We start from the raw sequence: 72,089 nt of genomic DNA, 5'->3' as shown, positions 1-72,089 counted from the left end.
TAATTAAAAATATTAAGATACGATGTATAATTATGTTTATAGATATGCACATATCAGGAACTCGACGAGTTGGACGCTGTTTGAGAAAACCCTAATTTTAGGGTTTTACACACTATTTAAAGACCTTAACTCCCTTAGTTGGTCTCCTACCGGCCTCCTTGTCCAAAAAAACCCTAATTTTGTGCATTATCCTTCAAGGTTGAGTGTGTGAGCTTGTGGTGAGCTTGGAGAGTTGGTTTTTTGTGTTCTTTGGAAGGGGTTTGAAGAATGAAGGTGCTTAGTTCAGAAGGAAGGCTTTAGATCCAGAAACTTTCCATTTGTTTCGGTCCTTTTGAGGTATAAAGTCGAAACCTTGTGTTGCTATCTTCTAGATCTCTTTGTGGGATGTTTTAGCTGGATTTTTGGGTGTATGGTTGGGTTGTCCAAAGGTTAAGGGTTTCAGAGGTTATTATGCTAGATCTGACCCTGTCATAACCTCTCTTGACATAAAGTTGCAAGCTTTGCTAAGTCATAAGTGCCATCCATGCATTAAGTCCTTTATTAAGCCATTTTGGGCTCTTTGGTTCCTTTCTTGCATACATGGACGTAAAATTGGAAACTTTACATGATCATCCAGCCTTAGGATGCCAGATCTGTGTTTTAGGACTATGTTTTGATAGTTTAAGGGCTTAATGGGTCAAGCCTCACTCTATTAAGTCAAGGATTCGGGTTTGGGTTCATTGTAGTGGTTTGTAAGGTTAAAGTTGGAAACTTTACCCTTATAGTCATCATTTGGGAAGAGATCTAAGAATATAAGCTTCTAGATTCGATGGAAACAATTTAATGCATTAAGTTGTTTGATTCAAGTCCAACTCGGCAAGTTCATTAGGAGAACTCGGCGAGTTGATGCGAGTTTTCCCGATCTATGCATTTAATGGAGAAACTTGGCGAATTGAAGGACAACTCGGTGAGTTGGGTCAACTCGGACCGTTGACTTTGACTTTTGGCTTATAATTAAGGGAATTATGGGCTTAGTATGAGGCCCGTATGGGGTTGGGCCGAATTTGGATAATTGGGCCATTAGTAGGCTTTGATGGATCTAGTAGCTTCTGGTATTTTGGGCTTGAGTTGTTAATGGGCCTTCAAGATACAAAGTGTTTGGCTAGAAAGTATGGTTGGGCCTTAAGGCAGCTCCATGTCAAGAGTTTGGGCCCAATTTGGAAAATTTGGCCATTGATTGATTAGTAGGCCTTTAGGCCTTTCATATCGTAGTTTGGGTCATGGACTTGGACAAGGCTAGATTGGGGGTAAATGGTCCTTTTACCCCAGGTATGGACTTGTGATTATGGATTGGAGCCCACTTGTTAATTAGGTGTATTATTGATAATGCTAGTTCGGGAAGCTGTCAGCGTCATAGTTAGGGATTCTTTCATTGAGCTTCTATAGTGCGAGGTGAGTCTCCTCACTATATCCATGGGTTGAAGGCACCAATGTCGGCCCATTATGTGTTATGTGGTATGATAGTTGTTTTTTGATATGTGGTATGCCAGCTGTATCTATGATACTTGAATGGAAGACCTCGGGGGGTGCCCGAGGCAGTTGGATATCAGACCATGGGGGTGCCCATGGCATTCCAGGAAAAGACCATGGGGGTGCCCATGGAACCCATTGCAGTTCGTTAAGATGTTGGAAAATATTGTGTTGGGTCCTAGCCTTAATATTTCATTTGGGTGTTATATTAAGGACATTTATTTAATCTAAACTTTGTCTTTCTTTTTCAGATGTCTTACAACACTACTTCTGGCTCAAACCCTACTGGCTCTTTCTCCCTAATGAACTTGTGTGGGAGAGTTATCTTTGATGGTTCCGACTTTAATTATTGGATCAGGAACATCAAGATGGTTACTCCTGACGAGGACAAGGAATATGTCTTTGACAAAGAGCTTAAGGAGAATGATGAGTCTTCTGCTACTCTTGAGGAGATTGCAAAGTTTAGGACTCATGAGAAGGATGCCACCAAGGTGTCTTGTATCATGTTGGCTACTATGACAGCTGAACTCCAAAAGTCCTATGAGGACTTCTACTCTTTTGAGATGCACTAAGACCTGATGGAAAGATACCATCAGAGTGCTCGTCAAGAGAGGTATGAAATCATCGCCTCCGTGATAACAACAAAGATGAAGGATGGAGAACCCATCACGAACCACTTGCAAAAAATGCAAAGGTTTGTGGATCACTTGCTGAACTTGAATGTGAGCTTCGATGAAGAGTTGGCCATAGATATCATTCTACACTCTTTACCTCCATGTTATGATCAGTTTCGTATGACCTATCATATGAACAAGGAAAAGGTCAATCTTAGCAAGCTTCAAGGCCTTTTGAGGACTACTAAAAGTAGTCTCAAAGGTAAATATGTTGTTTCTACTCCTACTATTACTACCCCTGTCTTGGCAATCAGACATGGGAAAGGGAAGAAGAGGAAGGCTCCCTATAAGAGCCGCAAGGGAAAGTCTCTTGATGGATCCTCTTCTAGTGGGACCAAAGTTGGTTCTGTTGCTCCCTCTACCATTCCTAAGGAAGTAGAGTGTTTCTATTGTCATGAAAAGGAGCATTGGATACGAAGATGTCCCAAATACTTGCAAGATGTCAAAGATGGGAAGGTTAAGGCCACCCATGCAGGTATTTATACTATTCTATCTAATAACTCATCACATTCTTGTTCTTGGGTCCTTGATACAGGTTGTGGATTTCACATTTGTTCTCATTTACAGGGACTAAAAAGAAGTTAGGATGTGGAGCACAGGAAGATGAACTTGATCATGGGGAATAGGAAGGTTTCACCTGTCACCAAGATTGGAGTTTATTCTTTATTTCTTAGTAGTGGTTAGAATTAGATTTGAATAATTGTTGCTACTCGTCTGATATGGCGATATATGTTATTTCCTTTCATGGTTTGTACAAACAAGGTTTTAGTTTTTCATTTGATAATGAAATTGGTGCTATTAATGCTTTTTATAATGGTGCTTTTTTATTTTAAAGCATTGCCTTGTAATAGTGTATATGAAACTATGATGGTTGCAGACAACTTAGGAAATAATGTTTTGCACATTGATTCTTCCAATGATTTAGATAAGGCATGCTTGCGGCATTATCGTCTTAGACATGTCAACAAGAAGCGCATTGGCCACCTCCAAAACGCTGTAGTTTTGGAGTCATTCGACTTAAGGTCAGATGACACTTGCGATTCTTATTTGCTTGGAAAGATGGTCAGGTCACCCTTCATTGGTTCTTGTGAAAAGAGTGAAGGTTTGTTGGCTCTCGTACACACCGATGTGTGTGGACCTTTCAGCACTGCCACAAGGGATGCTAACCGCTTCTATGTGAATTTTATTGATGATTACAGCATATATGGCTATATCTACTTAATCAAACATAAGTCAGAAACCTTTGAAAGATTCAATGAGTTCAAACAAGAAGTGGAGAATCACCTGGACAGGAAGATAAAGATGCTCTGATCCGATCGGGGTGGTGAGTATCTTAGTATCGAGTTCCAATACTATCTCAAGGAATGTGGGATTATTTCACAATTGATGCCACCTAGGACACCACAGCTTAATGGTGTGGCTGGGAGGCGCAATCGAACCTTGTTGGACATGGTTCGTTCCATGATGATTCGAGCTTCGTTACCTATCTCATTCTGGGGGTATGTCTTTGAGATTACCGCCCATATCCTTAATCTAGTCCTAACTAAGAAGGTTGCCAAAACACCTCATGAGATGTGGACAGGGAAGGTTCCCTCATTAGCACACATTAAGGTTTGGGGTTGCGAGGCTTTTGTGAGACACGAGACTCACGACAAGCACGAAACCCGTAGTGAGCGGTGTATTCTCATCAGCTACCCACAGAAATTCTTTGGATATCTCTTTTATAGACCGAGTGACAATGTTGTCTTCGTTGCAAGGAGGGGAGTCTTTTATGAGAGAGAACTCATACGCTAAGGAGACAGTGGGAGGCAAATTGACCTTGAAGATCTTCAAGAGTCAAGCGGTGAAAGAACCTCAAACACTTGCAATCAACATGAGGAGGAAACTCTTGTTGAACCAGTTGACGAATCCGTACCTCTGAGGCGCTCCAGTAGAGTTAGTGTTCCACCTGTGTTGTATGGTTTTCATATAACATCTGAGGGTGATACATTCATCAGTGATAGCACACTAGTAAATTTGGATGAACCTAACAATTACAAGGAAGCCATGGCAGGCCCCGAGTCTGCAAAATGGAAAGAGGCTATGGACAGCATGAAACAGTCCATGTATGACAATCAAGTTTGGAACTTGGTTGACAATGTATCGGGTCGTAAGAGAGTCAGGTGCAAATGGATCTTCAAGAAGAACACCGAAATGGATGGGAAAGTACACAAATATAAGGCGCGACTGGTTACAAAGGGCTTTACTCAAACTCACAGAATTGACTATGATGAGACCTTCTCACCAGTAGCAAAGATTAAATCTATAAGGGTTATGTTATCCATAGCTACATTTCATGACTATGAAATATGGCAAATGGATGTCAAAACCGCTTTCCTAACTGGGAAGTTGGCTGAAGATGTTTACATGAATCGGCCAAAGGGTTTTATCAATGCAAATTACCCTAATATAATGTGTAAGCTTGAGAAATCCATTTATGGATTGAAACAAGCATCTCACAGATGGAATCTTTGTTTCGATGAGAAATTCAAAGAGTTTGGATTTTCAAGAAGCAAGGATTAGTCCTGTGTGTATGTCAAGGCTAGTGGGAGTATGGTTAGCTTTCTGTTGTTGTATGTGGATGACATACTACTCATAGGAAATGACATTCCAACCTTGCAATGGGTTAAGTCCTAGCTTGGGAAGTGTTTCGCTATAAAGGACCTTGGAGAAGCTGTCTATATTCTAGGGATAAGGATATTGAGAAACAGGAGTAAAAGACTAATTGGACTACGTCAAAGTACCTACTTGGACAAGGTGTTGAAACGATTCAGCATGGAGAATTCCTAGAAAGGTGACTTACCCATCCAAGGCAATACCAAACTGAGTACGACTCATAGTCCGAGTACAGAGACTGAAATAGCTGAGATGAGTCGAGTACCATATGTTTCTGTAGTTGGATCGATCATGTATCCTATAACTTGTACTCGCCCTGATGTGGCCTTTGCTTTGAGCATGGTCAGCAGATATCAAGGGAATCTTGGTAAAGCTCACTGGACTATGCTAAAGAATATTCTTAAGTACCAACGCAGGACTATGGACTGGGTCCTTACTCTTGGTGGGAGTGATGACTTAAGAGTCACAGGGTATAGTGACGCCGACTTTCAGACCGACAGAGATAATTTCCGCTCTCATTCGGGCTGGGTTTTTACCCTGAATGGAGGAGCAATAACTTGGAAAAGTCCCAAACAAGAGATTGTAGTTGATTCAATATGCGAATCAGAGTACATAGCAGCAAGTGAAGTGTCAAAGGAGGCAATATGACTGAAGAACTTCATCGGAGACCTTGGACTTGTACCAGCTATAAAGGAGCCTATGGAGATTTTCTTTGACAATGAGCATGCGGTTTCCTTAACTAAGGAACCAAGGGATCATGGCAGATCCAAGCACATCGACAGAAAATATCACTTCATAAGACATCGGGTGGAAGGAATCCTCTTGGTAAAGAGGGTATCATCATATGAGAACCCAGCAGATCCCCTCACAAAGGGACTGAGTAAGGTTAAGCATTTGCAGCATGCGAGGAGCATTGGGCTGAAGGATGATATTAGTTTTAATGATTAGATAGCCATATTGAAACTTATAATAGATAAAATGTAGTGGATATTTGATGATTAAATAAAAGGTGTTTTATTTATAAGTAAGGTTACTGTCTTATCTCAATTGTTCACTATTGTTTTATTTTGTATTTTTTTACTTCCAGAATAATAAAATTATTCAAACTATACATAGTCGATCATACTTTGGAAGTTGGTATAGAGGCAAGACTGTCACGAATTTGACTTGTAGATTGTCTGAAAGTGTATTAGACATAGCAAAAGTTTGCTACAACATTCATGAGTGCTCATAAGGTCTGAGTATTGTATTAAACCCATGCTCACTTGAATCACTTCATGGAATTTATCACGAGTGATCATGAGATGATAATATCATATAAGTCTTCAAACCAAGATATATGAGTTGGTTGTACATTGATAGTGTGAAAACACATCAGTAACTTGATGTTATAAAACGCACTGTTCTCTATGATTTGATGAATAGCTAGTACAAGCGTATAATGTCGAAGTTTATATTTTCCTTTTAGTTCTTAAAGGATTAAAAGCGATATCTTCGGCCCCTCGATGATTTTGTTTTGACTTATGTATCGGGCCCAGTCGAGACTAAATTGACGTATTCACTTAAGTTCTCTTACAAATCGGAAATCAAGAAACAAACAACTAAAAAATAAGTATGACATGGTTCCATGTATTTGTCCGGCTGATATCTTGAAGAACAGAGGATTATATGATTCCTTATCTAAAGGACGCGCCACTGTGTAACACCCGAAATCAGAAAGGTCAAGAAAGGAAAGGAAAAACCCTAAGTTAAAGAGGGTTGACTCGGCGAGTCTATGGAGGAACTCGGCGAGTCGAAGCGGGATCCGGGTGTAAAGTAAGTGACCAACTCGGCGAGTCGGCAAGTGGACTCGGCGAGTCTGGTCTGGGTTGGGAAACCCTAATTTTGACACTTAGCACCCTATTTAAGCATCTTATTCTCTTCCCTAGGGCTCATTTGCGGCCCCTATAGTCCAGAACCCGAAACCCTAAGCCTCCATTGTTGCTCATTCAAGCTTCTAAGCCATTTTTGGGTGATTTGAAGGAAGAAGAAAGAGGGAAATCAAGGAAGCTTCAAGGATTGGTCTTAGATCTGGAGTTTGTGGAACCTTTCTGAGTTATTGAAGGTACTAAGTCGTTTCCTTCATTTAGATCTATTCTAGTTGTGAGATTTGGGGCTTTTTGGGCAAGTTTATGAACCATTTCGAGTTAGAAGCCCAAATCTGAAGTTGCTACTTCATATCTAAGTGTATCTTGGCCTAGAGAATCATAAAGCATCAGTCTATGGGTTGATTGTTAAGCCCCTTTGTCTTAAACCCTAGTTCATGGTGTATTTAGCCTAGATCTCCTTAGCTACACGTAAAGTTTGCCACTTTACGTAAGGAATAGGCTTTAGAAGAGTGGATCTACAATTTGGAGTCCATGCATGACTCAAAAGCCTCTGAATATATGAAGGACTGAATAGACTCGGCGAGTCCTTCGAGTGGACTCGGCGAGTAGTATGAAGATGGAGATGAACTCGACGAGTTGGATGAACAACTCGGCGAGTCTGTTGAAGATTGCCTCAGACTCGGCGATTTTGTTCTTGGACTCGGCGAGTCAAGTCGCGAAACCCCAAACCCTTCGAGTTAAGACTCAGATCAGTGAGTTGAGTGGGGACTCAATGAGTTGGTCAGGTCAAGACTCGGAAATCGGTAGACTCGGCGAGTCAGGGGCTGAGTCGGCGAGTCGAGTCGTGAATGATTGGATTCTGAGCGTATGAACTCGGCGAGTCAGTAGGCAGACTCGACGAGTAGGGTTGACCAGGACTTTGACTTTGACCAGAGTTGACTTAGTTGACTTTTAGAGGACTGTCAGACTAAGTGTCATATTGATATTGGTAGCTCGGAAAGCTAGAGGAGCAGCGGCTCAGAGGATTGTCGGTTAGCAGCCATAGGATTATCGGCAGAGCTCAGCAGTTCAGGTGAGTTTCCTTCTAGTAGGAACGGGTCTACAGCCACAATGCCGGCCCGATTAGTTAGCAGTAGTTTCCGAATTTCGGTCTTATGCAGTAGTTAGTATATTTGATGCCTTCGTGGCTTAGACAAGATTTATGTGTTATGTGTTCCGGGCTACGGCCCGATGCAGTATGCAGTATATGTGTGTTCATGCTAGTTGATATGTTTATGTTATGCTTTGTTCAGTTAGTTTCCGAACTTCGGTCCGATGCAGGGGGCAAGGCCCCAGTTAGTCCGGACTTCGGTCCGATGCAGGGGACAAAGTCTCAGTCAGTTAGTTCGGAATTCGGTCCGATGCAGGGGACAAGGTCCCAACTAGTTTCCGGACTTCGGTCCGATGCAGGGGGCAAGGCCCCAGTTAGTCCGGACTTCGGTTCGATGCAGGGGACAAGGCCCCAGTTAGTTTCCGGACTTCAGTCAGATGCAGGGGGCAAGGCACCAGTTAGTCCAGACCTCAGTCCGATGCAGTGGGCAAGGCCCAGTATGTGCTTTATATGTTATTGTATGGTATGTGGTAGTTTGGGGGAGCTCACTAAGCTTCGTGCTTACGGTTTATAGTTTTGGTTTCAAGTACTCAGTTTTCAAAAGAGGAGCTCGGGAAGATTCCAGTGCACACACCATAGTCAGTTAGCCTGGGAATGTTTTACTCTGATAATAAGATCATGTTTTGAATTGATACTCGGAAACTATGTTATGACTTATGATACAATTTTTATAAATACGGTTTTAGTAATGTTTTAAAAGAAATTTTTAGCCGTGATTTTTGGGTCGTTACACACTGACTGGGTCAGAATTCGACAACGACTTTTAAGAGCTACAATTGCTAGTCGGTGTTTTGAGTCGTATTTGCAGTTACAGTTATTAGCCTGCACCAATGCAACTTAATATGATGGACTTTTGAGAATAAGTTTATTTGTGATTTGTTAATATATTACAAGTATAATATATTAATATGAAATCATATTATTTATTTAGTATTGATCAAGAATTAATTTGGAATTAATTTAGTGATCAAAAGAGACTATTTAAATACATAGGGATTGATTTGGTAAATCATTGATTCTTATAGTGTGGGCCAATGATCCATGGTTATTTAGGATGGGCTAAACCAACATGGATAGTCCATGGAGGTTTAACCCATGGAGCCTAAGTAATATGAAGAGTCATGGTGCATTAGGGTTTGCATGAATGTAACCCTAGCACTTGTCACACTATAAACGGAACCCCCTAGAGCCAAAATCGGTTGCCACATATATTCTAAGAGAGTGTGAACCGATTTTGTGCTAAATAACTTATTCTCTCAAGCATCATTTTGCACTTGGTGTTTGTGACACATTAGATGCATCACATTTGAGGTGCTAAAGCTTTTGAAGGCCAAGAACTACAAGTTCTACAAAGAGGTAAGTTATCTAACTAGTTATGTTGTTCAATTGTATGCTAGTAAGGATGTATGCTTTGGAAAATCAAATTGCATGTATAAATAGAGAACACATAGATCCAAAACATCTAGGGTTGCGTGTGCACCATAAGGTTGTTAGATTGCTCAAAACCCATCATAAGACCATGTAGGGGTTCCCATGGCACTGAAGTAAGACCATGGAGGGTTTCCATGGCATCCTTATATGTTTATATGCTTGACTTATGTAGTTTCATGTGTGATATGGTATTTTAGAGAACTCACTAAGCTTTCAGCTTACAGTTTTCAGTTTATGTTTCAAGTATTCTGGTTTTCAATTGGAAGAGCTCGGGATGATTGAAGAGCACACACCACATGTTTTCGCATATTGTGAGTTACTCTGGTTTTCTATAGACAATCTGTATTAGAAATTTATTTATTTTAAAAAAAATTATGTCGTGATTTTGGGTCGTTACATTATTGGTCATTTCCAAGTGGTAGCTAGGGTGGGCAAGGTAGCCTACTGTTTGGATATATTGGATGAGCTCGGTCAGATTCATAACATCTTCCATGTATCCTAGTTGCAAAAGTGTATGGCAGACGAGACCGATGTAGTACCCTTGGATGATATACAGGTGGATGATCGCCTGAATTATGTTGAGTGGCTGATAGCGATTACCGATGGAAAGTTGAAGACCTTGCGGAACAAGGTAGTGAGTCTATTCAAGGTTCTGTGGCAGCATCGGAAGGACTCCGAGTGGACTTGGGAGCTCAAGGACGAAGTCTGATTTTAGTGGGGGGGGGGGGGAATTGTATCATTCGTGTTCCAGGTATTTATTTTCAACTCTTAGATTGTTTATTTATTTAATTTCTCTGGCCATGGCATGGCATTGGGGTGCCATGGTGTAGTCCTCAGTTAACGAAGGATGCACATTTATGCTTGGCCGCAGCGTGGCATTTGGTGGCCACAGCGTAGCAGTTGTTTTGGGCCTAAAACCCTAGTCTCGGGGTTGGTGCCCTATTTAAGTATACTAACTCCTAGGGGTGCCTCATTTGGCAACTTTCACCCCCTTAAGATCAAATTCTATCAAAAACCTCAGCCCCCTTTTGTGTTTTGAGTGCTTGAAACCCATCTTTGTGAAGGTTGAAGGAAGAAGAAGCTTTTAGGTGTTGCTTGAAAGAGTGGTTCCAGCTTAGATCCATCATCTACACCTCTTTTCTGCATCATTGAAGGTGTAAAGTCTTTACCAAGACAATTGATTCTCTAGATCTAGTTCTAGGTAAATTTCATCAGTTTTGTCCCCAAATCTTCTTATTTATGGATTTGGAGTGAACTCAATAACCTTTTAGTGCAATGGTTAATTTCTGGACCTTAGGGTTGGTTGGAAAGTTGGTTTGCATGGCTATTTTAGTATACGCTTGGCTTAGTGTTGTCATTAGGATCTTAGAGGTTGAGATCTTGTCATAATAGGATGTCTTAATAGATAAAGTTGGAAACTTTATCCATCAAGTGTAACACCCCGAGATTCAGGTGCATTTCTTTCACCTTTATTCTTTGTCAATTGGTCATGATTGGTCCTTGAGTGGAGGAAACCTTGCAAGTGAGTACGCTGGGCGTACCAGAGGGGTACGCTGCGCGTACTCATGTGCTTATTTTGGACGCGGAGTCGCTAGGTACGCTGGGCATACCCATAGTTACGCCGGGCGTACCCGGCCCAGATGCAAAAGCCTAATAAGACTTGTGCACTATTTAAAGGATGCTAAGGCTCATTCCTCAGCCTCCATATCAGTGAGTAAAACCCTAAGAGAGGGCCTTCCATCATCCTTAGTGAGTGTGTGTGTGTTCTTGGAGCTAATAGTGCCTTGGTGTGTTATTGAAGAAGGAAGAAAGGAGCTTGTGGAGACTAAAAGCTTGAAGTGTAAGCTTGGATCTGAGATCTACAGAGAAAGGAGTTGCATCTAGAGGTATAAAGTTCAAAACTTTCCTCTTCTTTTTGGTTGTGGTTGCATGTGCCATTTCTAGGGTTAAAAACCCCAAAGGTGGAGACTTTATGAGTGTACGGTGCTCCATGGTCCAAGATCTATCTCTTTTCTGTAGTATTTGTGGTCTAGATCCATAAAGTCCCCATTTTGGTCGATGATATGAGGTCATGCTTGAGTTCTATGCCTTCTAGGGTTAGAGAATGAGATGTTTTGGGTGCTAGTGACTTATTCAGCCATGCAAGGGCTTAAAGTCATCGACTTTATGGTTTTGGAGGGTTAGAAATGGTCAGATCTAAAAGTTGGACGTGGGTCTTAACTATTTAATACCCCAAGAGCTGAAGGACTGAAACTGGGTATTACGTCGGGCGTAATTCCAGTACGCGCAGCGTAGGGGGTGGCACACCCCGATCCTCTGATGTTATTGGTTACGCCCAGCGTACATGTTCGGTACACGCAGCATAACCCGATGGGTTGATTTTTGTTGACTTTTAGTGTTTGGTCAACTTTAGGGTATTTGAGCCATGTGAAGGGTAAAATGGTCTTTTACCCTCATAAGAGTATTAAGAGAAGGGATGGTCTAGCCTTGGGAAATGTGTTGATATCGAGTACTTATTTCATATGATTAGGCGGAGGCTAGGCCTTATCCCACGGAGTCCGAGATTTCCGAGATTTGCGAATTACCAAGCTACACGAGGTGAGTCTTTTCACTATACGTTACCTAGAGTGGTATTTATGTGGACCGGAGGGTCTTAAGTGTTATGTATAAGATTATGTGAATCAATGTGCTATGTGATATTTGTATGCTATATGATTGTGTAGACCGGACCGAAAGGTCCAAAGATACAGACCGGACCAGAGGGTCCAACGATTTAGACCGGGCCGAAGGGCCCAACGAATCAACGGGACTGGAGGGTCCCGCCAAGACACATCGACCGGAAGGTCGTATTATAGCCTCGAGTGACGTATATGTTGTATGTGGTATTTTGGGGAACTCACTAAGCATTTATGCTTACAGTTGTGTGTTATGTGTTTCAGGTACTAGTGATGAGCGCGGGAAGGCGCCGGCATGATTCGTACACACTTATGGAGTTTATGTTTGAGATTCTGGGGAGATGTTTTGTGATGATAACAATTGATACAATATGTTTTGACAATATTTTATGAGTATGTTTATGTTTTAAAAATGAAAAATTGTTTTGAAAATTTTACGTTGTTACATCAAGACCATGAGGAGGTCCAGATCTGGAAGTTTGAGCTGTCAGGATTGTCGCAAAGCAGCTTAATCCATTAAGTCTTTGTTGACCAGTGCCTACAGCGTGGCAACAAGTGTTTTCACAACCATATCGCTGGACAATTGCCATTGTGTGGCCCACGGTGGTCACAGCATGGGATTTAATCAGTTTCCAGCTATTTTGTCTTGGAGTGACCACGGTGTGGCCATAAGGGGCCACGACGCAGGGGTCTATCAAGTTGACCTTGACCGTTAACTTTTGACTAGGGTTGAATTTTGAGTCAACTAGAGTTCTAGGATGTATGCTGATAGGATATGACTTTACTGCTATTAGGTATCTCGTTGATCCTGTCTAACCTGTATGTGAGAGTCGTCATATTTCTAGCTGCTATTTGCAAGGTGAGTCTTCTCATTACTTTTATATGTGTGGTATTTATTTTTATGACTAGAGGGGTCCTTATTGTTGATTGCTATCTTATCTGAATTTAACTGCTGATAACTTTGGGATTGCTGAGAATCCCTAGTGTTGTTGATAACCCCTGAAACGTGTTGTTAACCCACAGGGCTTGTTGTTTGCCCACTAGGATTGCTGATAATCCCCAGGGTTGCAGATAACCCATAGTTGTTTTTTATTGTTGTGTTTTATGGATATTTTGAGAGGGTCTCATTAAGGTTTATGCTTACAGTTATGGATTAAATGTGTTTTAGGTACCTCGGATGATCGCAGAAAGGCAAAGCTATGATTGTACACTTGGGCTCGTGGATCTTTTATAATTTCCACATTTTGATGCTTTGATTTGGGATGAATGTATTAATACACCTAGGGTTTCTTGTTTGGATTTTTATGATACTTGGAGGTTTTTGCTAAAAATAAAAATGAAAATGTTGTTATGCATTTTGGGTTGTTACACTTTGATCAAGATTTTATGCCATATTTTGCCTTGTTAGTGAAGTTAGAATGAGTAGATGAGATAAAGTTTGTAACTTTATGATTTCTCTAAGTCCCATGAACATTATATCTCTTAGATCTATGATGTGGTTGTGGTTTGGAGACTTTGCATGAAATTTTAGATCTTATTTCACTTTTTGACCTAGATTTAGGAAAGGAAATACATGAGGCATGCATGTCCATAAAGTTTACATTTTTAGCGATCATTAGGACCCCTAGAAGCTTTCTGGAGAAGATGAGTTGAGAGCTTAATGGATTAAGATCGAAAACCATTAAGCTGTCTATGCCTAGAAACCGCGATGTGCCGGATTGGAGGCCACGACTTGGCAAGTAAGGATTCCCAACTATTTTGTCGGTTAGCTGCCACAACGTGGCTAAGGATTGGCCACAACTTGATAAACTACTAAAGTTGATTTGACCATTGATTTTGAGTGTTAACCTTTGACTTGGGATGACTTTTGGTCAATTGACTTGTATTAAAAGGGTGAGCTAAGAGTTCATCTTGTGTGATTATTACGAGGTGTGTAGCACATGTGTTTGATTGTGAGAGGTTGTTAGCTGTGTACTGCACTTTTCAGGTGAGTCTTCTCACTATACTAAGTAGGATGCTAGTTGTCTTTGTGACTCTTGCATTTGTATGTTAAGTTGGGCCTATTTGTATGACGGGCGGGGCTCGATATGAAGGTAAGGCCCAATATGTATGGTATATGGTATTTTGTGGAAACTCAATAAGTTTTGTGCTTACGTTTTGTGGTTTAACATTTTCAGGTACTTCCAGTTCGAAAGGGAAAGACCTGACTTGATTGCACAACATCTCCATATGATTTTCCGCATTGATGACTATTGTTTTACTCTGATGATTGTGTTATATTTTACTATGGGTGATTTTGGAACATATATTATGTGGATTTGTTGGTTAGAAAAATGAAAATTTTTATTAGTATTTTTGGAATGTTTCAATAATATGGTTGCATTTTCTTAAAACTGAATATGGGTGAGTAAAATGGAGCTACTAATTATGGTGTGGAATTATTAAAACCAAAAATGTTTCTAGTTAGTGTATTTGACATTAGTAAAACCACATTGGTTTCAACTGAATGGGGATGACGTAGTTAGGGAATTCTTTAAAACCATTTTAATGAAAGAAAAAACTATAGAGTAAAATGAAAGGTTGAGTAAAATTGAAAGGTTAATTGTTAGTATTTATAGATGGTAAAAAAAAACTCAAAATATAGTTGTTGAGAGAAAAAAGAGGAGAGAGAAGAGTTGTTAATGTGTGCGGTGACAATCCATCACATTGGACCTTCAACAGTGGACTTTTCCAACCGATGCGGTGTTACCGCACCCACTGCACATGCCATGTCAACCCACAACATTGTGCGGTGGAAGTATTCATCTGTATTTAGATGTTTCTATGTATTTACAATGCGTAATCATAACACAATCCAACTTTACCAGAAATTTACTGAATATGCATGAATGTGTTTTAACTTTAACATGTCATCAAACCTATGGTTTTTTGTAACGGTAAATCTAATCTAATTTTTAACTACTCTTAAATTCATATATGTTTCAAACGTGACATGAATCTTTGGGTCTCGACGTCAAAAAAAATGACAACATCTGATATGTCATTTGGTATCAACCCCATGTATTTAATTAGCACTATGTACGCTTTGTAAATTATAAATAAAAAAATTAGTGGATTGGTTAAGACTATGATTAAGAGTGTAGATGATATGACTATAGCATGAAAAAATGTCACAAAAAAACCGCACCAAATGTTTTTATGACTGACGTTTTTGATGCCCTTGGCATAGCAAAAGCTCTACATGCGTCTTCAAAGTCCAAACTCCTGATCGCCGATCTCCCCTTTTACCTCTTCACTGTGCCCCACACATGCCACATCATCGTTACGTGTGCCCACTTCTCATTCGCCTCACTTTCAGTTTCTCATGTCATAACCCTTTTAATTTACAAAACTGCCCTTTTTTCTTTCCTTCTTTTTGTGTTAACTAACTACACCAACAAAACATAATAATTTCAGTATGTTACTAATTTTCTTAATATTTTAACAACTTTTATATGATACAGCTTATATATTATTATTAAGAAGGATTTAAATAAATTTACCGCTTCATATAATATCAGCTTTTTGGGTATAATTTACATAAAATGAAAAAATTAACAAATTTGGTACACTGAATGATTAGAATATGTTGATGAATAAAACGGTCAAAAAATAGCTTTTTACTTTATTTTAGTTTTCACATTGAATCTTTTTTTTTTCAACAGTGGATCTAATTTATGTTACAAATGGTGGGAAAAAAAAAAGATTCTGTTTATGTTACTCCGGTATATATATTCAAAATAAAAATAAAATAAAATAAAACACTAAATATTTGTGATATCTTATCTTTTCGCTTAAAATCGGTATTTTGGAGTTTAAAATATTAGTTAAGTCGGAAAAAAAATCTCAACTACTTAGAATAATTAAACCTAGACACTGAATCATAATCACAAAATTAGTTTGAATTCACATGACATGTACATTAATTTGGAAAGCAACCATTCATTCAAATGTTATCTCTTAATCAGATTAATAATAATAATAAATTATTTAATAAATTTTTGTTAATATCTTAATATCATGTTTGATAGACCTTCTGATACAAAACTAAGTCTTCATTCTTTACATATACTTACATACTTACATGACAACATTGAACTTGAAAATAAAAAATATTATTACGATTTCATGCAAAAATAAAGTTCAAAATTTTATTTTGACCATTATATTTCAATGGTATACTTCATTTTCAGCCAAAAAATTGTTACCTCATTGTATTCACGAAAATAATATTTACCTGAAAACCATGTTTGCTTAAATATATGATTTATCATTTTTTTTGTTCGAATATTATTTTAGATGTTTGATAAATAATAATTTTAATGAAAAATAATGAATATATTTCTTTTATATTAAAATATGATTAATTATATTCAGTAAATAACTAATTTTGATATCCTGAATTTAAATCTCATTTTTTAGAAGTTGAAACAAAAAATACCAGAGATGTTAATGCAAAAGGCATAAATTAGGATGGAAATTTTTAACTTTTTTTTATTAAAATTGTATTGATCTAGGTTAAAATTTTAAAAATTTATCTAAAATAAACATGTTAAAATTTGTTTAAAGCTGCATTATAAATGCTTGCAATTTCCTTTTACACATGCGCACTACACTATCTATGGGCATGTTTGGGCACAAAATTTTTAATAATTTTAGAAAGCTTTTTAGTTTTTTTAAATTGTTTTTCCGAAGAAAAAATATTTAGGAGTAGGAATTTTTAGTTTTTATTTTATTATATTCATCTCAATAACAATTTGAATGGTGTTTGGGATTCCTTTTAAAATAATTTTTGTTTTTTAACTTTTCAAAAAAAAAACCCGAAAGGTATTTGGATAATTTTTTGAAAATGATTTTTTACATAAAAGAAAAGAAGGGGTTTCTAAAAATCACAAAACAGTGATTTTTTGTGATTTTTTAACGTCTTACATGTAAAAATTAAATCAAAAATCATTTTGCTAATACAAACATAGTTTAAAAAATTTCTTTTGCAGGAAATCATTTTACAAAAGTTCTTCTACACATAGGACTTTTAATATTAAAAAATAATATCAAACACTTCCTAGTATTTAGTTTTTATTTAAATTAAAATGCTTATACTTTAAAAATTATTTCAAGTAGTTTTTTTGAATATTTTAGTTCAAAACTTTAGTTTTAAGTTTTTTTTTATGTAATTTTATACATTTAGAAGTTAGTAATTATTTTTCTGAACATTTTTACATAAATAAAGCTATAATTTATATCTGGTTTGCATAATACACTTTATATGTTAAAAAGAAAAAAGATATGTTCAAAAGTGTTAGTAGATCATAATCTCCGGGATTAAACCTTTATTTATACGTCATAACAACATTTTATTACCATTTAATTAACGACCGAGATTTTTACCAACTATGCAACCTATTTTAACTTTTCGACAAATTTATAGTGCCAATTATGCATTATATATTTCCAAATTTATAACAAACTTAAAAATAAAATAAGTAATCCACTTGTTGTATTAGTTGAATTAAAAATGACTTCATTATATAAATAAATGATAAACTAGCTACAATTATATTAGCTGAACTAAAAATGAATTCTCTATATAAATAAATGATAAACCAGCTACAAGAGTATAACAATTTATTGTTTAATAGAAAAGTTGAATAGGATGTATATTGATGTTCAATGAAAAAAATAAACTTTTTAAATATGTTCCTTTTCATTCGTAGTATAAAAAGATGGTAAACATATATAAAAATAGAATAATAATTTCTCATTTCATTAAATTTTAAAGAGTTTAATGTAGTATGAACCTATTTGTACGTGTCTAACCGATCCATTTAAAACACGTAAGTTACATTTATTTATCTATTTAGTGTTTTGGATTAACTTTACTCGATTATAGTTTTAATTTGGAGTATTAAAAAAATCATAGTAATTATATACGGTTAATACTCATGTAGATACCATGGTCCGTATACCCCATATAAAGATAAGCGTATGTAATTTCTTAACTTATTATATTCACCAAAAAAATTTCTCTCTCTTTCTTTTTTTTCTCTCTCTCTCTCTCTCCCTCTGTCTCCAAGATGCTGATGCTTTTTCTCTGATTAATTCCAAAAAATTAATCGATTAATCAAATCTAAAGGTGGCGGAATCGTGTTGATTAATATAAACAACATGGAGAGTACGGATTCATCATCGGGTTCAAAACAACCGCAGTTACCGCCGGGCTTCCGCTTCCACCCTACCGACGAAGAGTTGGTGGTTCATTACCTCAAGAAAAAAGCAGCCTCCGCCCCTCTTCCCGTCGCCATCATCGCCGAAGTAGACCTCTACAAGTTTGATCCATGGGAGCTTCCAGGTGTGTGCGTGTGTAACGTGTGTACAGATTTTTTCTTTTCTTTTTGCATTTTATACTGTTCGTAGATATGTATCAGCTGATGATTAATTTTGTGGGTTTTGATTATGTGAGATGTAGCTAAGGCGACGTTTGGGGAGCAAGAATGGTATTTCTTTAGTCCGAGAGATCGGAAATATCCAAACGGAGCTCGGCCGAACAGGGCTGCAACATCAGGATACTGGAAAGCTACCGGAACTGATAAACCGGTGTTGACGTCCGGTGGGACTCAAAAAGTTGGTGTAAAGAAAGCACTTGTTTTCTATGGAGGGAAGCCACCAAAAGGGACGAAAACGAATTGGATCATGCATGAGTATCGTCTTGCTGACAATAAAACGATCTCCAAACCACCTGGATGTGATCCCACCAATAAAAAAGCTTCCTTGAGGGTAATTAACTAATTATTTTATGTTCGATTAATTATAATATCATGATCAAGATTTCTTGATCAATTACTATAGGTTGATGATTTTAATTTGTTTCAGTTGGATGATTGGGTTTTATGTCGAATCTACAAGAAGAACAATATGCAGAGACCAGTTGATAGCGATGGTGGCGATCACACCATGGCCGGGATGCTGGCATCTATACCGCCGTCAGTATCACTTGGTGCCAGTAGACAGACATCAGCGTATAATGCAATGCTGGAGAATCATGAACACAACATTGTTTTCGATACTATGCTAACCTCAAACGACAACAACCTTAACGTTAACGTCAATCTCCTTCCGATCAAAAGATCTCTCCCTGGTTTGTTCTGGAATGAAGAAGGTCCTACGACTACGAGTAACTCTCCCTACACCAAGAGGTTTCTTGCAGAGAGCAACAGCGACGTCGGCGGCGTTATGGCGACAAGAACCACCGATGAGAACGGTGGTTCAATCGCTAGTCTCCTCAGCCACTTACCCCAAACCACACAAATGCACCACCAGCAACCCATGTTAGGCTCCATCGGAGATGGCGTTTATCGACAATCTTATCAGTTACCTGGCGTCAACTGGTACTCGTAAATCAGTTTTGGGATGTGGGTATGAATGAAAACACTAAATTATACTACATGTTAATATATATATATATATATATATATATATATATATATATATATATATATATATATATATATATATATATATATATATATATATATATATATATATATATATATATATATATATATATATTTCTGTATGTATATATATGATATATAATACACATATATTGTTTCGAGTTTCGATTAAAACGCTAAAACTAGATGCAACTTATATATCAACGGTGAGGGGGTGAACATGGCGATATGAGTTTTTGCGAGGAGAATAGTTGTAATTTGTTGCCAATTTCTGTTTAAGCAGGTTCTCTGTAGAGATATGAAGATAAATAATTAAATGAAAGAAAAAAAAAATCATACTTTTCTTTTAATATGTTTGATTATTAGGTAAACTTAAATATTTCTCATGTTTTTGTTAATCTTAAACCGTTTTGAATCCATATAATCATGTCGATCTTATGAAATATTTTCTTGCATATTTTCCAATGGAATCTCGACGAAAAAAGAATGGTTTTTTGGAACTTTTGTTAAAATAAAAGTCTACATCCTCTTCTGTGTTTTTTTCTTTCATCACTAGAAACCCTAATTGGTAAATATGATCATATCTTTTTAATTAGTGGCTGTTTAATCTTGTACATTATGTTCACATTGATGTAACGTCTCTATATGAGTAATTGTTTATCTCTATATATGTGTCGATGGTATCATAGAACTTTTAGTTTCAAAAAAATCATCATTGCCATACGTGAGTCATGTAATATATTCTTTTCTTCACTCTTTTCACATTAGATTATTCTTGTTTACTGGGGGTTTCAAATTTAAGATCATATATTTTGCTGAATTTAATTATTTCAATTTTAAAATATAAATAATCATTTTTCATTTTTCTTTAAAACAGATGAAAATAGGAATTTCATTTTTCTTTAAAACAAGTATACATCGCTATATACTAAAGTTGTCTTTATAATGCTTTTCCGTGTAGATTCCTCCTAATGCCAATAATAAAAAGCTTCTAATTACACTCTAATTTAGTTATCTTTACCTAATTAGGTTGTGACAGTCTATCAATTGTATCAAAATTAACAATTTATCGATGCAAAAATATTTGATCAAAGAATATTAAAGTTTTTCTGCATTTTGGGTTACCCTTTATTATCAAGTAATTTAATTTAAAGTCGAAGGTGAAATATTTCTATAAAAAGAAATGGAAAGTCGAAAGGCTATGAAGAATGCATATATAAATATGTGTATTGTGAATATGTGATTATGTTCTACTCGATCGCTTTCAGTTCTCAAGAGAGAAAAGCAAAAGAGGGTAAAGAATTAATAATTTTATTAGAAAGACGAAAAGAAATTACTCAAAGTTTGTCATGTCATATTTTACACCAACCTTTCACATATTTGACAATTAAATAATTCATATAATATCTATAAGTTAGTCTCTTATAAACAAATCCTTCATAATCACATTAATTAGTAAAATTAATGTTATCTTCCAGCAAAAGAAAACAAATTTGTGAAATGACCAAAAAAATGAGACGTGTTTGAAAAAAATGACAAAGAAATTAAAAGTTTCAAAAAATATCATGATTTCCATAGAAAGTCTGCGGAATTCATTCCACTCTGAGGAATTGGAAAAAGTATGAGAAAATGACGTGGCAAGAGTAATTCGTAAAAACACAAATAAAACTTAACAAAATGGAAAGGGTGTTGCGAAAAAATTGTGTTTGAAATCGAAAAAACTTACCCAAAATCGTTTTTTGGCCATGGTTATTCGAATAACATTTTTTCAGATGCATGTGTTTGAAGAACAATTCCTCAGAAGAACCCTCTGAGGAATTGTTCTTCAAACATATGTTTCTGAGAAATTGTTCTTCGCATAACTTTGGTCAAAAAATGATTTTGGTAAGTGTTTTCTTGTTAATTTAATGAGGTTTCATCATTTCTCACATACCATTAATTAAATATAACAAGTTAAACTATAAAACTACGACTGTAAGATAGTTTTTTCACAGCACCCTTTCAATTTTGTTAAGTTTTTGTGTTTTTACGAATTTACCCCTACCACGTCACTTCTCGGAACTTTTCCAATTCCTCAGAGCTAAAAGAGTTCCGCAGACACCTTCTCTACAAAACTGATGGGCATTTTCTGAAACTTCCATTTTTACGATCCTTGATTTCAAATACCCCCACTTTTTGGTCATTTCATAAATTTTCTCTTATTAATTACTTATTATACTTTTTTTGTTGCAAACTAAATATAAAAATAGTTTTTTTTTTGCGACATAATCAGTATTTCATATATCGTTTTTTTTAAACAGCTTATCTTCTAGTTTATAATCTTCTTTTAATCTCTAAATATTATTAAAAGATAAACCTTATGACATCATCTTAAACAATCTAGTTCTTTAATTGTATTTAAATCCTATATTTTCTACCCTTAGATCAAATTGTTGACATCATCTTCCCCAAATGTAATGTATTTAATTCCAATAAATTTTTTCCATATTATACATCTTGAATTTCCGGTTATAAAGGTTTTAATATGGTTAGCTTTAAAAACATATTAGTAACAAACCATTTCAATTAAGGCATTAATATCAACCATTAATATAAATTTGTTTATATTAGTAAACTATTATTACAAAATCCATTTTTATTACGAAACCATTAATACCAAAAAATCATATTCAAATTATCACATACATATATGATTCATCATTGAATCCGCGGCTCACATTAATTTTTAATCGTTGTTTTTCTTCAAACATTCTCCTACAACGTCATTCTTATTTTTTATAACTTTCATCATCATTCTCTGCTTCAAACCTTCATTGTTGTGCAGTAAAAGGTCAGTACCTACTTTTGTTTTTTATATTTTTTTCGATTATTTTTTGTTCATATATATATATATATATATATATATATATATATATATTCATATATTTTGATTTTTTTTGTCACGAATTACATAAAATCGATTAATTACTTTTTCTAAAACTTTTCAAATAAACAAGAAAATATATTATGTACCTTTTACAAAACAGAAATTAACTATCTTTTGAATTGACACTAATTAGGAAAATGTTATTTTTATATATTAGAGATGATTATGATTTTTTTAATTATTATGTCATAAAAATCCGGTTAATTTTGGTATGATTTTAAAATATTTCGGTATGATCCTATTACACTTTAAGTTGATTTAATAGAAAATAATATATAATCTATTTATACATCCTTTGAAATTAAGTATGGAAACAATTTTGTTGACAGTTATAATAGCTTTGATATCTCTTTATGAATCATACATCTTTATAGATAAATATATTGTATATGTCCATTTTATTTCATATAAAAGTTCTTTCTAATTCTAATTGTTTTCTGTTTCATTTTACACCTATGACACAAATTAATCGCAATGAGATCGTCTTTGATAAGGTTGCTAACATCGATGCATCCAAGGAAACTGGAACATTCGTGTTCAGGTACTCTTGCTTTGGAAGCAAACTTAAAAAACAGCCCAAATATGTTCAGCAGCTTGGACATGATTTTAATTAACGAGTCGGTACAATTTTTTCTTTTTTTATTATTATGTTTCTTTTAATTTATAAAATTTTAAACTTAACCAATTTTTTTTCACCTACATGGCACTAAAATACAAACAACAATAAAAAATCTCATTAGTTCATTTGAAGCCCTCTTTGTTGAAAGATCTATAAGAGAAATTAGTAGTTTTGGTATGGCCAGAAATGAAGGAGATTACATGATGGTTGATCAAAAGCATAAGAATAATTTCTACAAAACAACCAAATTTCGTGTATCAAATGATTTTGTTGTTATGGTGGATCCTTATAATTTTGTGACTTTCCACGATTTGATAGCTAGGAATCTCTACACTCATGTTGCATTTGGTAAGATTTTATTTAAATCTTCTACCTTATCTACACGTAAATATTTATTGTATTACACACCTATAATAAAACAAAGGTTTATTTTTTTTATTCTAGATTTTCTTGGTCAGGTTGTGTCGATTAATCTCATGAAAGTGATTATTGAAAATTCAAAAGAGAAACAGTTGATGATCCTGGTTGTCAGGGTCTAACTTAAGTATATGTGTTTAAAATATTTTATTTTCTAAAGTATTTTTCTACATGATACCATAAAAACATGTCGTTCGTATGAAAATGACATGTTCATCTACACTTCAAACGCGTAAATATATATATATATATATATATATATATATATATATATATATATATATATATATATATACACACACACACACGACTACATGGTGCACACTCATACTTCTACTTGGACAAAGTGTTAAGAGGTTCAACATGCATAATTCCAAGAATAATAATAGAGAGAGATAGCTTATAATACAATAAAGAGAAATAAAATAATCCAACTTATCACTCATAATTTGTAGAGCATTTCCATACTCCAACAATCTCTCCCTAAATGCTCGCAAATGATGAAGGATACAAATTGTAACATCCCAAAAACATGATCTAAAAATTTCATTTTTAAATTTAGTCAAATAGTATTCCAACATTATCCATACATCCCAAATAAAACAAGTGTATCAAATATCATAAAACCAGAGTGAAATATCAAGTGTGAAATCCATGTGGTGCGTGCAATGCAGTCATCCCGAGCTCTTCCCTTTAGACTGGAAGTACCTAAAATATAAACTGAAAACTGTAAGCACAAAGCTTAGTGAGTTCCCCAAACTACCTCATACGATACATAATAAATCACATATTGGGCCCCCGCCTAACATCGAGCCCCGCTCGGTTTACAGATCTGTTATTCTCAGGTCACGCCTGTCACTGAGCCTCACCCGCTGCACATATATACAATATATATCACATGGTCATGCTAACACATATAATGATCATAAACACAAGCACATGTTCCAGTCATCGGGTCTCGCCCGACATCAAGCCCCCCCCCCCTGTATACATAGCTGCACACAACACATGTAAGGGTCACGCAGACTCCTAACATCCTAGCATTATCAATTAGGACCGACATTGGCGCCTTAGACCCAATAAACTTAGTGAGGAAACTCACCTCGAATGTTGAATCTCACTTAAAAGAAATCCCTAGCTGATACCATAACGACTCCCCGAGCTATCAGTACAAAATAACACCCAATTAACACTTGGGTTCCAATCTATAGCCAATAATCCATACTTGAAGTAAAATGACCATTTTACCCCTGACCTAGCTTGATCCAAAACTAAGGCCAAAATCCACCATCTAAAAGGGCTAAAACCAAAAAGTCATCCAAGGCCCACTTATGGCCCAATTTTCCAAATTGGGCCCATAACCCTTGTATGGGCCTTACCCTAAAGCCCAATAACTTTCCTCAGTCTATAAGCTTGATTTCAGATAGCCAAATAAATCCCAAAGCAACCAGGTCTAAAGGAGTGGGCCAACCGAGGTCTAAAAGGTGCGAAGCCCAAACAGACCTAGTACGCAGGGCGTACTCAGCTATACGCTAAGCGTACACACTACATCGCTTATACGTTGTACGTACTGGCTTGAACGCCCAACGTACTCCTTCATTAAGCCATTTCTTCCATTACGCTCCTAATGCTTAAGTCCAACGGTCCAAAACACATATCTGAGTCCCAAAGAGTATCTAGAACCATAAAGTCACTGACTTGGTGACTTTGCATGCCCTAAAAGATCTCAACTTTGATTTATAGCATTCTACTTTCATACAAAACGGCCATAACTCATGTATGGGTGGATATAAGTTTCAAAAATGACAACTTTATGAATCTAGGACCAAAAGAGCAACAACATTGGCAACTCTAAGCTTCAGAAATGATATAAAACCACAAGATCTTATATGTGGGACCAAAAGGCTCCAAAACTCAACCCAAAAGAGATCTAAGCTTCTAAAGAGCAAGGTTAGATCTTTATACCTCAAACAAACCAAAAATGGAGCAGATAATCTGGATATACAATCTCCCACTCTTCCAATGAAGCTTCAAGATGATCCCCTTCCTTCAAAACACCAAAAATACACCCAAAATACCTTCTAAGCTCAAGAACACACAACTAAGGAGTTAGGGTTTCGAGTATAGTGCTAGGAGGACAAGGAGATTGAGTAAATGAGGGTTTCATGTCCATGAGGATGATTATATAGTGGCCAAGCCCAAAAATTAGGTTGTTCAAAATTCATTACATATGCCCTGCATACTCTTCTATACGCCCAGTGTACGCCTCCAGATCTACGATCAACCTTCGCATGAATACGCTAAGCGTACTACTTGGTACACCCTATGTACTCGCTTTACAGCTTGCCCCATGTACAACTCACGGACTAAATTGGACAATTTAAATAATGCAAGGGAAAAAGAGAAACTTACCAAGATTCAAGTTTTACAATTCTCCCCCACTTGAATCAAACTTCGTCCTCGAAGTCCACTGCCCCGAAAAACTCTAGATAATGCTCTCTCATCTCATACTTGGGCTCCCAAGTCCACTCTGACCCCTTACGGTGCAACTACTGCACCTTCACTAGCTCTACAACCTTGTTCCTCAAGGTCTTCGTCTTCCGATCCAAAATTGCCACCAGTCTCTAAATATAGATCAGGCAGTCATCCACCTGAATATCCTCCAATGGTACAACTATGGAATCATCCACCAAACACTTCCACAACTGAGAGACATGAAGCGTGCTATGAATCTGACTGAGCTCGGCTGGAAGATCTAGACGATACGTAACCCAGCTCACCCGAGCCAAAACCCTGAAGGGACCAATATACGTGGGGGGGCAGCTTTCTCCGCTTCCTGAATCAGATGCCAACTATCTAAGGTGACACCTTTAGAAGAACCATATCACCCACCTGAAACTCCAATTCCGATCGGCGTCTGTCCAAATCATTATCCCTTCCAGAAGTAGCTGTTGGCATTTCAGTCTTGCTTGGTTTTGCACTTCCTTCTACATTGTCCTCTACAAACTCAGAAAATGCAATCTTATAAACTTTTTTAAATTTCTTGTTTCGGTGCATAATTTTTCTGTTAAATCTGAGATAATTCCTTATTGATCATCCAGTTGAATTATTTGAGTTAAAATTATTTGAGTTTTAATAAATTTTATTGTCTTCAATGGCACTAGCCTCATACTTTTATTTATTTACTTTACAAGGTACGAGAAAGATTATATATTTACACGTGAATTATATGTGATTCACATGTGAATCATATTTGATTCACATGTGAATCACATTTGATTCATATGTAAATCACATTTGATTCACATGTAATTCACATGTAAATCACATGTGATTCACATGTGAATCGCATGTGATTTACATATGATGTCATATGTAAATGTGATTCATATGTGAATCGCATGTGATTCATATGTTAATAACAAGAAAATCACATATGTATTTTTGTGAGTGTTTTCGCATTAATCATTTTTTTTTCTTGTAGATTTGGAAGAAAATGTGGTGAATATTGAAGAGGTGAAAAATGATAAATTGAAGAAAATAAGGAAATATTGACACGAAGACATGAAAATGCTTGGAAATTTGTAGCATTTTTTATTGTTTATATTTTATTTTGTATTGAATAAAATACTTGTATTATTATGTTTATAGATTAATTAATAAAAATAAGATTTGTTGTAATTTACTTAGGAATATTATAGTATAAGAAATATACATATATGCACCTAAAAATTTACTTTAAAAAAATGCAATTTTTTTGAAAAAAAAAATTGTAGTTTTTTTTTTGAAAGAAATGTAACTTTCTTTAAAAAACTTACAGTTTTTTTGAAAAAATTACAGTTTTTTTTATTTAAAAATCCCTTATTTTTTAAAAAAATGTAGTTTTCTTTAAAAAAATTGCAGTTTTTATTGAAAAAAAAAATGTTGTTTTCTTTAAAAAAAATTATAGTTTATTTGAAAAAAATGGAGTTTTTTTTTAATTGCAGTTTTTAAAAGAAATATTTTTTTCAATTTTTTTTTCAAAAATTCATCTTTTCTATAAAAAATTAAAAAATCTGTATTTTTTTCTTTTAAAAAAACAAAAAAAAAATACTATTTTTAAAAAAATATGAAAAATTCCTTTATGATTTAAATTTTTAGACATTTATATTAATATATTAAAAAACAAAAAAAATTAAAATTAAATGAGATTGGTAAGACAGCGATCATGTCCTTAATGAATTACTTTTGATTCAACGTTCCGCTTTTAGTTCTCGGGTTCTCGGGAAAGTATGAGTTCTCAATCAATCTCCCATATATATATATATATATATATATATATATATATATATATATATATATATATATATATATATATATATATATATATATATATATATATATATATATATATATATATATAGAGAGAGAGAGAGAGAGAGAGATCTAATGAGATCTTAAAAATACTAAGAAATTCATGTAAAATATAATAAAAATCCACACAACATTTTAAACAAAAATACCAAATGTACACTTCCAAATTGTCTAAGAAATCATCCCAAAAATCTTAAAAAATAAAAACATTTTTTTAGGCATATGCACATGCACATATTCATAATAATAATAATAATAAAAATTCTTTTGATTCTTTTAATTGAATATATTAAACACGACTTATATATGTATTTAATGTTGTTTTTGGTTCCTATGATATATGTGTATATGTATATACACACGTCGGTCCAAGCCGATCTAAGGTCACAAACAAATTAAAAAATAAACCCCTTATGGTAAAAAAAAAAGTAATAAATAAAAGGGTATGTTTTTTTTAGAATGGGTCATTTTTATAAATTTATCCTTAGATTGTTTTTGTAATAGTATTAGTTGTTTGGTTTTTGTTTCATTTTTTTTCTTTTTTTCACTACCGGATAAATGTTTATTAAGGAACATAATACTATTTTAAACTTACAAAACAATGAGAAAAAAGTAAGTATAGGAAACGGGAAACTACATAGTTGTGAATTTGTGATGTTGAATCGTTTTCCAACAACAAAGATAATGATTTTTGAATCGTTTTCTAAGTTCCAACAAGGATTTCAAAACTTGTGATATTAAAATTTCAAGTTATCAACACGAACATAACAAAGAAAACCCATATATTAATTTTTTAACCAAAAACTAACATGAAAGAAATAAAAACATTAACAAAATCTTACAATTTACAAGAATCATAGATCAGATTAACGCGAATCATAAATCATAAATCAGAATCAACGAGTCTATTTCAAATTAGATTAACACGAATACAATATCAACTTTTTTGAATGATGCGTGAAATCATATTATCAAATTCCCCTAGTCTACGTTGCTAATTTTGTTTCGGCTCCATGTTCTTCCTTTCTCCGTTCAACCAATATAAACGGTATATCATAAAAAAAATCATATACTAATATAATAAAGTATATAAAAATAGGGCCCTAAAATTTAGAGGTTATGGGTCATTGCCCATACTGTCCCGCCACTGGCATGTATATATATATATATATATATATATATATATATATATATATATATATATATATATATATATATATATATATATATATATATATATATATATATATATATATATGTGTGTGTGTGTGTGTGTATGTGTGTGTGTGTGAAATGACAAATCTAACATACTCCTAAACTAGATCTTAAATCCACTTATGTCCACGACCGGACTTGAACCTTCAACTTTAAGGAAAAAGAGTAACACCAGATACCGTTGTGCTAGAACCCTCGATCTTTTGCAACCCACTCATTTATATTTTTGTTTGATACTTGAGTGGGACCGTCATCATCTTAAAACCACATAAATTGATTGACACTAATTGCATTTCTTTCCTTTGTGAGTAAAGATAACAAATCAGCTTTAATACATTTTGTAGAATTAATGACTTATTTTGTTATAATCATGATATGACTTTGATTTTTATCTTTAATAGAGGATTTGAAACTACAATGCCACAAGAAATCATCTACTACCCAATAAAACTATCTATAAAGAATTATATTTGCTTGTACAATACGTACACGTATGTAATTAACATACGTATACGTCTAGAAGCATGTTAAAAATTATACACATACATAAAAATATGAACTAATAGCAAATCTTGATTTGTAACAATAAATAAACCTCACATCATTTCATTTACAAAAAAAATTTATATCTTAGTATTTCATATCGAAGTTCTAATAAAGAAATAAAGAAAAACACTAACAAAGGCTAGTCGAAACTCCCCGTTAAGCTAAAAGGAGTGCATGGGAGGTTGTTATGCATAAAAATGTGTCATATCAGCCAAAAAATGAAGCCTCTAGCTTCTTACAAGATAAAGGAAATGCTGTTTGGATTCAAGTTAGGAAAAACGAAAGAGGGACGGAGAAGAAGAGTGAGAAAGAGGGAGGGAGGGAGGAGAGAGATTGTGAACGTTTCGTGGTAGGAGTCACAAGAGCTCACAATGGAGAAGGTTGGGGGTGGTATTTGGTTACATTCCATGTGTGCAAAGTCACCTTACTCGTCGTTTGAAGTTTGTGTTTAGTATTGTAATTTGTCTTCAAATATTTATTTTATAACAAATATTTATAAATAAATAAATAAAGTCACTAAAAGACAATTTTATCATTTATCGTTTCTTACTTCTATCCCTTTAACAAATATACAAAAAAATAAATAAATAAATAAAATACATATACTTTTTCGAAAATTGTGAAGTTGCAAAGGTGAATAGGTGATGATTATGCAATTTTGCATTTTCATCAAAACTCATCAATTTTCGTGAAGAGAATATCGTATTAGAAACATGAACGTGTCCAAAGATTAAGTCAAAGTCAACAACCAACGCGCGAAATTCAAAGTCAAATTTTCTAAACCAAGAAAAACACCCAAGAACAAGTCTAGGCCAACCGGAAGATGCCACTCACCCACCTAATCGCATCACCTTAAAAACTCCATCTTTTGATTCAACCCACAGTTTTCGTCAATTGAAGCCAAACACATATACCTTTCTTCCTCGATTAATCACCGATATGATCATCAAGAAGGATACCCCCAACGCCACCAGGCTACAACACCCTTCATCTCTTTCCTTCAAAAAGCATCAAGAATTTGTCATCGATTCCACCCCTTCACCATCTCCCAGAATGATTAAGCGTGTTGATTCCATCATCTTGCAGAAATCGTTGGTTCGGAAAAAAAATACACATGAAAAGGCGATGATCCGGCGGCGGCGTGCCAGTAAGGAGATAGTCAGGAGGGCGTTGACTCCGCCTGCACGTAGACTTGACTGGCGGTGGTTTAATTTCCGGCCAACACCTAGTCGGCTCTCTGTTATGTCCACGGCTATTTAGCTAGATATATGTGTGTTTGTAATCATCAAGAAAATCAATCTGATTCATCATCCCGTATTATTAGGTCAGCTTAACTCTCGTGATCTCCAAATTATGATATGTAAATTGCTAAATATGTAAGGTTTACACTGATTTCAAAATCTTGAATACCTTCTGCTATTTATATCGAGCTAAATTCTCTGTTAAAAACTACGAAAGAGAATAGGATGTACACATATATGCAGAGAAAATTAAAATCTGCTAAAAATGGAGTATACAAGCATATAAACACACTCGGGATCCACACAATGCCTTCAACTAGCGGCTGTTAACTTGTTTACAGCTTTTTGCAACAATTCCCATGTCAAACGTGTTTTGTTCTTTTGCTTGTTTCTTCGATTTTATGGGTATTTACTCCTGATGATAAAAAGAAAGTTATTAAATGAGATTTTTCTGATATATATATATATATATATATATATATATATATATATATATATATATATATATATATATATATATATATATATATATATATATAAAACAAATCCCATTATTTTTAAAAATAAATCGAATAAAATAATAATATTTTTTTAAAGACGTCCAAATCATTAAGCTAATTGTACAACTAATCACTAATAAAATAATATTAAAATTTAAACAAACTCCTATAAATCTTCTCTTCCAAGGTTTTGACCAGATTTTTTTCATCCAAATAAATACTTAATACCCTATAATTTGGTCATTTCATGAATTTTCTTTATTTTTAATATGACATGTTTCCTAAAACAAACTAATGATTGAATTGAAAATAATCATTCTCTATCGAAAAGAAATTAATTGTCGAAACAAACTATTTGTCGCCCGCCGATTTGCGCGGGTAAACGGCTAATATATATATATATATATATATATATATATATATATATATATATATATATATATATATATATATATATATATATAGGATTAGGTTATTTTGTTTTCACTATCTATGGTGTGTATGTATGACTGATTCTGGACCAATCATTTTAGTTATTTTAAGAAAGTAGTTAATGCTTATTAAATGCTGAAGATGTAATTAATATCTATTATATCTTCAACATGTAATATGCATTAATTACTTTCTTAAAATAACTAAAATGATTGGTCCAGAATCAGTCATACATACACACAATAGATAGTGAAAACAAAATAACCTAACAAAATATATATATATATATATATATATATATATATATATATATATATATATATATATATATATATATATATATATATATATATATATATATATATATAGTTTGGGTTCGTTTTTTCCTGTTTCCATTCCTTGTCAACATACCTCAGAAGGCTCAAACGATGAACTTGAACTCTGGTCTATTGGTGCATCTAAAACCCTTGCTTCTGATTTCTCATTTGATAAACTGTGAAAAAAAAAAATCAAAAGAATTGTCTCAATGAAGCAAAATTTACTTGAGTGAAATCGATAATTAAATTTCGACTCGAGAGTCAAGATACTTACGTTGAAAGTATTGTGACCCAAATGAGCTCAACACAATCCACCCACAATAATCTTTGTTCAACAGGTACAACACCATATGTAATAATGTGAGCAAATGGCCAAAGCTTCCAACCAGCCTAACAAAAAGTTTAATTAATAAAATCCTAATTATATTTCAATCTATATTCATAGTATAATAATGAAAGAAATAATAACGTTTACTCACTGTCAACATAGGCCAAAAAGTCGACTTTAATTCACTAAAAATAGTAACCGGTGATTCAAATCGTAAAAGACCGATGACCATGTAGTAAATACTGTTCCATACTGCTGACCATGCGGTTTGGTCAAACGCTACCTTCACAGGCACCACCCACCAATCTTGAAACGGGAAAAGTGCCTGAAATGAATATAGCAACAACATAACATTATTAGTTCATATTATTAATTAAAAAGCTAAGTTCACAAGAAAAATACTTAATTAAAAGTAAAATTGGTGCATTGTTTACCTCACAGAAATAGTAGTAGTAGTGAGAAAGTGATCCATGTAGAGTGAAGCCAACAAGGCCAGATCTAAACATGCGTGTGCGATCAAACTCCAAGAGTGGTTTACCTTCACAGCACTGGATAGAATAGTGGATAATTATTCATTCAAAAGTGTTAGTTTTTTTGAGGTCATCATCAATTCATCATTCATCGATCGTTAATGGAAACAAAGTGTGGGTTTTTACAGAAAAGAAACCAACGAACCTGTGCAATCCAATCGCCTACTGAATATACAACTCCACTTATCATCATCTTAGCCAAAAGTGGGTTTTCTTTAAGAGCTTCTTCGTATGCACTCCAGTTGTGTTGTGGTGCGTATCTCAATATTTCAAATATGGTCCATCCCTGTGTGTGTCACACCAAGATTAAACTTAACCTTAATTGAACTAGAAAGAACAAAACTTTCAAACTCAAAATTATGTTTGAATAAAACCTAATTCGACAAGTTAATGGTGGATAGAATAGAAGAACTCACATGCCAATAATCGTAATCGATGGTGAGCAATTTGGTGATACCGAAAGTACCAGCGGCAAGAACAATGGTGGCGTTGATGGTTCTATCGATCAATTTATCGAGATTATCACCTTCGACTACCTGATTTCCATCACCGGAAGAGCTCGCAGACGAAAACCCACCTTCAAAAGACAATCTTCCTTCACTACCACCGAACCCACTAATCAATTGAACGTCTTTTCCACCTTCAACCTCCCTCTCAATTTCACTCACCAGGATACCAACTTGATGATCCGTAAAGTCATTACTCTGTACGGGTATCACGTCTTGCTCCTTGGAAACCGCCCTGACGGTGCCGGCGCCGGCGCCGTGCTTGGTTTTGGTGAAGAATTTAGGTGCTTGTGAAATGGGTACGAAGGATTTGATGGGTTTGTAGAGGGGGAGGAAGGTCGTACTAATGGAAGCAGCGGCCATTAGTTTTGCCGTCGTGGGGAAGCGAAGTGATTTGTGCAGATTTTCACCGGAAAATCAATCGACCTGCTTTCTCCGATTCAATCTGGATTGGGGTAGTTGTGTTTTATAGAACTGTAGATTACAGGGTGATGCAGTGTTGCGCGGACCAGGGAACGTTGTTGACTTTTTGTCAAAATGGGGGTATTTGGAATCTGGTTGGTTGGATGAGGATGACGTATCGCAGTACGGTGGGGGGCTGTGTAGCTTGTTGTGTTTGTCACAAATGTGAAACGCTTGAATATGCTATGTTTTTGAGATTTCATTGGTCCACGTAATTTAGCTATTTTTTGTACTATGAAGCCTTAAATCCATTTTATTCAGAAGATTACAAAATTTTATGTTTAGTAATTTATACAATATTTATTGTTGTTAAAAAGTTTACGAATGATGTTGTAAAGACGACAGCTCATAAAGGGTAATTTAAGAAATATATTTTGAGTTATACAATTTCTAAATCTATAAATGTGTTTATAAATCACAAGAATTTAATTTTTAAAAAAAAAAAATCTTAAAATTTTTACTTTAAACAAAAACTCAGAAAAGTTACTTCATGCAGATTTTCACAGTTTTTTACATTTAATTTCATGTTATTTTATATTTTTAAAAGCTTTTAACTAATTTTTCTAATACCTTTATACAAATACAAACTACCGTTACTAGTTTTCAACTATCAGTTACTTTGCCAAATGCAAATATATTGCTCCAAAAATAATAATTATACAGTAGTTACAAAATCTTAATCTCCATCAACCATGAGTTAAACGAAATTTAATTTTAATTAATTTCTTTGATACATGCATATTTTATATTTTATTCGACAATAATTACAAAATAAAATTCGTTCTGTTATGCCATTTATACTCGGAATAATATTTCATCTAAACATACAAGTTCCTTGACATCATGTTTTAACATGCCAAACAAAACAATCCACATCCCTAAAATACGAACCCTTCTACATATTTCTTTGACAGATTAAATTACTTCGTATTTAAATGCAAAAAATATTTATTAATAATCTTTACAAAATAATGTTTAGTTATTCATAAATTATCAAAAATGAATCTTGAATTCTAGATATGCATTTCATTGATGAGGACGTACTAATGGTGTCGATGGGTTATGGGCCCGCCCATAAATCCTCTGTATGATGGCCCCACGGTAGAAATAATGCAGCCATGGAAATATCTAGAAAAGAATTGTGGTAGAAAAAAGGTTCACCACAAATATAATTTATGGAAATAATATTATTATATGGTTGTGAAAATTGGGTATCTAATGGTCATATATGGATTGGCCTTGACGAGTTTACTCTGTACCCATCTGAAATTGTCTCCACCACATTAAACATAGATTACGTCGGTATATTGTTTCGGATGCTTTATTTCCAATTCATCAGTTGTATAAATTTAATAATATTTGAATAAATTATATTGACCACAAATATGTTCACTTAGGTGTTGTTGTCTGTTTTTTTTAAGCAAAAATCCATAAAGTTTGCGGACCAGCTATGCAACCCTCTGCGGTAGAAGAGGTGGAACAAAAGGCTGCAGACTATAATAAGAAGCGTGTTTGTTTTTTTTAACATTTGCATGCCGTTGCAGATGTTAAAAAATTAAAATAAACTGATTTTATAATCCGAAAATAATTTTTTAATACCGAAAATTTAATAATGTATAACATTTCGGCAATAATTTATGGTATTTCAGCAAAAATAATGATATTTTAACAAAAAATAATGATATTTTAGCATAAAATATTGATATTTTATCAACAAATTATTATTATTCAATATAAAAATAGAAAAAAAAAATCAACAAGAGTAAACAAAAAAAACAAAACAAAAAATGTAAAATAAAATTTCAAACAAACAGCTGCGAAATGAAAAGGTGTTGTATTGTTTGTTTTTTGGAAAAAACATATTTATCATTGCTGCGCGGCGCAGCACTAGTAACTTAATTAAGAGTAAATTGCAAAATTAGTTCATGTGGTATCCCAATAAGTGCACTTAGAATCTTTTTTATTTCATTGGCATTGTTGGTCCAAAATTAATTCTTTCACTTGTAGTATCTTAAAAAGTACATATTTGATCTTTCGAATTAACTGTTATCTAAAAGAAAAATGAATCAAATTATACTTTTTGGGATACTATGTTGACGAAATCTGCATGAAAATTTTAATTTTGGACCAACCATAAAAACGAAATAAAAAATAGACTCAAACTATACTTTTATACTTTTATGGATACCACATGACCAATTTTGCAATTTTCTCTTTGGTTAATAAAGGAATTTAGTTTTCTTCCATATAGTTATATAAGATAATTATCGACATACAAATTTTCATTTAGATTTCAAACTGCTGAGAACCAGTTTTGAAATAACCAATCCGCCGGTTTGGAACCAAGTTTTTAACCGAAAATACTATGATTTTTAACGAAGTATTACTTTAAAAAATCAAACTGATTATAACCAAAACCGTTTTTTCCTTGTATAGGTACTGGACACCTCTAATCTGTATTAACATTACATTAAAAAGAAAGAGCGAAAATTTGTTACTCGGCCCAAGATACTGGACATTCCTGGTCCAAGCCAGATGTACAGTTGGGAATCGGGTTGGGCTTTGCTCAAGTGTCAACATCATCACTTATGGTCCAAGAACTTAAGAACTGGCAACCTTATTAAATATGGCCTAAATATATCTTAAACAGGAAAAATAAAATTTGGTTTTAAGTCATCGATTATATTTTACATAATTAATATATTATAAAATCGATAAATTTAAGTCTTCTATACGAAGACGATTCAACTTGGGTTGCTTTTTGTCTATAACTGTTCAGAAAAGTAAAATGTATGATGTCGACGGATTATAATGAGTTAAAAGTCATATAAAATGTATTTAAATATTTACCACTTATCATTATTAAATTTATTTCATTACAAAAAATTATACTTTAATAAAATCATATTTAAGATATTCGGATGAGGTGACCAAAGCGTTGGACATCATTACGGTGATTGGCCCAAAATTGGGCCTTCAGCTGAATATCAAGAAAACCGAGCTCTTTTGGCCCTCGTGTGATGGTAGGAAGTTATGGGAGGGACTATTTCCGGCGGACATCGGGAGGCCGCCTTTGGGGGTGAAACTTCTTGGGGGAGCTGTTAGTAGAGATGCTAGTTTCATTCGCAACCTAACCATAAAGAGAGCCGAAAACACCGTGAATTTGATGCGCCTTCTTCTACAATTGTCTGACCCCCAGAGTGAGCTCCTTCTTCTTCGGTCTTGTATGGGTATTGCTAAGCTTTTCTTTGGGTTAAGGACGTGCCAACCCGTTCACATGGAGGAGGCGGCAATATTCTTTGACAATGGATTACACGGGGCGATTGAGGACATTGTGGTTTGTGGGGGCCCTTTCTTTAGTGACATACAATGGTGAATTGTTTCCTTACCCATTAGGTTTGGGGTTTGGGTTTATACTCGGCAGTAGAGGCTACATTCTATGCTTTTGTTGCCTCAAGGGCCCAATCTTGGGTATTGCAAGACCACATCTTACGGGATAGCGGTATACATGGTATGGATTTTGTTTATGATTGTGCATTGGCATCCCTTCGCAACGAGCTTTCAAATTTTGACCTTATCAATTTTACTACTAAAGACACCCCTCCCCCCCTAATCCCAGAATACACTGGCGAGTGCCTTTTTTCATAAAATTGTCCAAGATATGGAAGTGCATTGCGACGTGACGGATCGGCAGAAAGCGGTTTTTCCAGTGCTTACGTGCACCACATGCTCAAGATTTTCTTCTAGCTATCCCTATAGATGGGCTGGGCCAACACATGTCTCCCGTGGAGTATCGTACTATTCTCAAATATCGACTCATGATTCCTATTTTTCCAGCTGACGAGATATGTCCTGTGTCGCAAGGCATGTTTGGACTCTTTTGGGGAGCATCCCGGGGTTCAAATACAGACACGATATGGTTAGGGATGTATTGTTTGATATATTTAAGTGTGCCGGGGTTTCCGCTAAGAAAGATGCACCTGTTAATTTCTTGACTGATCCGACAGAAGGAAGGTCAACCCTCAGACCGGCTGATATTTTGATTTTTGGATGGGTCGGAGGGAAAAACGCATATATGGATCTTACAGGGGTATCCCCTCTCGTGGGCCTGAGGGCTGGGGGTTTTACAGCCGGACATGTTGCTTTAAAAGAAACCACAGGCAAAGTCACCAAACATGAGAGATCGTGCCTGGAAAATCAATACGTGTTCATATCATTTGCATTTGATATGTTTGGTTTCCTCGCACCGGATGCGGTAAAGCTTCTTAAAAGAGTACAACGAATCATACATAGTAATGTTATATCCCCTAGATCTTCGGATGTAGTCTTTATATAATTAGCTTTACCATTCAAAAAGGTTTAGCGGCACAACTTGTTGTCCGTTTGTCATCTCATTCATTATACGATGACAATTAAAAAGATGTTTTCCAGACACGATTTGAACAAAAAAAAAAGTCAGTCAATTAAACCAATAAAAATGTTGAACAATGAATCAAAACAATTTTGCAAATACATGTTAGTTGTTTATGTTTATTGTAAAGATATTAAACGTTCATATAGTTAAATGAATGGACACAATATGCTTCGATCCACGCTTACAAAAGACATGCTTTAACTGGTTAATATATCGTTAATTTTGTCACCACTAACAATTAGTCTCACGTTGTTACTAAATTACGTGAAATCAAATATTAAAATTGTGTACACAAAAGAGTGTCTTCAACAACAGTGGTTGAGGGATAATTCAAGATTCGCGTTATAAAACATAGTTTGCATTGATTCACAACATATCATGTAATGGATACTAACCTCGAGATTGTAAGTGCAAATGATGGGGATGAATATGAGCAGATAAAGCACAAGTACATGAAAAACGTTCAAAACTAACAAAGAACAATTTATGTTCTGAATTAACTTTTAATTCTTGTATTAGATCTTATCTGAACTCAAATCGATCTCTAAAATATCCTATGAAGACTACTAGACTAACTCCTATTTAGCTATACCTTGAAGACTCATAAGAAAGTTCAAAACTATTAATAAAAATATAAAATTGAAAATACTAAAATTTTGAAAAAAGAAAAAAGAAAAAAAAGGCTAAAAAGCAACTCTCAAGAGTCAAAGACTCAAAGCAACAATAAAAAAATAACTGTGTTGTTCATAAAGCCCAAAACCAAGCCCAACTAGCATCATATTTATTTTTTTCCATTTACTCAACGTCTAGTATTCTACAGTCTCTTGACGACGTCAATACGACGACATCAAAGCGACTTGGTATCTTCAAAATTTCACGATAGTTTTGTTGAGTTAAAATGGTTTTTCTTTTTTGAGTAAATTACATGAATGGTCCCTATGATTTAGGGTAATTTGCACCTTTGGTCCCTAACTTATTTTTTTAACTCGGAAGGTCCCTATTGTTTGTTTTTATTACAAACTTGGTCCCTACTGTTTGTTTTTGTTACGCACTTGATCCCTGTTTTACCTAAAAATATTATTATTTAAATAAAAAAAATATTGAGGTAGATAAGATAAGATGAGAGGGGTGGAGTTTGGAGTGTGTTTATTTAAATAAATAAATAAATAAATCAATGGAAAAATAGTCTTTTTAGGTAAGACAGGGACCATGCGCGTAACAAAAACAAACAGTAGGGACCTTCCGAGTTAAAAAAATAAGTTAGGGACCAAACACACAAATTACCCCAAACCATAAGGATCATTTGTGTAATTTACTCTTCTTTTTTAAAGAATCACATATATGCAAGATTCTAATATGCACATCTAATTTTTAAGACCTAAAAAAAGGATCTTACTAAAAAAAAGGGTTCAAACTTAACAACTCACAACACTACTTTGACATGGCAACCATTATCTTTTTATCTTTATTTGATATTCTCCTGAACTCTCATCTCCAAGGCTCAACCTCAAAGCAGGGTTGGTCCTGGCTAGGTGTCCGGTGTGGCACCGACAACACCTAGCTTTCGCGTATGTAGTGGAAAATTTTTTGATTTTTAAAATTTTTTACTTGTTGTACCACTATGTAAAAAAAAATTGTGAAACTATTAAAAACATTTTGTGCAACCACGTAAAAAATGTCTCTCTCAGGAATTACCAAACGGAAAAAAAATTACAACTTTACAACTTATAATTGGCTACATAGGAGTCCAATGTTTTAATCCATTATTATCTTATAATTGACTTCGTGTTTCTGACGTTCTTCCCCCTTGAACGAGGCAACGAGCGATCGACCATGGCACTTGGCACAAAGCTAAAGGAGTAAAGATGTAATTTCTACTTTCTTGATTAACAAAATCGACTTCATCAAACCCTAGAATGAAGCAAGTAAGGTTTACCAATTCATTTAAGTATTCGAAATTGATATGTTTTTTTTTTTTGAAGTTATTGATTGAATTGGTGGAAATTGATATGTTTTATTGAAGTTATTGTTTGCTTAGGTTATAGTGCCATGTTTTTAATGAATTTATTGTTTGATTAGGTGAAATTTCTATGTTTTATTAATTTATTATTTGATTAGGTGAAATTTCTATGTTTTATCGAATTTATTGTTTGATCAGGTGAAATTTCTATGTTTTATTGAAGTTATTGTTTGATTAGGTGTAATTGTTATGTTTTTTTATAGGTTAAACAAAATATTTTTTTTACCAAAAGAGCAAGACCTAGTTCTAACGAAAGTGGTGAAGAATGTTCACAAACACCAATCATCAATCAATCAATCATTTTCGTTTCTAATTCAAATGCAACTCCACAAACATCAATCATCAATCAATCAATCTCTTCAGTTTCTAATGCAACTCCACAAACAAAAAAGGTCTAATCAACCTAATGATAATGTTGACTTGAAAGATCTTCCAAAGGATCCGGCGGATAGGCCAAAGATTACAAGTTACAAATCAAATATAAGAGATGATGTAAGAAGAGTGTATTTGTTTCAAGGATCTTGTCAAATAAGAGTACATAAGTTTCCAAAAAGAAAATCGGTGATAGATTTAGAATATTCGTTCCTTCTTGGTTTGATGATTTTGATTGGTTGGAATACAGTGTGAAAAAGAATAAAATATATTGTTTATATTGTTATATGTGTGGAGACCTCATGAATCAAAAAGGAGGGAGATATGCATTTGTTTCCCAAGTTTTTGATACTTGGAATAAAAAAGATGCATTTCGGACTCATGTGGGTGGTTTTGATAGTTTTCACAACAAAGAAAAAGAAAGGTGTGAATTTTTAATGAGAGAAAAACAAGCTATTAATGTAGTCTTGAGAAGGCAAATCGAAGCGGAGGACCATAAATATAAAGCTCGATTACGTGTTTCTATAATTGTTCGAGAGGGAGAAACAAGATGGGGTTCACATTTCAACACACTTATAAGTTTGATGAAGTTGTTTGCGGATGTTCTTGTAGTTTTAGATTTTATGAAAGAGGAAGGAGGGTCATTGGCAAACCGTCAACAAGCATTCGGAATCTTAACATATTTTAAATCATATGAGTTTGTGTTTTACTTAAATATGATTTATGACATTTTACGCCTCACAGGTACATTAACAAAACAACTTCAATGAAAATATCTATACATTTTAGAAGTTGCTTCGATGGTTAGAGGGATAATGGAGGCATTGCAATCTTTTAGAAACACGGGGTTTGCTAGCATTTTGCCAAAAGTATCCTCTTTTTATCAAACACACAAAATTGATACGTTAGATATGGAAGAGTTGTATATTGGTACCAGAAACCGTAAGACTACAAAGACTAATAGATTTCATTTTGAGGTTGAAATCTTCTACACGGTGGTAGATATGCAACTTATAGAATATCATGATCGATTTAGAGAAACAAGCACCCAGTTACTAGAATACATGGGTGATTTGAGCCCTTGTGTGTAACATCCCAAAATTCAAGGTCAAAAATTTCGTTTTAATTAAGTTATTACATAAAACCAGCAGTATAAAAACATTCATAATAGTATCTCGTGTCAAACTAAAGTGTCAATATTCAAAACATATTATCATAAAGCCATACCAGAGTGTAATCCCAAAGATCTCATGTGCGGAAAACATAGTGTGATGCGCTGCGATCAAGCCGGCTCCATTCCTTTAAACACGAAGTACCTGAAACCAAAACTGAAAACCATAAGCACGGAGCTTAGTGAGTTCCCCCATCATACCACATACCATACAATCATATAATGAACAGCTAGGAGATACAGGTCTCGCCCACACTCATGGAGGTACGGGCCTCGCCCACACTCCGCTAGCTGGGAGATACGGGCCTCGCCCACACTCCACTATCTCTGAGATACGGGCCTTGCCCACACTCAGCTACTAAATCATAACATGCAAGTATATACAATCATATACTAATCAGCTAGGAGATACGGGCATCGCCCACACTCATGGAGGTACGGGCCTCGCCCACACTCCACTATCTCTGAGATACGGGCCTTGCCCACACTCAGCTACTATCACAAATATCGTAACACAAACATACTATCAGACATACCTGGGGTGTCCGAACTACCCTTCGGTCCTAACAACCGAACTTGGGGACTATTCCCCTCCTACTACCACTATCACATATAACATATCATGACAACATATAAACATATCATCACATGCTGTCAGACATATCTGGGTTGTCTGACCTACCCTTTGGTCCTAACAACCGAACTCTACTACTATCACATATAACATATCATGCCAACATATAACATATCAGGTAGTAGAAAACCTAGATGATATCACAAAGACAATCATCTAACATACAACTCCTATTAGTGGGCCGGCATTGTGGTCGTAGACCCACCGCTACTGGAAGGTAACTCACCTCACACTGCTGAAGTCCCGAAGACACAATCCCACACTTGCTGAAGTCCCGCAGACTCAACCCCAACTGCTGGATGACAGATTCCCGATCTATCAATATCAAAACATCACCCAATTAATAATTAGGTCCCACAACATAACCATAAACACTTACTTTGGATAATTACATTACCCCAAGCTTGGCTTATTCAAGCCCAAGGCCCAACCCGTAGGCCCAAAGTCAACTAGGAAATCAAAGCCCAACACATGGACCAATTTTCCAAATTGGGCCTAGGCCTAAACATGGTCTCATTCTAAGGCCCAACATCATATAATCATTAAGGCCCAAACTATGGCCCATCTAAGGCCTAATTTTCCAAATTGGGCCCAAGCCCCTTACATGGGCCTTACTCCAGACCCATTAAATTATTCTAGTTCATTGGCTTGACTTTGGATGGCCCACTAATTACCCAATCCTCAAGACCCAAAAGAAAGGCCCAACAACAAACCCAAGTGAAATTAAGGTTTCACATAAATGATGATTAGGGTTAAGTTTCCTACTTAACCCTTTAAGGACTTAATCCATTAAGTCCATTATCGCTTAGATTAATCTTTGCCAAAGTTTATTATTTAATATCTCAAGTTATTAAATAATTCTTGTGTGTGTGACCCGATTAATTCTTAAAGTTAGGGTTTTCATTGGCATTAGGGTGTTCCAACCCAAATATTAGCCCATTTATCAATTTGTTGGCCTTTTATGACAATTAGGGCTTTATGGGGCCTAATAAGCCCACTAAAATCTTATTAAGCCCATATGAGTTTTATTGGGTCCATTAGAGTCCATTAAGCTTCATTGGGCCCATTAGAGCTCCTTTGAGCCCATTAGGGTTTCTAGCACCCTAAACGAATCAATCACAAGAGGCAAAACGCACCGCCACCCGACACGGCGGTCGGTGGCGGTAGGAGGCGGCAGCCACCACCCTAAGGTGGTGGTTTTCAATTCCTTTTATTATTCAAATTTCAGATTACAATTTACAAGGCTAATTATCGAAATAAACACACAAAATCACTATGACACATGGTGTTTCAAGCCGGCAGCCACCACTTCACGGTGGTGGCGGTGGTTGTTCTTGATATTCCGGCCAAACAAGCCACTCACGACGCACACACATAGAAAACACACACACGCACATTTTGAAGAGTGGTTCACACACCAGCCACCCACCTGGTGGCTCCCAGCGGTGGCAATAGCAAATCTGAGATGGCAGCCACCACCATGAGGTGGTGGTGGCGGTCCATTCAGTTGATTCCTAGACAAGCGGCAACACACTCACGATTTCTTTTACAAAGCGCACCCAGCCACCCACCTGGTGGCGTTTGGCAAGGGCAACAGCAGCTCAAGCGGCTCATCGGGGACACCACGACGTGAAAACTAGCCACCGGAGCACAGGAAACAATTGTTCGGGGCAGAAGCAGTCACACGACGTCGGAAAGAATTGGAGAAGGAGATTGGCGATGCGAAACCCACCGAGCGAAGCAGCAGCAGCGGTGGAGAGACTTCGCGATCCTCATCGGTGATTGGAGCGATGACAGCGCTGGAGGGTGGACCGGTCTCACCGATGGCAACGTCTTCAGCTAGGGGCGACGGCCATTTCGAAAACCACGGCTATCCGGTAGAAGAACATGGTGGCAGTCGGAGGAACGTGAGCAATGGCGATGGCTGTTGAGTAATAAGGTAGGGTTAGGTTTTGGTAGCGATGCTTTAAACGGGAAGGAAGGACATCAAGTTTAAATCCCGCTCCTCTCAAAACTTTGCTCCTAATACAAGTTTAGTCCCTCCCCATAGGATCCTTTTCCAATCAAATCCTATATTTACCCATTAAACCCCAACATTAAAAATTCATTACAACTTAGGTACGAAATTTACCAATTTCACCCCTGCTTCCATAATTCCTCACAAATCTGATCCCAAGTTTACCAAACAGCCCCTTAGCCTCAAAATCACTTCAAATAAAGTCCTAGAAGTTACCATTTAGTCCCGACCTTCATAATTACTTACAAATTAAATCTGAACTTACATTTTACCCCCGAATAATCCAACTTATGACATTTGGCTTCCCAAAACCAATATAATTATAAATTTTAGGGCTACGAGTCATCCATTAATTAATTTATTTGTTTAATAAATAAACGGGGTTTTACAACTCTCCCCCACTTAAATTAGATTTCGTCCTCGAAATCATTCCTTATCATTCCTTACTCGCCCAACCACTCTAGTAGCATGGTCACCAACTTGGGCACACCCTAGCCTTCCCAGGGTAGCCATGACCAATCCTCGTAAGGCCTTACAATCCGTAGATGAACGAATTTCTTGCAACAAGGTAACATTTAATCGATCTGAATTTGTTGTCTCGAGATGGTCTGAATCCTTGGCAGACCACTCATACTGAATGATTATCATTGGACCCAGTCCACTTTATCCTTCAACAACTACTTAATTTCCAATAACTCGAGGTTCCCATTATAAAATTGGATCACCGACCTAATCATTTCTGTAGATCACTTGTACCTGGCCAAGGCCCAGATACTCCTGTTGTGAGTGACTTGTCACTCCGCAGTAAACCAGCTATTCCATGTGTACTTGCAACCTAAGACACAAGTACTAATATTGCCCAGACGCTGAAACTGCCCGAACACTGAACTGCCTGAAGCAGTATGTTGCCACACGGCTGCTTTCCAAAATTTAATGAGACCTCCCTGATCCTCATTCATTCACTAATTATCTGAAATATCGGGTTCCTGTCCGGCTGCGGAGCCAATGGACTCCCACCTCGTCGCCTTTCACGACTTTTGAACGAAATCCTTCTCTGGAACTAGTTGCCACTGTGGCTCTAACAACCCCCCGATCTAACCGATTGGGTCCATGCGTCGAATCCTGTCACCATCAAACCCAAGGCTGAAAGTGATTGCTACCTAACCAATGGTAGCCTTATCTCACATGTCCTGAAGCAGTCTGTTGTTTTTCTGATCTCATAACTGTAGTGACGCTCCTACAGTCCCATCACTGGCTCAACCAGATCTAATCCATCTGGGTAATTCCGAAATGCAATCCGTGGATTTCCTTATCCTTACTGCTACACCCGAACTGGTGGGTACTACTGTTCCTTCTGTGTCCTAACAACGCGCTCACACTATCTACTAACCTAGTGAATGTTGCGGCTACACCCGCAGTCTCACAACACTCTATCATTATCTGACCACTAGTGAATGCTACGGTTACCACCACAGTCTTACAACACTTTCCATACTATCTGACTACTAGAGAATGCTACGGCTACCCCCGTAGTCTTACAACACTTTCCATACCATCTGACTACTAGTGAATGCTATGGCTACCCCCGTAGTCTTATAACACTTTCCATACCATTTGAATACTAGTGAATGCTATGACTACCCCCGTAGTCTTACAACACTTTCCATACCACCTGACTACTAGTGAATGCTACAGCTACCTCCGTAGTCTTACAACACTTTCCATACTGGGTCGGGCACGCACTCGACCTAACATATCACTGAACTAAAGTCCTAACCGAAACTCTGACATGGTTCCTGAAACCTGCTATCATGAGACCCCACTGTATCAGTATTGTACCCATGCCCATGATCAAAGCGTCACAGTAAACCATGATATCATCTACACCCTCTTGTAGGGTGAGAATCAGTGCCTCGTACAACCGCTGTCTGAGAGCCTTGAAGGCTGCCTGCTATTCAGGCCCTCAATGAAAAGGCCATCGACTTCTTGGTCAGTCAGGTCAAAGGAACCGCAATCTCGGAGAAGTCCCGTGTAAATATCCGGTAGTAACCTGCTAGACCCAAGAAACTCCGAATCTCAGATGGAGACCTCGGAATCTCCCACTGCATCACGACCTATATCTTGGCAGGATCAACTAGAATACCCTTCTGGTTGACAAGGTGACCAAGAGATTGCACCCCGCGCAACCAGAACTCACATTTTGAGAACTTTATAAAAGTCTCTCCCCCACTTAGATTCGACTAAGTCTTCACTGCACGCAAGAATTGAAGGATTTCCAATCCTACTCGCTTTCTAATATCCCACTGATGACAACCTGTGCCTGCCAATGCTAGCGTTTAATCACCCATTAAACCTTGAGATCTCACATCCTCGGAAATCTCGATGAGTACTCTTGACATCTGATCCAGTCTGACACCTCGATCCATCAAACATGTTGTCAATTGAAGGTCTCAATCTTCCCTCTGGCTGATGAATCATCGTTCTCATTTCCAATCTTGCAGTACCACTGAACTCTAACCGAACACAGCCCATGCGAAAATACAGTTACCCTGAACATGCGATGACCAACCACTTATGCATCTAACACTTGCGACTGACACTACCCTCTTCCTATCACCAGTTCTGTCCTAGCAACGGTAGTGCCTTGAACTCCAAATTTCATCCATAAACATTTACCGACCACGCCTAAACAATAATAGAGCCCCTGAACGCTGACTTCACTGGAGAGCTATAGCTCTACTCCTGACTGAGTATCCTCTAACTAATTCTTTTGCACAGATCCCGACAAAGATCCGGAATAATAACGGTACACGCGAGACGCATTCCGCAAGATGTGTCCCTCTGTGGGTTCATCAAGGACCTTTCGGCATGCATGATGGCATATATGATCCTTGATAACTCAAACACTACCAGAACCCGACCCGAGATCCGACTTATCCAAACTCACTCGCAATCCCAAAGCGATACGTGTTCCCAATATCCATCTAATAAGATGACATACCCGCAACATCTAGAGAAATACTGGTCACCTTCAGCTGATATGACCAATCCTGCTACCCTGTAGCAGCTTAAACCCCTGGAGTGACAAACTCCCTTGTGTACTTCCTCGTACGTGCTGCACTAACTCAGGCCCTGCTGGCCTTTCACCTGATGTTCAAGAGTCATGGGTCTCTTCCCGGGACCCTCTACTATACGCACCTGACACGCACCTCTCTTTCCAGGGTGCTCCAAATCAATCTCGCATCTGCAACTTCTTGGAAATCATATCCTTCAGGGTCTGACACCCTGTCACGCTCGCTAGCTCTCTTGCCAATGACTAAGCTGCAATAACTGGGACATCCTCTGTCCCCAAACTGGGTCACGGACTTTCCCCTGAAGCTTCTTAGATTCTCCAAGACTCTCACTGATTCGAGTATGGATCTTGTGCTTTCAGTAGTACGGGCCCAATACTACCTTCCACACCTATCCATACTTTCCTCAGCAATCCTCCCGGATCCTCCAAGTCACTTCCTCAACTACTACACCCAAGTCTAACTGAGCCTCATTACTAACTCACTGAAATATATCCTAGGCTTCCCTAGGTTCCCGAACTCACCCAGTCCTCAGCTGCCGAAAGATTCCCAGTAATGTCAACTAGTTACCTCATGAATATAGCCACATGCAACAGAGATCAGATAATCCTTCAAATAACAGACTCATCCCTATAACGGTTGGACTCAGACAAGAGTTGTGCAATAGGGTCAAATCTATCACTCTGAGATTATCCAGCCTGTGCCACATGTGACTTAGCATATTCACTTAATAGTTAGCTCACATTACTAAAAGTCCCACAAAGCACAAAGCAAGTAGCATTCAGACAGTGGAAACTCTAACCATCATATTCCAATCAAATCATTATATCCTCTAATCAGGAATATGTACATGCAATTCAAAGGCTCATACAATCAGGCATAACCTAAACAGGTTATCCTATCACTGACTGATCTGTACAAGCATGCAAGTCTACAAGCACATACAATAGGCATATAAGGCATCCTCCTAGATCCTTAGCCCTAATCTAGCATGCAGTTCTCATAATCATATCATAACATGTATGGGTATCTTGGGGAAAACTTACTTGAGCTCGGCTGATTGCACGCATCACACACTTTGTTCTTCTCAAAATTCTTTTCTTTTTTCAGATTCTTTTTAAACTCCTTTTTATAAAATGGTTTTACTTTTGAAAATTTTCATACCAAGCCCTTAGTTTGAGTTCAGACACACCCGAGAGTATGTCTGAATCCCTCAAACCAAGGCTCTGATACCAACTTGTAACATCCCAAAATTCAAGGCCAAAAATTTCGTTTTAATTAAGTTATTACATAAAACCATCAGTATAAAAACATTCATAATAGTATCTCGTGTCAAACTAAAGTGTCAATATTCAAAACATATTATCATAAAACTATATCAGAGTGTAATCCCAAAGATCTCATGTGCGGAAAACATAGTGTGATGCGCTGCGATCAAGCCGGCTCCTTTCCTTTAAACACGAAGTACCTGAAACCAAAACTGAAAACCGTAAGCACGAAGCTTAGTGAGTTCCCCCATCATACCACATACCATACAATCATATAATGAACAGCTAGGAGATACGGGTCTCGCCCACACTCATGGAGGTACGAGCCACGCCCACACTCCGCTAGCTGGGAGATACGGGCCTCGCCCACACTCCACTGTCTCTGAGATACGGGCCTTGCCCACACTCAACTACTAAACCATAACATGCAAGTATATACAATCATATACTAAACAGCTAGGAGATACGGGCGTCTCCCACACTCATGGAGGTACGGGCCTCGCCCACACTCCACTATCTCTGAGATACGGGCCTTGCCCACACTCAGCTACTATCACAAATATCGTAACACAAACATACTATCAGACATACCTGGGGTGTCCGAACTACCCTTCGGTCCTAACAACCGAACTTGGGGACTATTCCCCTCCTACTACCACTATCACATATAACATATCATGACAACATATAAACATATCATCACATGCTGTCAGACATATCTGGGTTGTCTGACCTACCCTTTGGTCCTAACAACCGAACTCTACTACTATCACATATAACATATCATGCCAACATATAACATATCAGGTAGTAGAAAACCTAGATGATATCACAAAGACAATCATCTAACATACAACTCCTACTAGTGGGCCGGCATTGTGGTCGTAGACCCACCGCTACTGGAAGGTAACTCACCTCACACTGCTGAAGTCCCGAAGACACAATCCCACACTTGCTGAAGTCCCGCAGACTCAACCCCAACTGCTGGATGACAGATTCCCGATCTATCAATATCAAAACATCACCCAATTAATAATTAGGTCCCACAACATAACCATAAACACTTACTTTGGATAATTACATTACCCCAAGCTTGGCTTATTCAAGCCCAAGGCCCAACCCGTAGGCCCAAAGTCAACTAGGAAATCAAAGCCCAACACATGGCCCAATTTTCCAAATTGGGCCTAGGCCTAAACATGGTCTCATTCTAAGGCCCAACATCATATAATCATTAAGGCCCAAACTATGGCCCATCTAAGGCCCAATTTTCCAAATTGGGCCCAAGCCCCTTACATGGGCCTTACTCCAGGCCCATTAAATTATTCTAGTTCATTGGCTTGACTTTGGATGGCCCACTAATTACCCAATCCTCAAGACCCAAAAGAAAGGCCCAACAACAAACCCAAGTGAAATTAAGGTTTCACATAAATGATGATTAGGGTTAAGTTTCCTACTTAACCCTTTAAGGACTTAATCCATTAAGTCCATTATCGCTTAGATTAATCTTTGCCAAAGTTTATTATTTAATATCTCAAGTTATTAAATAATTCTTGTGTGTGTGACCCGATTAATTCTTAAAGTTAGGGTTTTCATTGGCATTAGGGTGTTCCAACCCAAATATTAGCCCATTTATCAATTTGTTGGCCTTTTATGACAATTAGGGCTTTATGGGGCCTAATAAGCCCACTAAAATCTTATTAAGCCCATATGAGTTTTATTGGGTCCATTAGAGTCCATTAAGCTTCATTGGGCCCATTAGAGCTCCTTTGAGCCCATTAGGGTTTCTAGCACCCTAAACGAATCAATCACAAGAGGCAAAACGCACCGAAGGACAACTTGAGATTCGGATATGATAGACCTTGAAGGACAACTTGAGATATTTTATCACTTTTGCATCAAAGACGAGCGCTTCACTAGGTTGAAGGGAATTTCCGTCCGTTCTCGTTTGATGGTTAGCACGGGGAAGCATCGATCTTATCCTTCGGTTTATAAGCTTTTAAAGTTGGCTTTAATATTACCCGTAGCGACCACAAGTGTAAAAAGATGTTTTTCAAATATGAAGCTCTTTAAGACCGACTTTCACAACAAACTTGGCAATGACTTTTTGAACGACGCTGGCTTTGTAATGTTGAGATCGAAGAACTTGCGAAAGTTGAGAATGAAAAAGTAATAGAGCGGTTTCAAAAGATGTATGCACGAAGAGGAGAAATTTAAATTGTAATAGATCGTTTTTATATTATGTTTTGTATTATGTTTAACTAGAAAAAAAATTATATTAGACGTAATGAATCATTTTTATGTTTTATATTATGGTTGACCGGAAAAAAATTGTGCAACCCCCAATATTAATTCCTGCGTCCGTCCCTGCTTCAAAGATATGTAAAACATGGCCATCTTTTATTTTTACACCCGTGTATTCTTTATCGTTATCATGAATTGTTGTCGAGTAATACACGAATGTCATGTCGAAGACGGGATCTTCATACAAATTGGGATGGGTTCTTCGGTTGAATCTACAAAATAGAAAATGTCTCGACTTTTCAAAATCCATTACTGATTTGGAAGGCACATGCATCGATCATTATTAAATTTGTTGTTAACAATGTTAAACTAGTACATTGCTTATCCCTTCTTTTCAAAGCTATATTGCTAGTGGTGAGTCTAGAACAAAAGGCCATGTGGTTCATTATTGTAACAGCGTAAATTTTCAAACAAAAATTTTCATTTTTAAAACACATAAAAACTCATAATATATTTCTCAAAACATAATTGTTCAACTGTCAACACAAATCCACATAAAAATTTCACTATCCCAGAATCATCCACATAGTCTCGAAATCGGTGTGTACAATCAAGACGACGCCTTCCCTTGATCCTTAGAAGTACCTGAAATACATATCACACAGCACGGTAAGCACAAAGCTTAGTGAGTTCCCCAAAATACCACATACACAAATAATAAGCCTCTCACGGCTATAACTCAGTATGGACCCTCCCGTCTCATGCGTCTCAGTGAAGACCCTCCAGTCTCACGGCTTAGTGTGGACCCTCCGGTCATGTGTCTCAGTGAGGACCCTCCGGTCTCACAACTCAGGTTGGACCCTCTAGTGCTATATCTCAGGGAAGACCCCCCAGTCTCACAACTCGGTTTGGACCCCCCGGTCCAATCTCAGTAAAACACAAACTAACATAGCATATATCACAAAGACAGAAATGCATAATATCACATAACTCAATATAAGCACATAGGACCCTCTGGTCGATAACTCAAATAAGACCCTCCGGTCACTCGGTATTAGCACTCAGGTAAGTATAGTGAGAAGACTCACCTCGTAAGCAAGCAAGGAAACTGGATACCCCTCAAACAGCCTAATCTCTGCCTACACGTAATAAGCATCTCTAATTAACACATAAAGATCACAACTTTATATAAACTCATGCTAAACCCTATCTAAGTCTTGGGATAGGCAAAAGAAAATTTTACCCCTCCATGGTCCCCATAATCCCTGCCTTGACCAAACCCTAAAGTCAACATAAGTCAACACTCGAGTCAACTGTCTATGTTGACCTGACTGGCCGAGTCCCCATTGTTCCCTAGAACATCGCGGAAACCCAACTTAACTCGTCGCGTTGTCTCACCAACTCGTCGAGTTACCCTTGTCCAGACTCATCATGGTAAAACCCTAGTCGACACGTCGAGTTAGCTCATTAACTCGGTGAGTCCATTCAGTCTATATTCTTATTTAGACATTTTAAGGCTGATCCACTACTCCCAACACTAGATCTAGTTTCCTAAGACTCAAATGTCATGTAAAGCTTCGATCTTTACGTTCATACATGGCATATTTGCTCCATAATGCCAATACAAGCTCCAACAAGGGCTAGATCCACAAGATCTTGTCTCTAGCTCCTACAATCCAGATCAGAGGTTTCAATCTCAAATCATTCTCAAAGGACTCAATGACATAAAAAGGATGGTAGAAAACACTAGAAACTCTCTAAACCAAGATCTCATACGGAAATGATCAAGTTAGCATCTTTTTACCACCAACTGAAGCAAAACCTTGAAGAACCTCTAGATCTAAAGCCTCCTCTTGATCCAAGCTTTGATGCTCTCCACTTCTCCTTCAAAAGTGAACTAATAATCACAAGATTAGCTTCTCTTTCACTCTCTAGCTCAAGTGGACGATTAGGGTTTATCTCAAGGAAGTAAGGTGGGTGGTGAGGCAGAAATGAGAGCTTAAGGCCCCTTAAATACATCACAAACCGGGAGATTTAGGGTTTCCTCACACATCGCCAACTCAGTGAGTCGGCTCTCTGACTCGTCGAGTTGGTCATTAAATCCACGTGACCAATCCAACCCTACTCGACGAGTCTGGCACACAACTCATCGAGTCACCCATTAAATCCCAAAAATAAGTAGATAAACGTAATACCTGAGAGTCGGGATGTTACAATTCTTCCTCACTAGAATCAGACTTCGCCCTTGAATTCATGCTCTGATAATAACTCTGGATACTGCTCGTGCATCTCGGACTCCGGCTCCCAAGTCAACTCGGATCCTTTCTGATGTTGCCACTGGACCTAAACCAGGGGCACCTCTTTGTTCCTCAGAACCTTCACTTACCGATCTAAGATCGCCATTGGCCTCTCAATATAAGTCAGGCTCACATCCACCTGAATGTCCTCCAATGGTACCACCACCGTCTCATTGGCCACACACTTCCTCAACTGAGACACGTGCAAGGTGTTATGAATCTGACTCAATACCTTACCCACTCTGGTGATCACTTTGAAAGGACCATTGTATCGGGGCCCCAGCTTGCCCTGTTTCCTGAATCGGATCACCCCTTTCCATGGGGATACCTTCAAGTGGACAAAATCTCCAACCTAGAACTCTAGCTTGGATCGCCGTCGATCTGCGTAACTCTTCTGGCGACTCTAGGTTGTCAGTAACCTACGTATGACCTGCTGAATCTGCTCTTTCGTCTTAAGCACTATCTGAGTGCCACCCATTACTCGCCCCTACCTCTCCCCAACATATGGGAGTCCGACACCTCCTCCAATATAAGAGCTCGAAGGGAGGCATGCCAATACTAAAATGGTGGTTGTTGTTGTAAGAAAACTCAGCCAAGGGCAAATATGTATACCAACTTCCTCTAAAGTCCATAACACATGCTCGCAACATGTCCTCGAGCATCTGAACTATCCGCTCACTCTGCCCATCTGTCTGTAGGTGGTATGCGGTACTGAAATGCAACCGGGTACCCAACTTCTCATGAAATTTCTTCCAAAACCTGGAAGTAAAACGCATATCCCGATCTGACACTATCGAGGTCGGCACCCCATGTCATGCTACCACATCTCTCACATAAATCTCGGCCAGTTTCTTTGTAGAAGAGCTCTCACTGATGGCGAGGAAGTGAGCACTCTTCGTCAACTCGTCTACTATCACCCATATCGCGTCAACCCCACACGCAGTCCTCGGTAGCTTGGTGATAAAATCCATCGAAATCAGCTCCCACCTCCACTAGGGAATCTTTAGAGGCTGTAACGGGCCATGTGGTTGCTGGTGCTTCGCCTTAACCCAACGACATGTCAAGCACCTCTCAACTATCCTTGTTACGTCCCTCTTCATGCATGGCCAACAGTAATCTCTCTTCAAGTCCAAATACATCTTAGTGGCCCCGGATGGATCGAGAATCTCGATCTATGTGCCTCCTCCATCGGTATGCTTCGTGATCCACCTGTATAGGGCACCCAAATCCGCCCTCTGAAAGTCATAAGCCTACGACTGTCTGTCTCAAACTCGAAAACCTTCCTAATCACCTGCTCCCTCTTGCGCTTCTCCGGTCTCATGGCCTCCACCTGGGCTTTTCAAATGGTATCTAAGACTGGAGTCATCACTTTCATCCACATACACACATCTCGGATCGGAGCACTCGCTGCTCTACGGCTCAGGCCGTCGGCTGCCACATTGGTCATGTCTGGATGATATAAGATCTCTCAATCATAGTCTTTCACTACATCCAACCACCTCCTCTGCCTCATATTCAGGTTAGGCTGATCTATGAGGTACTTCAGGCTCTTGTGGTCCGTATATATGGTACACCGGACTCCATACAGGTAGTGGTGCCAAATCTTGAGGACGAACAACCCCGCCCTCAGCTCCAGGTCATGGGGAGATACCTCGTCTCATGAGGCTTCAACTGCCTCGATGAATTTGCTATCACGTGCCCCCTCTGCATCAACACCACACCTATCCCAGATATAAAAGCATCATAATAAACCACAAAGTCCTCCACTCCCTCGGGAAGGGCTAACACTAGGGCTTCGCACAATCTCTAGCGAAGGGTATTAAATGAGGCCTGCTGCTCGGGCCCCTAAGTAAAAGTAACACCCTTCTGGCTCAACCTGGTGAGAGGAACAACAATCTTGGAGAAATCTCTGATAAACCTCTGATAGTATCCGGCCAAACCTAGAAAACAGTTGATCTTGGACAGGGATCTCGATACCTCCCACCTCATAGCTGCCTGAATCCTATCCGGGTCGACCAATATCCCATTTTGATTAATGAGGCGTCACAGGAACTGGACCTCTCGTAACCAAAAATCACACTTGAAGAATTTTGCGTAAAGCCACTCTGTCCTCAGTACTCCAAGGATCTCTCTAAGATGCTATTCATGCTGCTCTCTAGATCTCGAATACACCAGAATATCATTGATGAAGGCATTGAAATCTTTTAGAGGGATAATGGAGGCATTGCAATCTTTTAGAAACACAGGGTTTGCTAGCATTTTGCCAAAAGTATCCTCTTTTTATCAAACACACAAAATTGATACCTTAGATATGGAAGAGTTGTATATTGGTACCAGAAACCGTAAGACTACAAAGACTAATAGATTTCATTTTGAGGTTGAAATCTTCTACATGGTGGTAGATATGCAACTTATAGAATATCAGGATCGATTTAGGAAACAAGCACCCAGTTACTAGAATACATGGGTGCTTTGAGCCCTTGTGATTCATTTGAACAATTTGAAAAATCAAAGTTGTTGAAGTTAAGTAAGTTATACAAGTATGACTTTGATGATTCGGATATGATAGACCTTGAAGGACAACTTGAGATATTTTTATCACTTTTGCATCAAAGAAGAGTGCTTCACTAGGTTGAATGGAATTTCCGTCCATTCTCGTTTGATGGTTAGTACGAGGAAGCATCGATCTTATCCTTTGGTTTATAAGCTTTTAAAGTTGGCTTTAATATTATCCATAGCGACCACAAGTGTAAAAAGATGTTTTTCAAAGATGAAGCTCTTTAAGACCGACTTGCACAACAAAATTGGCGATGACTTTTTGAACGACGCATTGCTTTGTAATGTTGAGACCGAAGAACTTGCGAAAGTTGAGAATGAAAAAGTAATAGAGCGGTTTCAAAAGATGTATGCACGAAGAGGAGAAATTTAAATTGTAATAGATCGTTTTTATATTATGTTTAACTAGAAATAAATTATATTAGACGTAATGAATCGTTTTTATGTTTTATATTATGTTTAACCGGAAAAAAATTGTGCAACCCCCAGTATTAATTCCTGCGTCCGTCCCTGCTTCAAACGTCCGGAAACTCGCACACTATCGGAACATCGCCGATAGAACTCGGCCTCTCTGTAGTAACCCGCATATCCATCACCTACGCTAAAAAGCCCATATAACCCTGATGTAGACCCTGTCTCGCTCTGGCGGCAGAGCGGAAGGCGGATCCAGATCAGGTACCCTCGCCTACACCGTAAGCACTCCCCCACTAGGGTCTCGTATGGTCACCATCTGACGCTCGTAGTCGATCACAACTCCAAACCGACTCAACCAATCCATGCCCGCTATGACATAGACATCACCCATCGTGATCGGTACCAGCTCTATCGGGAAATCAACACCAAAAATCTCTAGTACACACCCTCGGAATACATCAGTAGCAAAAACCGCATGCTCGTCGGCTATAGAAACTCTCAGAGGTCGACTCAACACCTCACGTCGGATACTGATGTGGTGACTAAAATATAAGGACACGAAAGATCGACTCACACCTGAGTCAAACAACACTAAAGAAGGTACAAAACTCACAAGAAAAGTACCTATATACAGCACAATGTAAGTATAAACAAATCTCAAAACAATATAGATAAGGAGATACGTACCAGCAACAACATCAGGCGCTACACGGACCTCTTTCGCTGTCAACTGAAATGCTCTCCCACGAGCCCTCAGAGGTTCGGCCGGCCATTAGTAACACCTAAAGCAGTAGGAGTGGTAGTCAGGGCTGATCCCTGGGTAAGCTGGGGACACTCGACCTTCTGATGGCCTGTCTGGTTGCAGTGAAAGCAAACAGAAAATCCCTTGGGGCCGTCCCTAGCCTTATGCTCGTCCTTGCCGCATTTGTAGCAGATCCCTGCCAGCAAGATCCCTCGTGGGTCTTGCCGCACTTGCTACAAGGGCGGCCCTTCTGGCCTCCAGCTCTCGAATCGCAGGCTTAGCCCTCTTAGCCGCTGGCTGCGATTGTATCGGTCTCCTATCTGTCCCTTGGTGCTCTCCCTCCTCTCTGGTCTGAATCTCCAACTCAATCTCCCTCCTCCTGGCATTGGTCTACAACTCTGCCAATGTCCGATAAGAGGATTTTGCCACAAACTCCCGAATATCCCTCCTCAAGATGCTCAAATATCGGCTCACACGTGGCTGCTCCGTGGACACGCGCTCAAGACAGAACATAGCCCTCTCATGAAACATCCTCGTAATCTCAGTCACCGACCATGTCTTCTTCTTGAGAGACAGAAACTCTTGTGCCAAACGTTGCCTCTCCACGTGGGGAACATACTCATCTCAAAACCACTTGGTGAACCTCTCCCAAGTCACTACAGCATGATTTGCAGGGGTAAAATCAGTCGTCACAAACTTCCACCAGTCTTTCGCTCCCTAGCGAAGCTGCTTCAGTGCGAATCGGACTCTCAGATACTCTGGACATGAACACGTATAAATGCATCCCTCAATGTCAATGATCCATCTCATGGAAACAATCAAATCTAGTTGCTTCATGTTGTTGAACTCCCGAAACAACAATGAGTCACCTCCCTGTGGCCTAGCAGTGGCTGCAACAGCAGCAGCCTTAGAAACGACAACGTATCGCTCATCAAACGTCTCAATCAGTGTGGTCTTAATAGACCCAAACATCTTCATTATTGCCTCTCGAATAGCTGCGGGCACCTCATCATGGATGATCCTGCGGATCTCTTCATCACTAGTCCCACTGCTCCTGGGTTGTGGCGTGTACCCACCATGGTGTCTCTGAAACACAACACGAAAAATCATCAGAGACTTGCTCAAGCATACTCACACTCGATCACCCGTCCCTACTTGTTCCTTAGCATCCTAGGGATTCTTAATTGGGTTGCATACATATCCGGTGCTTTCAGTAGTACAGGCCTAATACTACCTTCCACACCATCTTGTAGTCTCCCCAAGTCCTCCTCCTAGGTTCCTAGCTCACAAGTACTCTAACTCTCACAAATAACAGACTACCCTATCCATAGATCTCACATATGCTCATCTAGGTATCTCTCATAGATTATCCCTCAACTCTGAACTCTCTCTAAGTGGTTCCTGCAGGATACTCTTACTCAGCACATACTCAAGGTGTAACGCCCCGTTCCTGGTACGCGTCAGTTCAATTAAATTTAATTTATGTCAAAGCTACTCGATGATTTGGTAGCCCTAACTCGTCGAGTAGATGCCAGAAAGGACGCGGGGATTTAAATGGTCTACTTGGCGAGTCAAAGCCTGGACTCGGCGAGTAGTTCTGGATGGAGGAAACCGTTTTTTTGGGATTTTGTACCCTATTTAAGCCACTTAAACCCTTTTTGGGCCTCCCTCACCAGCCTCCCTGTCCTCCAAAACCCTAATTCGTGTGAGCTTCATCCTTGAGAGATTATTGAGGTTTTGATTGTGTTTTTGTGATATAGAAAAGAGTTAAAAGAGCTTTGAGCCATCAAGATCCAGGATTTCATCCATCTTTGGCATCCTTCTGAGGTAAAAAGCTTTTAGCTTGATAACCCATCGCTTAGATGTCATTCCTAGCTTGTATGTTGTCATTTTGGGCCATTTCCAAGGTTATTCCTAGATTTGAACTCTTGGGGATGAAAGGAATTCAGATCTGGGCACTCTTGAGCTTTAGAAGCTCAAAGTTGCCACCTTTATTTAGCCATGACTCCATTCTATGACTTAGACCTTCATTTGGGCTTGTATCTGGTGTTTTAGCTACATAGCACCGTGCATGCACGTAAAGTGTAACGACGTAAATTTTCAAACAAAGTAAAACTTGTTTCATAATTCTCAAAATCACATAAGTCTCAAATGTCGAAAAATAAAACACAATCCCAGAATCATAAAAACAATCTCCTGCCAGTGTGTACAATCATGTCGATGCCTTGCCGCGATCCTCGAAACTACCTGAAACACATATTACATAACACGGTAAGCATAAAGCTTAGTGAGTTCCCCAAAATACCACACACAACACATTAGCCACTTGAGGCTTTATCTCAATAAGACCCTCCGGTCAATGTGTCTCAGTGGGACCCTTCGGTCCCACAATTCAGATGGACCCTCCAGTCCCTCAACTCAGCAGCTCAATATAATACACAGTAAGCATATCACAAAACAAATAGCAAGATATCTCAAAACACAGCTCATACACATAAGACCCTATGGTCACACATAAAGTTACCACACAAGGTAAGTATAGTGAGAAGACTCACCTCGTAAGCTAGCAAATGAAACCTCGAACTCGGAAATCTCGAACTCTACCCACCGGTCTAGCCTCCGCCTAACACATAATAATTATCTCTAATTAATATCGTCTCTCAAGAACTAGACTAACCCTTTTATACTCATAGAAGGGTGAAAATACCATTTTACCCTTCCATAGGCTTGATAGTCCATAATTTGACCAAACCCTAAAAGTCAACAAAGGTCAACGGCAGGGAGTACGTTGTGCGTACTCGATATCTATGTTGCGCGTACTGGGAGTACGTGGCTGCCATGCAGACATCAGGGATGCTCGACCCCTACGCCACGCGTACTGGGATTACGCCCAGCGTACGCCCCAGTTTCACACTCCTCTCATTTTTTGTCTTAATCAGTTAAGACACAGGCTTATATCTCAGATCTGGACTCCTTAACATCTCTTAGTCCATAAATTCAGTGACTTTAAGCCTTTTGCATGGCTGATTAGGTCACAAACACTCAAAATACCCATTCCCTTCCCTTAAGAAGCTCATAACCCATGCATGGCTCACCCTCAACGCCCAAGATTGGATTTTTATGACTCTACTACACACAATACATTGAAAAGGGGAAGATCAAGGTCTCTGGAGTTCATTATCTCATAAAGTCTCCACATTTTGGGACAAAAACCCTAAAAGGTGGCAAATAGGTATGCGGGGCATACGCGAGTGTACGCTCAGCATACTCATGTGCGTGTTATTGACACGGAAGCTACCTAGTACGCTGGGCATACTAGAGGGTATGCTGGGAGTACTAGGCCCAGAGTGAAAACCCTAATTTGGGGTGTGTCCCTATATAAAGGATATGATGGCCTCATTCCTGGCCACCATCCTCAGACAAACAACCCTCTAAAACCCTAAACCTTCGTTCATAGAGCTTGTGACTCCATTTGAAAGCCTTTAAGTGATTTTGTGTGTTCTTGGAGTGAAGAAGGAGCTTTGGAGAAGAAGGAGTGAGAAAGTAGGCCTTGGATCTAAGCATATCTGAGTTGGGAGCTTCATCTAGAGGTATAAAGCTCCAAGTTTTCTCACTCTTTTGATTTGTGCATCATATTAGAGCATTTTAGGGTTTTATCCCAAAAGTTGGAGACTTTATGAAATAATTGAGCTCCAAAGACTATGAATAGCTCCTTTGAGTGTCTTTAGTGGTGTAGTCTCATAAAAATCAAGACTTGGACGTTGGAATCAAGCCATGCATGAGATATGAGCATTTTGAGATAATAGAGTGAGATTTTTGGGTGTTTGTGACCTTATCAGCCATGAAAAGGCTTAAAGTCACTGACTTTATGGAGTAATAGCCTTGAGGAAGCCCAGATCCGTGATATGTGTCAAGGTCTTAACTAATTAATACCAAATGAGTAGAAAGAGTGAAACTGAGACGTAGGCTGAGCGTAATCCCATTACGCATAGCGTAGGGGTCAAGCATCCCAGATGCATGCATAGCAGCAGAGTACGCCCGACGTAGAGAGCTGGTACGTACAACGTACATGCTGCTATTTCCTTTTGGTTAACTTTTAGGTTTTGGTCAATATGTGGACTATTAAGGTCATGGAGGGGTAAAATGGTCTTTTACCCTTCTGTGAGTTTTAGAAGGGTTAGTCTAGCTTCATTGAGAGCCGTTATTAATTAGGGAAAATTATCATATGTGTTAGGCGGAGGCTAGACTGGTGATTCGAGTTCGAGGTTATCCAAGTTCTTACAAGGCGAATCTTCTCACTATACATACCTAGAGTGGTAATCTGAGTTGTATGACCGGAGGGTCTTATGTGTTTATATTGAGTATTGTGATATCCTACATTATGTCTTTTTGATTTATGGTGTGTATTATTCTGAGCTTACTGAGTTAGGACCGGAGGGTCCACCCGAGCTTTGGGACTAGAGGGTCCCACTGAGACACATTGATCAGAGGGTCTTTTTAAGTTATAGCCTCGAGTGGCTAATGATATGTTTGTGGTATTTTGGGGAACTCACTAAGCTTCATGCTTACCGTGTTACGTGTTATGTGTTTCAGGTACTTCTCAGGAGCGCAGGAAGGCACCGACTTGATTGTACACAAAGCTGAGTTGGAGATATGTTTTTTGAGGTTCCTAGATTTGTGATTAACAATTTTGAAATATGTGTTGATAAATTGATACTTGTGATTTTTGAGAAAATGTGACATGTGTTTTATTATGTTTAAAAGTGAAAATTTTGGTTTAAAAATTTACGGTGTTACAATTGGATGACTCGAAAATTAGGCAGTGCTTCGCCTAACACTTTAGTTTTTCCTTTGATGTGACCTAGGTATGAATATCATTAAGTCTTAGTCTTATATTCTTGTGACTAATGATATTATAGATTCCTCAATAATCTCAATATCTACCGATCTATAGCTGATAAGGAACAACCAGATAAGATCATATCAGAGGTAGGTCCGTTAAGTAAACAAAGTATACGTTTTGGAAATCCCACTTTAAACAACTCATTAAATCAATCCTAGACATCATTCCTATAAGTAGATCAATCAGTATAATGACTTGGAATCACTTGTAACACCCAGTTTCTAGAGCGGATTGGTTATGGCATCAATGAGTCAAAGGTATGACTTTTTGGAAAAATAGGTGTCACGATGTGACCAAGAGGAGGTCACGATGTGACAGTTAGAAATGAAAGTCACTAGGTAACAATATGTTTTTCACGTCGTGAGAATAGTTGTAGCCCAAGCCCAATTATTTTTAGGTTTTGCTACATATTTAAGGATCTTTTCTCATAACCTAGGGTATTTTCTTCAACCTCCCTTCATTTCAAATGAAACCCTAGACCCATCCTTGAGTTCTTGCGCATTTGGTGGTGTATTGGAGACTTGAAGGTGAAGGAATAATCTTTGGATCATAGGAGTAGCTTGCAAGCCTCAATACCATCCACTAGCAACTTCTCTGGACCCTTATGAGTATTCAAGCTTCGTGCTTTATGGTTTCATGTTGCTAGATCTTGAGGTTTATGCATTATTATCAATGTTTGGGTTAGTTAGGATGATGGGATTCCATAAAGTTGGCAACTTTATGGGTTCTTAGAGTCCCTTGGTGATCATATGTGGTAAATGTGAAGTTTGGCTGATGTTTGAGATCATGCTTGAGGATTTGACCTCCTTTTCTTCATAAATGACCTAATTTGAGCTTAAGTCTTTCATTGGACATGCAATACCTTGAAGCATCAATTTTTATGGATTTTGGGGTGTAACAAAACCTTCTAAAAGAGATGGGTTCATGGCTTAATGGATCGAGGGCTTAACTCATTAAGTTATTTTCCTTCTAGAGAGTTCTCACGACATGACAAGATGTATGTCATGTCGTGAAGATTGAAGGTTTGCGACTATTTTGTCTTTTAGTTGGTCACGACGTGACCAATGGATTGTCACGTCGTGAGGGGAAGTTGACTTCTTGACCGTTGACCATTGACTTTTTGACCAGTTTGACTTTGAGTCAAACTTGAAGGATTTGGGTTGTTGATTAAGATGCTGCCATTTTTTAGTGTTAGATGGTTCATGAAAGCAAGTGGTGTAGAAAGGGGAGCATATCGTAATGTTTCTAGGTTCTTCAATTCGAGTGAGTTTTCCTCATTGTATTCGTGGGTCGAAATCACCAATGCCGGTCCACTAAATTTGGTTATGTATCATTGTGTATAGGATGTTTCGGCACTGTAGTGAGTTGTTAGATATATTTATATCCTTATGTGTTGGATGCAAAAATATGTTGGTTAGAGTACCAGTTGGTTGGTTATAGTCTAGTGGAATAATCTATAGGCTGTATGTAACCATATAGGATAGCCTAAGAACTCTTGATCTAGGCTTTCTTGCATGTTCCTTGTTTGGTTGTGGCTCTAGAGTAGGATCATCTTGTAATGCTCTAAATTTTCAACCAAAATTTTCATTTTTAAAACACATAAAACTCAATGTCACATTTCTCAAAAACACAAATGTATCAATTGTCAACACACAAATCAACAAAATAACTGATATTATCCCAAAATCCCCAAACATAATCTCGAACATGTGTGTACAATCAAGTCGGTGCCTTCCTACGATCCTGAGAAGTACTTGAAACACATGTCACACAACACGGTAAACACGGAGCTTAGTGAGTTCCCCAAAATACCACATACACAAATAATAAGCCTCTCATGGGTTATAGCTCAGGATGGACCCTCCAGCCATGTGTCTCGGTGAGGACCCTCCAGTCTCACGACTCAGTGTGGACCCTCTGGTCATGTGTCTCAGTGAAGACCCTCCAGTCTCACAACTCGGGTTGGACCCTCCAGTCCTGTATCTTAGTGAAGACCCTCCAGTCTCACAACTCGATTTTGACCCTCCGGTCCTAACTCAGTAAGGCAGAGAATAATATAGCATATATCACAAAGACAAAATGCATAAAATCACATAACTCAGTATAAGCACATAGGACCCTCCGGTCGATAACTCAAATAAGACCCTCCAATCACACAGTATTACCACTCAGGTAAGTATAGTGAGAAGACTCACCTGCAGAGTAAAACAATATATCCAACACTCGAACTACTGGTCTAGATTCCGCCCTCCATAGCCTCCAATATCCACAGCTTGACCAAACCCTAAAGTCAACAAAAGTCAACAGATAAAGCTGACCCAACTCGTCGAGTTCCTCAGTGCTCAGTAATTCACAAAAACCCAAGTCAACTCGCCGAGTTGCTAGCCAACTCGTCGAGTCCATGTATAAACCAAAAGATCGGGGAAAAACCTAGCCACTCGTCGAGTTGCTCCACCAACTCGTCGAATTTACTCCTAGTCCAAAACGGGAAAACCCGACTCGACTCGTTGAGTTGGATGCCCAACTCGTCGAGTTCTTCAGTCCTTTCTCATTAAACTCATTCCAGTTGATTCCATTGCTCCAAACTCCAGATCGAACCTCCTCGGATGAAGTTACCACGTAAAGTTGCTAACTTTACAATCATGCAAAGCTTCACAAGGCTATAACACCCAACACTAAACTCAAGAAGGGGTTTAGGACATGAAGACGGGTCAAAGTTTTGTAAAGCTTGAAACTTTATGTACATGGGACCTAAAGAAGTCCAAATCTGAAACTCATACCCTTTGGGCAAGCTTAACTTGAGAATGGCCCTCATTTTGCACCAAAAGCCCATAAACTCACATAGGAAGATATTTAAGGAATGGAAAACCAAGGTAGAGACTTTTTACCTCCCACTGGACACCAACACGATGTAGATGCTGGATCTATAAGCTTTCCCTCGTTCCAAGCCTCTTCAAGGAATGCTCCAAAAACACACTTTTGGCTTCACACAGTCACACACACACACACACACTTAGCTTGCTAGGGTTACTCTCTGGACATGAAAGGTGGTAAGGGAGGCGGGTTAAAGGACTTAAGGTCCTTTAAATAGGCTGAACATCCGAGAAATTAGGGTTTCATCACACATCCCCAACTCGTCGAGTCCATCCCTCCAACTCGACGAGTAGGCTTCCTAACCCGCACGTCCTGATCAACTCCTACACGACGAGTTAGGGCCAACCAACTCGTCGAGTAGGCCCTTTAACTTGCACTAAATCCTCAAGTTCCACATCCAAGAATCGTGGTTTTACACATCTGCTCAGATGGCTATCTCACCTCTGGTTACTTATGGTTATGCATTCCATGGAAATTTGTTGGTAGCAAAGTTGTGTGTTGTGAGGGGTCTAGTAGGTGGTTAAGAGTTGTATGATTAGTAGTTGTCTATATTTATATGCCTGCTTGATCTCTTGTATATTTATATGTCGACATATTATGGTGGATGAGGTTGAGGCAGTCCTAATATGTGTTGTAGCCAAGATACCAGGTGCAGGCCGGTTGTAAGCCATATGCATGGAGGCTTGGGAGGAGCGGTTGGGTTGATGCATCATACCAACAAACCCGGGGAGCGGTTGGGTTGAGGCAACATGCCAACAAACCTAGGGAGCAGTTGGATTGAGGCAGCATGCTAACAAACCCAATATGTATGCTATATATATATATATATATGTGTGTGTGTGTGTGTGTGTGTGTTTGCTGTGTATGATATTTTGGGGAACTCAGTAAGCTTAATGCTTACCTAGCTATTATTGTTTTTCAGGTATCATCGGTTATCATGGGAAGGTGTAGCAGTGACTGTACACATTCATCAGCAACAATGAAGATTTAACGTTTACTATAATACTCTGATTTTAAACAATGTACTTTGGAACAAATGGTTTTCTTAACTTCTATTCTAAAAATGAGTAGTTTTACCTTAATTGAAAATAAATATTTATGATGTGAAAATGGGATGTTACAACTGATAAATCTTATTGATAGATTAATAATAACGACTATGAACTTAAATATAAGTTACACTTGAAATAAAATAAGTGTAACTTAACTTACAAAATTTTTACCGAAAACTGGGAAATTGCACAGGCAGAACCCTGACCTGAAAGCTTTGGGATCCTAGCAACTCCAGAGCCTAACTAAAATACTAAAAAGTCTAGAAAAAGACAGACCTTAAGGTGCAACATACCAAAATTTAAGACCAAAATTTTGGTTTTAATTAAGTTATTATCAAACCAACAGTATAAGAAAACATCCATAATAACATATCATGTCAAAGCCAATATGTCAATAATCAAAGCTTGTCATCATAAGCAATATCAGAGTATAATCCCAAAGATCTCATGCACGAAAAACATAGTGTGACGCGCTGCGATCGAGCCGACTCCTTTCCTTTGGAAACGAAGTACCTGAAACCAAAACTGAAAAACCGTAAGCACGAAGCTTAGTGAGTTCCCCCCTCATACCACATACCATACAACACACATACTGCCAAGCATATCTGGGTGCTGGCCTACCCATTCGGTATCTTTCAACTGGTATCCAGGGACTGTTTCACCTCTATCACTACCACGTAATAACATAGCATAACATACATAAATATACTGTCAGACATATTTGGGTGCCCGACCTACGCCTTCGGTATCTTTCAACCGGTATCTGGGAGCTGGAATTCCCTTCGGTATCTTTCAACCGGTAACCGGGAGCTGACCTTCCATTCGCTTCCAATCGGTAACCGGGAGCTGGCCTCCCCTTCGGTATCTTTCAACCGATTACCGGGGACTATTTCATCCCTACCACTACCACATAATAACATAACATAACGTACTGCTAGGAATGCATGGGTTTTGACTACCCCTTCGGTATCTTTCAACCGGTATCCGGGGACTATTTCACCCTTACTACTACTAACATATATAACAGAGCATCCTAGCACATCAAGCATATCAGATAGTGGCAAACTAGACGATTATCACAAAGTCAATCATCTAACAAATATCTCCTACTAGTGGACCGATATTGTGGCCTTAGACCCACTTTTACTAGAAGGTAACTCACCTCACACTGCTGAAGTCCCGTCGACAAAACTCTAGCTGCTGGATGACATGTTCTCGAACTGTCAGTGTCAATCATCAAAATAACACCCAATCAGCAATTGGATCCCAACATATACCCATAAGTCCATGATTGGGGTAAAAGACTGCTTTACCCCTATCTTAGTTTGATTCAAGCCCAAGGACCAATCCAAAGGCCCAAAAATCAACTATGAGTCAAAGCCCTTCATATGACCCAATTTTCCAAATAGGGCCCAAATCTTTACATGGTCTTATTCTAAGGCCCAACCATTTAGTCGACTCCAACATTTGGCATTTCTAATGGCCCAATATCTCACAATCATGAATGCCCAATTATGGCCCAATTTTCCAAATTGCGCCCAACCCCTCATATGGGCCTTACCCTAAAGCCCATCCAATTATTCTAGTCCATATGATTGTTCTTGAATGGCCCATTATTGGCCCGATCACCAAGGCCAATGGAAAGGCCCAACTTAAGGCCTATGTGAAATTAGGGTTTTCACATAAAATGACGATTAGGGTTAAGTGTTTCCCACTTAACCCATTAAGGACTTAATCCATTAAATACAATATTGCCTTAGATTAATTGCAAATGATTATTAATTAATTATTTTAAGTTTAGAAAATAATTCCAGTGCGGGTCCCGATCAATCCCCAAAATTAGGGTTTCATGACATTGGTGTTTTCCAAACCCTAATTAGGGTTTCTAACCCAAATACTAGCCTATTAGTCTCATGGGTAAGCTTTCAGATCACTTTGAGCTTCATTGGACCCATTAGGGTTTCATAAGGTCCATTAAGGTTTCATAAGGCCCATTAGGGTTTCATTAGTTGGGCACCACCCACTACCGCCTCGGGTAGTGGTGGTTAATGACGACTCACGATGGATCACGGTGGCGGCCACCACCTCACGGTGGTAGTTATGGTTCTAGTCCAATCGTGTCCAAGCACTCTAAAAGCAATCCAAACACAACTAAGCACACCACCACCCAACACGACGGCTGGTGGCGATAGGAGGCGGCAGCCACCACCTCACGGTGGTGTTATGAGTTTCTTTTCATTATTCTACTTTCTAATTACATTTTACAATGCTTTAACCCAAAAATAAACACACACTAAATAGATAAACACACACATAGCGACCTTGTGGTGGCCGAAGGTGGTAAATGGTGGCAGCCACCACCTCATAGTGGTGGTGGTGACTTTTCCGGCCAAATAAACACCTACACACAACACCCTCTCACTTCATAAATAAACGCAAAGGCACCAAAGCACACTCATAGCCACCTTTCACGGTGGCTAGTGGTGTAGGTTAGGGTAACATGGCGGTGGTGGCAACAAAAGCGGAACAACGGCGGCGGTGGTCCGATGATAACACAACAGCAGAAGAACAAATGAAGCGAATGACAGTAGCGATGGTTGCGATGGCAGCCTAAATTCCAGCCCTTCCGGCTTCTCCCAACGACCACAACGGTCCTTCCCATCGGTCCTCATCTTCGCCGGTAGAGGATGTGACAGAGGCTTTGGAGAGTCATGAACGACAGCGCCAAAATTTGAAGAAGGAAGGAAGGTGGAGCAGAGATTGCGTCGTTGATGGAGATGGGTGCTGCAACTTGTCCGATCCATGGGAGTGACGGTGATCATCGGTTCCAGCAAGGCTAGGAGGTGGCAGCATGAAGGGTGGAGGGTTTAAGCGGCGGTTGCAGCTCCACATTAGGGTTAGGGTTTGAAGCGGGAGGGTTAACGGGTTATATACCCCGATCCCCCAAATTTACTTCCAAAATGACAAGTTTAGCCCCTCCCTTCCCTTTTTCTTTGAATTTTAGCCGAAAATTTACGCTTTAGCCCCTAATTCCATGAATCCTTTCATATTCAGTCCAATTGGTACCAAATACCCCCTGACTTCTAAAATCTTTACAAAATAAATCTTGAATTTACACTTTAACCCCTGAATAATCCAACTTATAACATTTGGCTCCCCAAAACCAACACCCTACTAATTATTATGGATTTTAGGGCTACTATTCATTCATTAATTTGTTTATTTAGTTATTTAATAAACGGGGTGTTACATAAGGGCTAGAGAGATTTCAGATTGAGATATGAGAATTGGGATGAGAAATGAAGAAAATTTGAGCGGTATTTATAGTTGAACAGGTGCACGCCGTGCGTCGCGCGCCGATTAGAGGCGTGCTGCGACCTTCAAGCAACATTGCTCCTGCCCCCACCCCCCCCTGCTTCCACGTATCAGCACCAGATTCGTCCACGTCGCAATGTCGGTAGCCTGCTGCGCGTCGTGCCTCTCGCGCTTGCCCGTTGAATTTCTGATTTTTTCAAAAAATCATATCTTCCACATATGAGCTCTATTTTTAACGTTCTTTATATGCAAGCGTAGCTATCGACTTGTACTACAACTTTCATTTATAATTCGTCGGCTAATTCTCACTTTATTTTTAAAGTTATATTTTTAACAGATTTAGACTGTTAAAATCCATATAAAAATCATAATTCTTTCATACGATAACCATTGCTGACTTTCTTTATATCGATGGGCTCCTAATCACGAGATCTTCGAATCTCGTTTATTTCGTTTTGCCTAACAATCGACGGGTCTAAAATTCGGTTTTTGTATTGCACATTGTTGTACTGAAACTTCGGAAAATCATAACTTCCTCATATGAAGTTAAATATTAGACGTTCTCTATATGCACGCTCTTGGTTTTATGATTTCTATGACTTTCATTTTGATTACTGATGGTAATTACAAACCTATCGCACATTCACTATTTACGATGCACATAGTCGTGTTGGTTTAACCGCGAAACTTCGAAGAAGCATAACATCTTCATACAAGGTCTGATTTAAGCACTCCTTATATCCACGTAAGAGTCATTACGACTACTACATCTTTATCTAAGATAATATATTATATCTAACCTGAATCTATGGGTGTTACACTGTTATTGAAAACACATGAGATGGAATGACCATGGAGCGTCGTTTGGTCTATTGGATATGGAACTTGATCATGGAACGTCTTTCATGATCATTTTTTTTGCCTAAATCGAGTGTTTCACTACTATAAGCAACTATCTTTAAGGTATCGACTTGCCGGGGGGAAAAGTAAGCACAAATAAAATTGAATTCCTATTTATTCCATTATAATAACTATTTTTGTCAAATGATAATTATATGTTTTGGAACGTAAAACAAAATGCTACATTTATAATACTAGTGAGTGTCATAGTATATTTTACCACACTATTGCTCTGCCATATGATCATCACATCATTTTCCCCTCACCCCTACAAACTTGTGGGTGTCATATCACACTCTATCATACTTTTATTTTCTTTTTTTTTTAATTGAATAAAAAGTAATTTAATAAAATATAATTACAGAAAATCATTCATAATAAAATACTTTATTAATTTAATTAAAAACATTTACATATCTACAAAACTACAATTAAATTAAAACATTGTTTGTAATATTTTTTCATGATGTCCACTCTAGCCCTCAAAACCATATTGAACTCGTTTTCGGTGAGATAATTGAATGGTTTTGTTAAAAACTTCGTATCGCGACTTCTTTGCTTCTCCTCTAAAGTTATTTGCTTCTCCTCTCTAGCTTTCTTTTTATCCTCCAACTTCTTCATTTCAAAACTAAAACGACTTTCGAAATTCAAATTACGAATTTCAAAATTACTAGCAACTCCGTGAATGTCAACTCCTCTTCCCGTTACCGATGTATTCGACGAAGGGCCTTTTTTCGCCTTATCTCGACCCATCGATCGAATTACCTCTCTAAGATCGAGCTCATCCACTTCGTTCAAAATCATCCCTAAAATACATATCCGATGAAGTAGTGTAACTCGTCTCAGCAACTTTGGTTCTTTTTTGATAACCTTCTTCGCTACCAAAATTTTCTACCCATTTCGAGGATGTGGATAAAAACCTCCAAATATTGAGAAATTTGAAAGACTTCTTATTGTAAATGGTATTTGTTGGTAGTAAAGTTATTGGGCTTGGTATCCGGGCGAAATTGTAGACGGATCAATTTGTGGTCGGTAAACTGAGTGCTCGAATGGATGAACATTTGCATGCGATTTGCTACGAGCGGTAAATTGAGGGTTGTTTGGATTTACTTTTGGAATGCAAAAGTTTCAAAATGTTGTATGAATTAAAAGTGTTTAGTGGGTGATATATATATATATATATATATATATATATATATATATATATATATATATATACACACACACACACACACACACCGTGTTTATTGAAAAAAACAAATATCTAGCCGTTTGCCAAAAACCAAAAAATTGAAATGGAAGTTTCTGTGAAAGCTTCTAATGCGGTACGTTTACCGTTGTCCAACCAAATGTGTAGGTGTTGTGTTCACCGCACACCATGGTGGCACCTCACATACCGCAAAGTGCGGTATAGAGCATACCGACAAGTCTAATATGGTAAATTAGTTGTTAACGATAGATTGTATATTACACAATTGGTTTATATACATTAAATTTGTCATTTTAGAGTACATTCATCCGTTAAACTTAATGTTAACTTTAAATAATTAGTACATCTAAGATTATATTAATTATTTAAAGGACAAAACTGCACAAATGGTCCCTGTGGTTTGCTGAAAATTGTCACTTTGGTCCAAATATGTTTGGATTAGCACCAGAGGTCCAAACTTTTCATTTTGTTGCGAATTTGGTTCGATTTTGTTTGAAATTTTTTATAAAGATGATTTTGCCCCTGATTATTTAATATTTTAATTTTCTTTTATTACAACAATTAAAAAGAATTAAAAATAAAAGAAAAAAGAAAATACTATCTCTCTCTCTCTCTCTCACCCATCTTCTTCTTCTTCCTCAAGAACGTTGAAGAATATCTTTCGCCACCACCACCATTCGACCGTCGTCCTCCACCACCATTGTTTGACCACCATCCGCCACAACCACAATTTGCCATATCCGTCTCCACCTAAATGAAATCAGATGAACACAC

The 72,089-nt window shown here is 37.8% G+C and overlaps 3 protein-coding genes across 4 annotated transcripts; 2 read left to right on the top strand and 1 right to left on the bottom strand.

Annotated features, from left to right (window-relative positions):
• Positions 1 to 18,024: 18,024 nt before the first annotated feature.
• On the top strand, positions 18,025 to 19,757 carry LOC111878086 (NAC transcription factor 56). 2 transcript variants are annotated; one of them, XM_052763965.1, is made up of 3 exons: positions 18,025 to 18,350; positions 18,462 to 18,775; positions 18,872 to 19,757. In XM_052763965.1, exons 1-3 carry the CDS (start codon positions 18,167 to 18,169, stop codon positions 19,394 to 19,396), a joined length of 1,023 nt encoding a protein of 340 aa, XP_052619925.1. In that variant the 5' UTR covers positions 18,025 to 18,166; the 3' UTR covers positions 19,397 to 19,757. The 2 variants fall into 2 exon arrangements, with proteins under 2 accessions (XP_052619925.1, XP_023730372.1); XM_023874604.3 differs by having other exon boundaries at positions 18,468 to 18,775; positions 18,872 to 19,747.
• An 11,111-nt stretch (positions 19,758 to 30,868) lies between these two features.
• Positions 30,869 to 33,961, bottom strand: LOC111878087 (protein SYM1). Its single transcript, XM_023874605.3, has 7 exons — positions 33,293 to 33,961; positions 33,022 to 33,162; positions 32,781 to 32,894; positions 32,498 to 32,671; positions 32,293 to 32,408; positions 32,113 to 32,194; positions 30,869 to 31,184 (listed from the first exon to the last, which is right to left on the bottom strand). Exons 1-7 carry the CDS (start codon positions 33,743 to 33,745, stop codon positions 31,179 to 31,181), a joined length of 1,086 nt encoding a protein of 361 aa, XP_023730373.1. The 5' UTR covers positions 33,746 to 33,961; the 3' UTR covers positions 30,869 to 31,178.
• A 6,635-nt stretch (positions 33,962 to 40,596) lies between these two features.
• LOC111878079 (uncharacterized) lies at positions 40,597 to 41,741 on the top strand. Its single transcript, XM_023874596.1, has 3 exons — positions 40,597 to 40,781; positions 40,901 to 41,394; positions 41,440 to 41,741. The coding sequence occupies exons 1-3, from the start codon at positions 40,597 to 40,599 to the stop codon at positions 41,739 to 41,741; spliced, it is 981 nt and encodes a 326-aa protein (XP_023730364.1).
• Positions 41,742 to 72,089: the final 30,348 nt, after the last annotated feature.

The sequence above is a fragment of the Lactuca sativa genome, chromosome 5, assembly GCF_002870075.4.
Source record: "Lactuca sativa cultivar Salinas chromosome 5, Lsat_Salinas_v11, whole genome shotgun sequence".
Classification (NCBI taxonomy): domain Eukaryota; kingdom Viridiplantae; phylum Streptophyta; class Magnoliopsida; order Asterales; family Asteraceae; genus Lactuca; species Lactuca sativa.
Note: the sequence above shows the minus strand (reverse complement) of the source record. Positions and strands in the feature narration are given on the sequence as shown.

What these genes read in the sequence shown, in the direction of transcription:
- LOC111878086 (XM_052763965.1), top strand. Translation starts at nt 18,167, where the DNA reads ATGGAGAGTACGGATTCATCATCGGGTTCAAAACAACCGCAGTTACCG. An exon ending in TGATCCATGGGAGCTTCCAG is followed by an intron (nt 18,351 to 18,461) that starts GTGTGTGCGTGT and finishes TGATTATGTGAG; the next exon opens with ATGTAGCTAAGGCGACGTTT. An exon ending in ATAAAAAAGCTTCCTTGAGG is followed by an intron (nt 18,776 to 18,871) that starts GTAATTAACTAA and finishes AATTTGTTTCAG; the next exon opens with TTGGATGATTGGGTTTTATG.
- LOC111878087 (XM_023874605.3), bottom strand. Translation starts at nt 33,745, where the DNA reads ATGGCCGCTGCTTCCATTAGTACGACCTTCCTCCCCCTCTACAAACCC. An exon ending in TCGATTACGATTATTGGCAT is followed by an intron (nt 33,163 to 33,292) that starts GTGAGTTCTTCT and finishes TGACACACACAG; the next exon opens with GGATGGACCATATTTGAAAT. An exon ending in CTTTTTGGCCTATGTTGACA is followed by an intron (nt 32,409 to 32,497) that starts GTGAGTAAACGT and finishes ACTTTTTGTTAG; the next exon opens with GCTGGTTGGAAGCTTTGGCC.
- LOC111878079 (XM_023874596.1), top strand. Translation starts at nt 40,597, where the DNA reads ATGCAACTCCACAAACATCAATCATCAATCAATCAATCTCTTCAGTTT. An exon ending in AGAGATGATGTAAGAAGAGT is followed by an intron (nt 40,782 to 40,900) that starts GTATTTGTTTCA and finishes GTTGGAATACAG; the next exon opens with TGTGAAAAAGAATAAAATAT. An exon ending in TGACATTTTACGCCTCACAG is followed by an intron (nt 41,395 to 41,439) that starts GTACATTAACAA and finishes TATACATTTTAG; the next exon opens with AAGTTGCTTCGATGGTTAGA.